Source organism: Ascaphus truei, chromosome 1, assembly GCF_040206685.1.
Source record: "Ascaphus truei isolate aAscTru1 chromosome 1, aAscTru1.hap1, whole genome shotgun sequence".
Lineage (NCBI taxonomy): Eukaryota > Metazoa > Chordata > Amphibia > Anura > Ascaphidae > Ascaphus > Ascaphus truei.
The window spans coordinates 125,733,715-125,805,803 of NC_134483.1; positions in this window are offsets into that span (position 1 = coordinate 125,733,715).

Consider the following 72,089-nt stretch of genomic DNA (forward strand, 5'->3'; position numbering starts at 1 on the left):
TTTTTAAATGTAACATTCATACCACTAGTCTACAATAGTAATAAGCAATGACGATCAGACATTAATGATCAATAATGTTGGTAAAGTCACTCTATTTCGCAACCGGCCATCAACTCCTGGAGCAAGGACATTATTAATGAATATACATAACATACATTCTGTGCTGAAATCAAATATTCATTTTTAACACAAACTGATCATGTATTTAGAAAGATAAGATCCTACAATCTATTACATGCATTCTATATTGAAATACATGAAGGACATTATTTACATACATACATAACATCCAATAGATATTTACATAGATGCCATTTATTACATATGACATACATGACTTTTATTATATCAGCTATATGAAAATTAATTTTGGAATAATCATAGCAGTACAATTTGGTAGATAATCAATGAAGAAATGTTCTTACCTAATAAATGACCATACAGCTGATCATAGTTGGCCACAATGCCCGTCATAAAGGCTATATTTTCAGCCGAATTAAAGCGTTTATTTCGTGGGCCGCTTTTTTTCTTTCTCTGAGCACCTGCAACTTTTGCACATGGCTGCTGCTGACAGGACTCCCCTTCTTCCAATGGAAGAGACTGCAGGAGCACTGCATCATCAGACATCTCATTTGTAATCTTTAGTTCCAATCTCTTGCAGATTTAGCAGACATTATTGCAACAGCTGGCAAGCTCCCACGGCAGAAACAGTGTATTAACCTGCCCACTTTTCAAAGGTGTCTGATTGAACACAATGGCGCATTGTTTATGTCCCTCAGCAACGAGCCAGCACGTCTAATAGCCTCTGCTGCATCTTCATATTGTGTGTTTTATCCTAAAATATTAGGAAACAGCTAATCAACAGGTGGTCACATCTTCAAGAAAATAATTCATAATCCAGTGTTTAGCCAACAAACTATTTTACCAATATTAACTCAAGTACATTTGCGAATGTGGATACTGTATGTGTAACAAATTCTAGAAGTATGAAAATAATTCATTCACTTTTTTTTATTTTGTAAATATTTTCACATATATTGCCATGATGGTTATACTATTTGTTTTATAAGCATGTAAATTGGCATTAACACAATTTTGGTAAATTATTGAATGATATAAGTAAATGAGTTAAAAAAATTGCTAATACAATGTACTTCTTTTATTTTTTAAATCCTTTTCCTGTGGTTGGTTAATTTGATTAACAGAAAAAACTTTTTGAAAAGACAAACATCTGCTCAATAACAACCCTCGTCTGTGTAGACTATAATATGCATTTTATTTTGCCCTTGCATGGATCAATACCACTACTACTTAATTGCAAGCAAAATAATAAACATTGTAAACCAAATAAAGTTAGCTTTATAATGTCACTTAGGGGCCTATTCAGGTAGCTTCAATATGATCACTGCCATATCGATCGGGTTGACATGTTCCTATCTCACGGTATGAAATTTGATTTATCACACTATTCAGAAAGATATATCGCAACCCAGATATCGTTTGATAGGAAAATGCCACGCTGATCGACTTTGCAGTTTCTTTTTCAAAGATCTTATTGTGCGATATCCCTCCAGTCTAATAGACCTGCGCAGAGAGCTCTTGCAGGTGATTGTCTTGCATTTATATTAATTTTATTAACATGTTATTGAAGCAGGGGGTCTCTGAACCTGAACCGCCTAAATTTCAGGTCCAGGAACCCCCTGCTTCCTGAGGAACAAACCTCCGTAGGGGGTGCCAGTATCTCCTGCAAGTTTAAATGTCCCAGTCACGTGACGTAAGTGAATTAAACTTGCAGGAGATTCCAGAAACACATAATTGGGCCTGTCCTTCAGGAAGCAGGGGGTCCTCAGAACTGAAATGAATGTGGTTCAGTTCCAGAGAACCCCTGCTTCAATAATATGTTGATAAAATTAAAATAAAAACAGAGCTTCATTACCTTAGCGGCAAACCACTAAGGTAATGAGGATTTAACCACCCCTACCCAGTTTGTTTGTGGTAGAAGGGGTGAGTGAAGGTTATAGTTGCCCCAGGGAGGATGGTCAGGCATCCTTGGAGGGATTAGCAACTCCCTTACCTAAGGGATTAACCCCCACATTGTGGCCTAACCTACATCCCTGGGGCAACTACCCCTTTCATCAACCCCCTCTCCCACCAACACCACACAGGAATGGGCAAAAGTACTAGTAGTCAAAGATGGATAATAGTGCTTTTGCCCATTCAAGTAATCAATACACTTCAATACAATAAAATACATTACTATAAAAAATACGTTACTGTAAAACAATACTCTAGCCATTGAATCCATTGTTTGTCACTGTGGTAATCTATGCCGTAAATGAGTCACAGATAGCCATACTGGCAAACAATGGCAACCCAGCCCTGCCACCCCCCACCCCCTTTACCCACAATGGGGTAATTTCCTAATGGACAAAAGTTATATTATCCGTATCTGGATAATAGCGCATTTACCCATTAAAAATAAAACATTAGCCAGCAACCCTATAGTAAATAAAAGTTATACTTAGCCCTGTCAGGATAGCCTAATCCTCCTGGTCCTTTTTTCCTTCCACCTCTACCATGGGCATCAAGAGTTAAATAAAAGAAACTAAGTACTGGCCAGTATGCCCTTAATTACCCTACCCCTCCTCTGCCCACCAGGGAAGCCTAACCACCCTCTCCCAGGTGAACTTCATAGCAAGTTGAATCCCTTTCTGCAGTTTGTAGATTTTATTTATTTTAAAATTAATTTTTTCAATTCAGTATGTGTTTGGCAGATGGCACAGTGAATATTTGTGCCCCTGTTCTGTTAAACCTGTAGCCAAGCTGGTTTCCTTGGCTACTAAGTCTGCCCTCCCTGGCAGTAAGTCCAAGTAAAAGCAGGCCTGCCAGGAGTTATCATGGGCTTCCACCACTTACAGTAGCTTCTTGAGTGACAGGGGTGGTGGTGGGACTAGGTCTGTGTTTGTCCAATCACTGTATTCATACCTAATACTTCCCTTGTACTTAAGGAGCTGCACTGTTAAATTTAGTCAGTGCCTCTACCTCCTTGAGATAGACTGGTATACCCTAACAACTGTGCAGGGCTCTGCAAAGTTTGTATGCCCTCCCCCGGGGGATTGAAGGGGGAGACTATACCCTTTACTCCAAAAGGGAGTAAGGGAAGAGCATGGACTGCTTCAGTGTCCTTGGCCTGGAGTGGATGTCCAGGGTACATCCTGAGGGTGAAGCCCCAAAACGTGAGCTGTGTGTACTGTAACATCTGCCAGTGCACTAAATAAAGTGATCCTGTTGAAATATATCCTCTTGTCTGAGACTGCAATCTATCAGGGAGAGTGGAAGTGAGCTCTCCTGCAGGGATTGTCTCCACATTCCTGGAGCCTGCAAGAGATGGAGACACTGACACCGAGAGAGACACCTGTGCGCAGGCACCTCCCGACAAGGAAGACTGACACCGCGGGAACCGACTCCAGGTCCCGCCACCGTGATGACAAGAGCAGCGCATAGCACTTGGAATACGTGCAGACACAGCGTGGACACAGGCACACAAGGGGTTAACGGGATCACTTATTCCACAGATGCTATGGGCTCTGCCCCTGCCTATACTATACAGCATACTGATGATGCTCAATCCCTGCAGCCTTCCCATTGGCTCTTTCTCCTTTATATGCTCAGCCAGCCCCATGGCAAATTGGCTGAGCATCAACTTTCTTGTTTGCTTACCTCCTTGCTTCCTTTTGCCTTGCCTTGTTCCTGCTTTGTATTTTTGACCTCAGCTTGCACCCAGACTCCTGACTTCTCTGACCCTTGGACCACTGCTACGGACTCGACTACTCCTCTCTCTACCCCTGGACTCTGGCACAGCATCAACGACTATCCAAACTCCTCCTCACCTTGATCATGGCAAGTACCTAGACAACTATGATCTCTCCTACCCTGACCCGGCTACACGACTACTACACTGCAATCCGGACGTGCCTGCTCGGTTGTTGGTCGGTGGCTATCAATATCCCCACCTCAGCCTCGCGGTCCCACCTTGTTTGTGGTGAGCACCAGTGACAGGAAGGTACTCGGTTGGGGACAGGTATTCAGTTAGGAGCAGATCGGAGTGATCGGTTCAGAAAGATCTATTCAATCTCTTTCTCCTTTGAAAGTTGCCATTATCAACCATACCCATCAATTACGTGTGTAGTTCCTTGTACCCAGTGGAAGCTACCACTCAATAGCCAGATTGTTTTTCATTGTGGTCATTATAATACTCCTGCGATTTTATTTTGATTTGAGCATTTTTCCCTCGCTGACGCCTGCAATGTGACGTCATCATCATCCGACGGCATGCATTGTAGTGTCGCGAGTCTGAGGTTGAGACTGCCATTACTTGCTTCTACTCAGTACTGGATATTCATATTTGGACTCTGGGGACTTGCCAAATATACCGTTTGAGCGTTTGAGCGTTGCATTAGCTGGACAGCGGTTGTTAACCCACCATGGTCCTAGACGCATGATGTGAGACAAGACACTTGACGACTTCGTTCCTGTGCGGTCCTATTCCAGTCCTATTCCAGTTCTCTGCGAGTGGTAACAGCTACACTGTAGCATTCTGTGCCTGTATACTACTGTTTTGATGAATGCAGAACCTTGAAACCTTTTAATATATAAACACTGTTTTTTACACATTTCACGATGAGTGTTGTGCGCTGTGTTTTGTTGTCTCTACTTACCCAGGGTCCTGGGCTACCCTATGTACAGCAGCAGACGCTCTCTCATCTACTGATTGGTAACAGAGCTCTATCAGTATAATCACCTTTGTGTCACATATATGGGCATTTGGTAGTCATTCACAAACATGTATATTCAAACTTTATAGTTCATTTTATTGCGCACTTGTTTTTATTGTTATTTGGGCTATTCAAAAAGCCTTGATGAGTTGGCCAAATCATAATGGGAAGGCACTTTTTAGAGATTTTGCGGTCCTGCTCAAACACATCGAGTGGGAGGTCCAAAAATCCAAATAGCACAGTTTTGATAAAATTCAGGTTTTGTAGTAGCTCTGATGAGATAGTTGGAGCTCTGGAATTCCAAGTTTATCAAATATTTCATCTTGCCCGACCTTGGGTGGCGAGATGGGATCTGTGAGCAGGACTTAGAAAAAAAAATGCATTTTTCCTGCATCGGATCGAAGCCAGGGAGTCTCCAGAGCTGATACACATTAATAAAAATACATTTACAGGCAGCTTCATTACCGTAGCGGCTAACCACTAAGGCAATGAAGGGTTAACTACCAGTGACCGGTTTATTATGGGTATGGTGAGTGGGTGAAGGTGGTATTTGGCCTGCAGTGGGTGTTCAGGCCTTGCAGGGGGATTGCGGGAGGAGTTAACTCCTTCATTACCTTAGATGTTAATACCGCTAAGGTAATGAAGGGGTTAACCCCTCCTGCTACCTACCCGGTAGGCATAAACACCCACCACAGGCCAAATATCAGCTTTACCCACCCCGCTACCCACAATAAACATTACAACACAATAAAAGCCAATACACCCATTCATTGCCAGTGTGGTTACTATGCCCTCAATGGGAGCAAAGATAACCCCAATGGGAATGAATGGGCACCCCATCTACCCCCAACAACCATAACATTATAGAGCAGTAATGGGCAAAAATACTATTATTCAGATTGCCCATTCAAAATAAAACATTATCCAGCCAGCACAATGTAAATAAAACTTCTACTTACCCCTGCCAGAATGAAGGCCACCCTCATCTTCCTCCCTGTCCTTGCCCTCCATTGACAGGAACGCAACAATAAAAAATACAATCTAATGGCCCCTAATCCCTTAATCACCTTAGTGGTTAGTAACTGCTAAAATAATTAAGGGGTTAAACCCCCTTCCCCGCTTTGCACCCAGCCAGCCTAACCAGCCACCCTGGCACAGTGGTACATTATGTCCATATAATATGTGCATGATTAGCCTTTGTACAGTAGCAGTCAATGGGCAACCTAAAAAAAACAACAGCACCTAAACAACACAACAATTAATGAAAACAATCACCTAAACAACACAACAAAACAAGAAATCAAATGCCTAAACAACACAACAATAAAATAAATCAAACGCCTAAACTACCCACAAATTAAATAATAACAAGCCCTACAAACACATAACAATTAACTCAAAACAAGAAACATAAATACAAAATATAACAATTAATTAAAAACAACAATTTGCCAAAAAATGCATTGCTTTTCACTTTATTTTTCGATACCCTAAAGGGGTACAGATAAATACATTGGCAGTCAATGGGCAAGCATAACATTTAAAATTAAAAAATGCAATAAAAAAACCTGAAATACAAAAATTACATGCATTCAATGTTTTTCTTACCTTTAGATGTCTTCACCCTCCGATTCCCGGTGTATCTGGAAGTTCTCATCCATGACGCAATGATCCTCAGCTTCAGGTAAATCCGGTTCTTCTGTTCTTCTTTTCTTCATTCCTCAATCTTCTTTACTTGTAATACATTGTAATACATAGGGAGATGTTGTCTCGTCATCTTCTTAAATGCAAATGAGACGGGACAGACATTATATAAGGCCCGTGACATCACATTTGAGGGTCAGATGGTACAGCAACAATCCGATTGGATCCTGTACCATGTGACAGGTTTTTTTTTAAGGATGTGACGTCATCTCCAAGGGAGGTATGTCACATCCTTAAACCAAAATGGCTGCTATCACACTGTCCCCTTATCCAATTGGTTGGAGTACCATTTGACATGTTCCAATTTTTTAAAATGGATGTGACATCATCTTTAAGAGTGATGTAACATCTTTAAAAACAAAAAGGCTGACATCACATGGTACAGGAACCAGTGGGATTGGGAGTGCTCCACATGGTATTTTAGCTACTGTAGATATGTCTAAAAGTGCTTTTCCCCATACTGTTGTGGTGAAGGTGGGGTTTTGTTGGGGGTAGAAGGGGTGGGTGATGGGGATAGTAGGGTGCCTATTGATGAGCTTCGATAACCACTGTGACAATCAATGGATTAAATGACTAGTATTTGTTTTGATTGTATTGTAATTTGTATTTTATTTTATTATAATATGCAGTACTGTATATTTGAATGGGCAAAAGCGCTATTAGCAATATTTGGCTAATAGGGCTTTTGCCCATTCTTCTGTGGGGTGGTGGGGCTGGGGGGTTGCTGGTGGTTGATGGGGTGGGTGAAGGATGTAGTTGTGCCAGTGTAGGTGATTAGGCCTCCCAGGTGGGTAGCGGGAGGGGTTAACCCCTTAATTACCTTAGCTGTTACTATCTCTAAGATAATTAAGGTGTTACTGATGTTTTAATGGTTGGACCTCAACCCTTTCTGGAATGTTAGTACCAATTAGGATGTAGATGAGGAGGAGGATGGCCTTCATCCTGACAGGGGTAAATAAAACATTTAATAATGTAATTTGTATTTTATTGTACTGTATATTTGAATGGGCAAAAGTGCTATTAGTCCTATTTGGCTAATAGGGCTGTGGCCCTTTCTGTATGTGTGTTGTTTGGGGTAGTGGGGGTGGGTGAAGGGGGTAGTTGCTCCTGGGTGGGTGGTTAGGCCTTCCGGTGGGGTAGCGGGCAGGTTAACCCCTTCATTACCTAAATGGTTAGCCTCTAAGGTAATGAAGCTCTGCTTTTATTTGTATTTTTTTTTTAAATAGTAGAATTGAAGCAGGGGATCTCCCGAGCTGAACCGCATTACTTTCAGGTCCGGGGACTCCCTGTTTCCTGACAGGTCCCAATATGGGGTGCGGGTATCTCTGCAAGTTTAAATGTCCCGGTCATGTGGGCCGTGACTTGGAACATTTAAACTCACAGAAGATACTGGTACCTGATACGAAGGCCTGTACCTCAGGAAGCAGGGTGTCCCAAATGTGAAAGTAATGTGGTTCAGCTCTGGAGACCCCGGCTTTAATCCAACTGTATGTACTACAAATAAAAAGTTAATTTTTATGAGCTGCGCTGGGAGACACAGAGAGAGGGACCTCTTCTTTCTGCTCTCTGTGCAGCTCTTTCAGACTGGTAGTGGCCCAGTAGGATTAAAGCAGCGGGTCTCCTTCAGAAGCAGACTCCCGCTGTATTACACCTTATGAGAAATTTTCCCTGCGCTGGGCTATAATTCGCTTGGTCGCGAGCACGGCTGCACTTGGGCCACAGTCCATCTACCAGCTCCAAGTGACGTGCAAGGTGAAAATGAATTGTGCTACTGTAGCTCTTGGCTAATTTTTTGGCCTACTTAAGGGAATTCATTTGGCTTCCTATATTGCTAGGGCGAATTTAATAGTGTTTTTAATATTTGTTATTCTCTCTTCTAGGATTGGCGTCATCAAACACAAGACTAGCTTTTGCTACCTCTTTTTGTGCACTAATAGGGCCTGTAACTTCCTGATGTGGTGATGGTGGGGAAAGTGATTCCACATCTGGTAAGGGACTTTGAGTATGTTTCCTTGTTTCGCATTCTCTTTGAACTTTAGGTTTCGTTATGATGTCTGTTTTGTCCAGAAAATTATCCAAGGTAGATAAGCATCAAGGTAGAGATTAATTATTAACTGAAGGTACACTCAATTAAAATGTCATAATAAAGAGCATAAAGGGAGCCATTGTGTATTCAGGCTGGTGAAGATGTATCTATTTATTTCCATTATGGCGATTTTGCTAACAGATTGAGGATGTTTGTATGTCCCTGCGAGTCCCCACTCAAGTTTGTTACACTGTAAGCCTCATGTTCTTTACTTAAGCATCAGTTTGCCGTAGTGCAATTTGCCTCTTTTCTCCATTTTCTTTTCTTTTGATAATAAAGTTATTCATATGTTTATAGCAATGCTGTTTGAAAAAACATAAATGTCTCTAATTGCTTTAATGGCTTGTTGTTGCAAGAGAAAAAGAAAAAGAAAGATAGATTTTGACAAGATGGCTCTTTAATTTAATGTATTTATAATAAACCTGTGTGTTTAACTCCTTTGTTGTGCCTGGTGAAAACTATTCTAAGCCACAGCTCTAGTAGTGTGAGATAAACCAGCTGATGACTAGCAGTGAACCACTGTCTACTGGGATATCTATTTTGTTGATTGTAACCATGAAAGGACTTCAAGCACAAAGTAATAATATGTACTGAGGATTATGACTTACTGAGGCCAGGTGATATTAATTAAAACACAGGTTTTCTGACATACACAAGTAAAAACAAGGTGAAGCACAGCAAATAAAGCAGATGCAGAGAGAAAGTAACACAACAATGGGAGCTTGTGACTTGAGTTAGAAGTATACCTAATCTGATAAAGGATAAAGCCAGTTGGCCATACTGTATTTACAAAGAAAAATTCTGCCATAAGGCCCTTTGGTGCTGGAATACATTACAGCTTATAAATGGACTGTAATAAGTCTTCCCGAACAAGAATGAGTCTCGTGGCAGAAGATTGCTTATTAAATACTGTATGTTTTTTTTATCCCAGAAGAAGGAAAAGTTATTGGTCAGGTGTGAGAAATCAATGAGAAGTAAAGCTCAAAACAAAGTTTACTATCAAGTTATCAGCTGCTTTAGATCACAGTACTGGAGCTGTTGTCCTGAAAAACCAAGGTTGTGTTGGTCCAACTTCTGTCTGTGTCTGGCACTCTGGCAAATGGCACAGTGAATATGTTTGTCTCTGTTCTATTATACCGTAGCCATCTTTGTTCAGATCCTTCATGTAGCACCAAAATCAGTGTGCATACTTGTAGCTGCTCCCTCCCCTGGTTTCCATTAAAAGCAAACCACTTCCACTTCCTGTTTCAGAGTTTAAGGTTCCTTGTGGAGCACACAGAGATACCTGTGAGATATGCTAAAAGCTAGATTAGCTACATGTGTGAGGAATGAGCAGCTCAAAAGTATGATGTTACAGTGAGAATAAAGATACCGTAAGCACCAGCAGTTGAATTGTGTTGTGCAGAAGTTAGATGTGTGCCAGTTAAACCTCCCCTGGAGTGACAGTGATGAAGCCCATCAGCTTGCTTGGCAAACACTGCTAGAGCTGCGGTCTAGGAAAGCAGCAGTTGTAGGTTCTACTGTAGGTTCTTCTTTGATCTGACACGATTCAAGTCATTAGGATGGTGCATAAGGCTTCTCAACTCTATATTGTTGGTATGGAAATCCTCTAAGGAAGTGTGGGATAGAACTAATTGAAATATACTTTGTATAACCATTAGCATGTCTCCCAGTCGGGTACCTCGTGTGCTCTTTTTTCAGCACAAGCATGTCTCCCTAATTAATTTGTATTTAAATGTTATATTTAATGTCTTCTCTCGCTCCCACACTCCCCCATCAGGATCCGCCTTCGCGGCCATTCCCCTTGGGCACCAACACTGGTCTAGGATATGTGGGTGTGACAAAAATGCTGCCTGTGCTCTAGTGCCGCACATGTCGCCAACGTGACAAGTCACAGGCGGTACATCTAGTCGCATGGCAGTTTGCCAGTTGACATGTTGCCGTGCTCCTAAAATGTCCGTTGTGTGCTCCCAATGTCTGCCACAATTGCTCCCGCGCCTAACCTCCACTCCGACAGAAAGTGCGCACTCCCGCGCCGACCGCCCAACAAGCCAGCTCCGATAAGCACATGTTTAAATGTCCCATAAAGGACCGCTACACTGCCTAGACTTCCCGCTCCGACGCATCATCTTTAAAAGTCCTGCGGTGGACATTTAAAGATGACGCATCGGAGCAGGTGGTCTAGGCAGTGTAGCAGTCCCACACGCAACATTTAATAATCCGCTTTTTGAGCTCGCCTGTTGGGCTTGCTGTTGGAGCGATGCCATTGGCCGCGGGAGTACGTTTGGCAGACATCGTGGTGAGATGTCAAGTGGCGAGCTGCCCTGCAGCCAGGTGATCTGCCAGTGACTTGTCCCGGTGGCTACATGGATGGCGGTAGAGTGCCGTCGGCATTTTGGCCATGGTCAAACATCCCATTCTGCGCAAACACCTCCCTGAACTCCTTGCCTCTAAAAAGGTGACCTATATCTGAGGTCATTTTTAATTCACTCAAGATAGCCGGAGTGATATCTTATCTCTTGTGCTCCTATACACCCTGATACGCTCTGATATCCTGATACGCTTTTGCCTTTGCTGATCCTCTGCCTGTACTTGCACCCTGTTTGCAGGACTTAGTCCCTTGGTCTGTGGCCAGTTCCCATATCTTGCATTAGCTCTGCAAGTTGCCCTCCTGGTTAGAGCATCCAGCGAACAACGCATTCTGACTCAGCGCTATGGAGGGATCCAGCTGCACAGTATATCTCTCTAGGTAAAGCTTTGAAACGGGCCTCCCTGGGGAACAACACCCTGATCTTTGTTCAGTCATTCAAAAGAGTCTTCAATGCCTCACGGCATATCTTGTCTGCTTCAGAATTGCTTCTTCATATACACAAAGCGATCCGGGGGGTTGGCCAGTGTGCGGGTAGAATTTTGCAGCCTCAAAGTAGAGACAGGATGAAACAACGAGGCTTTAATGGCTATGTAGGCGGACGCTCACAGAAGTATGCAAGAGAGACTGATTATAGTGAAATGAAATAAGCCTTTTATTGCGCCTGTTTCCGTAACATCAGGAAACCATCCAAACAAGGGGTAAACAAAGCTTCTATTCACTTGGGAGTATTTCTAGTGAAATACTATGCAGTTCACAACTCCCTTAGATAAGCATGTCTCCCAGCCCAAAACATATAGCATGAGATGAACAGATATAAAAAGTCTTGTATATGAAAGATGATAAAGTCAAACCGCGCTCTTGCTTCCTAACAGGATCTTGGAGTAGATCAACTCTTCCCTCTTGCAGCTCATGCGATGTGAAGGCACCCCTCCTCCACAGGTCCCGTCGCAGGATGACTCCAAACGCCGGGCAACAGCAGGAAATGAAACACAAAAGCGCACCAAGGGTCAAGATCTAATAAAAACAAAGTGATAATAACAATAAAAACTTACATATAAGGGTAAGTATGTCCAGTAGAGCAGTGCAGAGGCAACAGTCCTGGTGGTGTCTTGGGCACAGAGAGATGGTGCTGAGGCTAACGAGATAGACCCGCGCGCTGGGGCTGCCTGGCTCGGCACCACGTTGTTCTTCCTTCCTGGTTGTGGCTTCTCGCAGGACCCGTGGATGGTAGCCCGCCTCAAATGCCGGTTTCCCAGAGAAACTTACTCCGGCGTGCCGAAGAGTCTCTAGTTGTTAGTGGGACTGCTGAGGCTTGGTACACCAGTGGGCTGATTTCCAATAACACTGTAGGGCTTTCGCAACGCGTTTCACACGGTGTTGTGCTTCATCAGGCTTTTTTTTGAACAACTACGTGGGGGCCTTTTATACAGTCATACTGAGATCCCAATAGGGTAGTGGATTAGCCAATAGAAATAACATGCATAGTAAATGCAATGTACTAGCTAAGCTGGAAAGGTATGGTGATTGCAAATAACATGCATTATACCTTTATACTAATATAAGCAAATTAGATCTTAATTAGCAATATTGAAATAATTAATAATTAAAATTACTGTTAAAAGCCACCCATGTAGGTGATGAACCCATAATTGATCATGCAATAGTACAATAATATTGCAAGATCACACTTAAATCACAATGGTACATACAATAAATACATAAAAATACATTGAATTGGAGTGAGAAAAGGTAAGAAAAAAGAAGGAAAAGAAGAAAGAAGAGAGAAGAACAAGAAGAAGGAAAAGGAGGAGGGGATGGAAACGGGGAGGGGGAGGGAAAGCCAGGGGGAAGGTAAAAAGAGGGGGGGAAAGGGGAAGGGAAAGGGAAGAGGTAAGAAGGGGAGGAGGGGAAGGAGGGGAGGGAAAAAGGGGGGGAGAAGAAGAGGGAGGGGAGGGGGGAAAGGGGGGAGGTAGGCAGAGAGGGGAAGGGGAAGAGGGGAGGGGTTGAGGAAGGGGGATGGGGGGGGAAAAGGTACAGAGGAAAGGGAAGGGGAAAGGAAGGGGGGGTGGGAGTGGGGGAAAGGGGTTTATTAAAAAAGGGGGAGGGTAGGGAGGTGATGGGAGGGAAAAGGGGGTGGGGGAGAAAGAGACAGGTGACAGAGAAGAAAAATGGGGAAGAAGGGGGGGGCGGGGGTAGAGAAAGGGAAATGGAAACCAATAACCATAGATATGGATAAAAACCTCATTGGTCTTGTAGCAACCCCTAATATCCATTTATCTCAAAAAGGGTGTGAGTTAAATATAATCATTGAGACCTCCTGGGTATTTGGACTGGAGAGTAAAGATCCAAAATTGCTCACGTTTGGCAAGTTGTAGATCTCTATCTCCTGCCCTCACATTGCTCATTATTATCTCAATTCCCATATATTGTACACCCACTGTACTACAGTTGTGCACATCTTTGAAATGGGTCAAAAGATGAGTAAGAGGTTTGTAGGTCACTTCTAGTTTTGGGATATTAGTGATGTTGCGTAAGTGCTCCATAATGCGTAGTTTCAAATTTCGCTTTGTCCTGCCCACGTACTGCAGTCCACAACTGCACTGCAGTATGTACACTACATACGTGGACAGACAATCTATAAAATTTGAAATTTTATAGTTTGTCCCTGTAACGTGAGATTTAAAAGTCTTGCATGTTAGCATTTTTGGGCAAATCTTGCACCTAGCGCATCTGTGATTTCCCACCACTCCCAATTGATCCCTTAGGTCTCTCTTGGGTTGTTTGTCTGTTCCCTTTAATAGACTAGGGGCAAGGATGGTTTTTAAGGGACAAACTATTAAATTTCAAATTTTATCGATTGTCTGTCCACGTATGTCCGCGAGAGATCCCTGTTTTTTGAGTGCGTCTTGCAAGTCTCTTCTCAGGGAATTTATCTGCACGCTTTGCTTTCTCTGAGCTTGCTTCCACATTTTTATTAAATTGTGAAGCACTATGAATTTCTTTGCTCGGGCCACAGTTACTTGTTTTAGTTTCTGGACCTTCTTGTGCTCCCTTTTGCACCGGGTCACCTGGGTTCTAAGCTTGGCCTCTAGCGATGCTTTGGTGATGCTCAGGGTAGCCTTCAGTTTCTCATGCTGCTTTTCAGGGACATACTGGGTCATCAGACGTTCCTGCAGCACTTGAATTTCTTTAAAAGCCTGCAGATTTTCTTCCTGCAGAGTTCGCTGCTTCACCTCGGCCTTCTCGAGGTGCGTACGCAGACCTTGCAGTTAGTTCTCCAGTCAGTGCTCTGCTTCAAACTTCTCACCTTCCAAAAGTCTATTTATTTCTTTAAGCTCGTGTAGCATTTCATTCTTTTCCTTGACTTCGTCTGTCAACTGATAATTTTCTTCTTTCAGTTTTAAGTTTTCTCTTTTTAATCTTGAATTTTCTCCTTTTTCAGTCTCTGTACTATTCAGCGCCTTTTTTCAGTCCTCCTTCCATTTACGCACATCTGCTTTGAGAATGACAGTCTCCTGGTGTGAGACTTCCTTCTCTAGGTTGAGGGTCTGAAGCTCCTTCTGAGAGACTTGGAGAACTGTATCAAGATTGACAATAGTTTCTTTATATATCTCCAGCTCCTCAGTGAGACTGTGTAGTTCCTTTCTGGAAACTTCCAGATTTGTGCGGCAGCTGTTGGTCTCATGATGTGAGGCATCCAGTGCTCTGCGGAGTGTCTGAACCTCTTTCTGAGATACGTCCACCTCTGTCCGGACATTGTTGACCTCCTGTTGTGAGGCATTCAACTCTACGCGAAGAGTGTGAACCTCTTGCTGAAAGACTGTTATCTGCTTTAGTGCCTCCTCATACTTCCGCTTCAGCTTAGTCATCATTTTATCAGATTGGCTTTGCTTTTCATCCATGCTGGAAATAGTAGCATTTGCAGTTTCTAGCTCAGTCTTGAGATCGTCCAATTCTGTTCCAGATTCAGAGTACTTTGCGAGCACCGTCTTCTGTAACTCAGCATTATCTTCTCTCTTAAGTTTCAATTGTTCTCGAAGTAGATCACAGTCACGCCTGGCAATTCTCAGGGCATCTTCAGGGCTGGTCAAGGGATCGTCACTCACTGGTTCCGGCTCCGCTTCCCTGGGATGACTGTTTGAGGTTTCCTCACTGTTGGCACTTGACAGACACTTCTTTTGGGTACACGACTTCTGCCATGGGCCCTCTGGATATTCGGTTATCCGCGGGACGAATTCTCCATTTTCTCTATGCTGCAGGGCATCTCGGTCCCCCTTTTTCTCCACAGGATCTGCGGACGTGTCTGTTCCTTCCACGGTACATGATGAACCGCTTTTCTTTTTTCGCCTTTTTGTTTTGGATGACACCGTCCCTTCAGGGATACTGGGGTCTCCATCTTCATTTGAAGTTTTAGCAGCGTCACTGGATCCACCCGGCTTTTCTTGCAACTGTAATAGCTGATGGAAATATTCGGTGATCCACTGCTCCCGCTCTTTCTCCTGCTGATCATATTCATCATCAAAGTGAGCGGTCTTTTCGGGTTCGTGCCGAGTTCATGCGCCCCCACCATTCTTGGGGTGTTTTGTGGGTGTGACTCGGTTCGGGTTCCCCGTAAGAGATGTCTTCCTCTTTATTGGACTGGAAGGGCCACTCTTCCGTGTGGTAGGGTTCATTACAGGAACGCTGCATCTTGTCCTCCATTTTTAGGCTATCAGGTGTAATTTTCTTCCTGACCTCAGGAGGCGCTATTGCAGCTGTTGCCACTGTATTTGCTAGAAACCCCAATCGTGGTAGTCCTACAGGTGGGCATATTTTGCTTGTAGAGGTCGTAGCTCTCACAGGCTTCTCTGTAGACTTTTTCTTTCTTGGGTAAGTTTTACAATATCAGCAGTACTATGCATGCATTTTCTCTCATCAGGTATACAAGATGTGTAGTTGCTAGGTAAAAACGTCTATTTGCTTTACACCATTTACTTGCTAGGTAATCTCTCTACTTCAGCCAAATAATGTGATTTTCTGCTTGAGTTCAGTCTCAACTTTGGGTATTATGACATTCACTCTTCACACTTTGGGATACCTTTTACACAGTTCAGCAATTCCTTTTTTCTAGTAGGCAATTTTACCCTCAGCACTTGTTTACTGAAAATTCCCCTGCTTCAGCACAGACTTGCATCAATTTTCACATTTTTATGCATATACTCCATTCACAACTGGTAGTCCTATGCGGTGTGGCAGCCTTTACTTGCAGAATCAGTACCGCTCATGGGTCACCATTTGTATTCACTGTTTCAGCTAAACATTTGAAAACAACGCACGCCTATCCCTTTAAGGGTTAATTCACTTCTTGAACCCTGACTATGGCTGGAAGGAAAACCCCCTATTTCAATGACCATATTACACTTTATTGTGATAGGCAAATAAGGTTTTACCTGCTTCAGCAGTTTCTCTCTCTCTCTCCTCTTGGGATTGGGGAAAAGAGTCAATCTGTGGTTTTGTAAGTTTCAGTGCAGTAGTGTGTATCACTTTAACTCTGATCTCTTCTGCATGAGATTTTCTTTTTAATTTGCTCAGACTGTTTGTATGCAAAAAGCATAAAAAAAATTTCACAGAAAAAATCTCCGGTCCTTTCTAACTTTAAAAACCACCTCTCATCCCACTTCTCACACCATATGTAGGCGGACGCTCATAGAGGTATGCAAGGGAGACTGATTATAGTGAAATTAAATAAGCCTTTTATTGCGCCTGTTTCCTTAACATCAGTAAACCATCCAAACAAGGGGTAAACAAAGCTTCTATTCACTTGGGAGTATTTCTAGTGAAATACTATGCAGTTCACAACTCCCTTAGATAAGCATGTCTCCCAGCCCCAAACATATAGCATGAGATGAACAGATATAAAAAGTCTTTTATATGAAAGTCTTATCTGTTTGTAGTGGTTTGGAGGGAAAATCTTCTCTGTCCCTGGTTCAGCTCCCTTTTCCTCAGGGTGTGTCAGCATTCAGGTTTAGAAGTTTCCCCTGTGTCTTGAAAGCAGCTCTGCTGTTTTCTTCTGGCAGGGCTCAAGACTGTTTGTCTCCAAGTTCAGCTCAGGTGTGAGCTAAGGAGTCTCCCTTCCTGTCTCAAAAGACAGGCTTTTCTAAGCCATCTAATCAGGCAGGTGGTGTTTGTTAATTGACTACCAGCAGTTAACCACCACACTGCTGGATTAGAGGTACATTACCTGAACAGGGATAACTCCCCTGTTAAAGGCTACCTTCTGCCAAGGGCTCAGCAAACAGCACAAGGACGAGTTGGTGAGCCAAAAGGATCTTGATTAACTGATGCCCGTTGCATCTGCATGGACCTTCAGATTCGGGACCGACTGTGTGAGAAGTTTGACAATAGGGAGGTCTCCTATTATCCACCAGAATGGCGCCCTCACACTGGTTCCCCCCGATTACTTCTGCTACTCATCCAGGAGACTCTAAACACCTATTGAGGACAGAGGGATACTCCCCATGTGTTTTAATTATTCCCCCATCTTTGCAGCCTATTCAACTTACTCTGCCTGTCCACCTTTCATGGGATTATGCTACCGTGTTTCTAGTCAATCATTCAATGTAGAATAGACCCACTGGCAGTAGAGGCCATCTACAGGAGACCTCTGGGCTTGGGGACCATCTCCTGGGAGATGTTACCCTTATGAATCTCTGTGGCCACCTCCTATCTGGAAACAAAACTGCTAAGGTAATGAAGAGGTTAAACCCTCCCCCATGGGTGGCCTAACCACTTACCACCCACCCCCTTTTAGATTAATATTGAATATCCCTATTAACCAAATGTGGCTATTAGTGATTTTGGAAATTAGCCAAAATTAAATACACATACTGCAGTAATTACCCCCAAAATGAAATAAAATACATATGAAACATAAAACCATTGATTGTCCCTGAGGATAACTAGACCCTCTTAATGGAGAGCATAGATAGCCACTTTGCAAATTGCAAATTAAAATATATTAATTGCCCCCCTTCATTAACTACCCCCATCACCCATCACCCACCCCCTCTACCCCCTCTACCTACAACAAAACACCCTCCCACCACCATGCACAGTAATGGGCAAAAGCTCTTTCAGCCAGATCTGGTAACTCCAGAATCTTTTGCCCATTGAGAAGCATACGAAATATACATTACAAAATACAATAAAATATACATTGCAATAAAATCAAACATGAGCCATTGATTTTCACTGGTGTAAGTACCTTAGCAGGTAGTAACCGCTATTGTAATTAAAGGCCACACGGCTGCGCTCCACCGCTCCAAGTGCCGCATGACAAAATTGAATCACACTACATCTGTACTGTATGATCCCCATTGCAATATGTAGGTTTTGAAATAAAATCAGCAACATGGTGACCACATCTAGGGGGCCAAACATCAAAGGTTGCTGCTAATGTGAGTGGGAAAGTCAATCTCTTACATGTAGTACTAAGTTAAGGAAACAGTTTAAATTGGAATAATTTATGTCTTGCTCATGCAGGGCTGTGACAGGTCTCAACATGCTGTAACACACACAAATATGTGAATGATAAAGCATGTTAAGATGTATGTAATTAAACACATTTAACTAAAATTAAAAAGCTCTACTGCTAGGTATATAAATTATAAATGATTAGAGCAGCAATGCTCTATTTCTTTTTCATACTTTTTCTTTTAAATCTGCACTAGGGACTTACATGGACTCCCCAGTTCCGGAGATATTTACCTTTTATGGGCTGCTGTTTATTATCAATTTCGGGAAATCAATTTGGCTACAATCCAAGCCTCATACCCACAGGCCAATAGGAAGCCACAATGTAATCATAGAATAATATTTTAGCTTCCTATTGGACGACCTTGGCAGCCATCTTTGATTCTAATTTAATTAACCAGCACATAAAAAGGTAAATATCTAGAGATCTGGAGGATCTTGAATGCTACGAATATAAGCTCCAGGGGAATTTGAGGTTCCAATTCTTTTTATTTTCTTTAATTATAGGAAAAACTAGACTCTCCTATGAGGTATTTAATTGCAGATAATATCCAACTAGATTGGAGTGGTAGGTTGTAATACCTTTTAGAGGACCAACATTAGATGCTCCATAGAAAAACTTATAGTTTACAGTGCTTTTTACACCAACAGTAATAGCTTTATTCTTCAAATCTATGGCCTGGAAGATGTCTTATACCATTGTGTAACTTAGTACAAATTAACCAATATGTTTTCAGAAAATTATGATTTTTTTTTCTGTGAATATTTACAATGTTGTTAAGAATATAGCTAATTTAAAGTAGAAAAAGTTCAAAACTCTTGGGGGAAAAGTATATATTTTTGAAACCAAAAAATATAGAATGCAGCCTTAATATAAGGCTATAAAAGATACATAATATGTTCACAGAAACACATAATAAAAATATAGTCTCAATTGCCATGAAAGTTGAAACCAATGTGAGAAAAAACTGGAAATATCAGTTGATATCGTCAATTTACATTGTCAACATGTTGACAGCAATAAATCAGAGCAAATTGGCTTTTTTTCTGCTGTAATACATCTGCAATATTTTTATCACAGTACTATACATGCAAATGAACATTTATGTAAATAAATGTAATTAATTAGCACAAAATTACCAATTCACTAAAGTTTAATTCCTGGCTATATTAGGCTATCACCAATAAGGGTGGCAGGGACATCAATGTGTGTCCCACAGGGATGATGCAGCAGTCTTCCTGAGTTTCTCAATAAATGATGAAAGAGACTATCATGGTGTAATATATCTTAAAGGATTATATTGTGAATAACAGATATTGATGGAATTACACTCACATTTCACATAGGAGATAGGCGCATGGTACGAAATGTTGAGTCTGTGGTGTCTCAGTAGCCAGTATGCTTGTCTCTTCCACGTTCCTATGTCACTTCCGGTGATGTCTCAGCTTATGGCAGAAGCGGTTAAGCACAACTCCTCCGGTTGCCAGGACTTCGTTCTCTGCGCAACGAGAATGGGTTTGGAATGGATTCTACGCGTTTTGCCGGAGCTTCCTCAGGAATCCTATCCTGCCTATGTCTAACATACGATATATAGGCTGATATAGGCTGATGTTCTAATACTAACTAACTAAATTACATATTGATTTATTAATAACGCATATAAAAATGGTGCAGGAACCTAAACAAAAGAGGGGAGCAGAAGAAAATAAGGGAAACAAATTCTGTTAACATCCTGCGCTCCCCTCACTTGGAAGAAATCAAGGATTGCATAGTCCTAGGAACGGTCGATAGAGGGTTTCTGTAGCTGCTTTACAATTATTATCACAATATCTGCCACTATTTGGTGGAGTTCTGACAAGCAAATTACTTGTTTAAGAGATTGATTCGGATTGTCGATCTCAGCCACAAGTGCACACATGAATAACACCAACAATATTTGCTATGAGTAAATATAATTTATTGAGTACTTAGCTTTGGATATATTTCAGCATTCTGTGGCACTCAGATTACCACTCATGATGTCATCAATAACCAGGGGAATCCCATCATCGGTTAAGATGAACTGCCCGGTCAATAGTTACAATTCTATGATCAATTTGTACTGTGCGCAGTCCTGAGTATACTATCAGCTTTGCACAGTTGAGAGTCTGGCACATTTCTGTGCTGTACAGATGTAACAGAGAACAAAGCAAGGCATTCAGCCAACATCCCAGTTAGGGAGGCAAGAGGGGAGGCCAACTCCCAGGGGACTCCCACACATCTCTAGAGAACTTCTCTTAATAAATTAACTTTCCACTTTGTATCCTGTTCACAGCAAAATTAACTATATTTAAGCATGTCTGTAAGAGACAAAAGTTAAACCATCATGCACCTTGGCCATCAGAAACACAATAAACTCAATTTTCATTACATTCCACCTGTTCTTGTTTCTATGGCCTTGGCTCAACCAAAACAGTTACAAAACAAAAACTTTGACTAAATATTTGCAAGCATGAACCATCAGAGACAGAAACAGACTTAATTTCTATTACAATGCACCTGTTGACAGTGAGGAGTCAATTCAGCCTATCCATATACAGGTCCGGTCTGGTTACAGTATGTTAGTGAGCAATTTTCAATGTACTGTAGTATACATAATAAAACTCCTAACACTATCATGATAAGGATTTGCAGGCTTCTATATACCATCTCCACTAACCAAACCAACCAACCCACATTATCTTCTTCCCACAAATTCTGTATTATTAAAGCATAAAGCTCTTTTGCTGGGTATATTGATCAATGCAAGGCATCTAGTGTTATTGATCACAGTAACATTAGTCTACAACGTTGCAGTCTTAGTAGTCCATGTTAAGAACAGGTGACACAACCCCGCTGGCTATTGGAGCAGGACCGCGCAAGATTAACTCTCAGTTCAAAGGTTTTTCTTATTCAATACACATTGAGGACTTTTTCAAGTTTACTTACCTAACATTGTAGCCTGTTGAACCATAGAGACTTAGGGGTCTATGCACTAAGCAGCGGAAAATTGCATTCGGCAGGGTTTGAATTCGCCATGTTTTTGGCGTGTTACACTCGCTGTATGCATGAAGGGCCGAATCCCTGGCTAATGAATGCGCCACCACCATTTGAAATAATGGCGAGTAACCTGTGGCGAGACAGGCTGCCTGGCGAGAAGCTGCCGAGTAGCCGTCCCCTGCCGAGATGTGTCTGCAGCAGAGAGAGATCCTCCGCTCTCTCGGCGCAAACATCGGCAGATTAAAAATTATTTTAAATACAATTTAATTCATAGTGTACATGTGCAGGGGGTCTCCGGAGCTGAACCGCATTGGTTTCAGGTCCGGGGACACCCTGCTTCCCGAGATACAGGCTCCTTTATGAGGTGCGGGTATCGCTCTGCATTTAAATGTCCCGATCACGTGACCGTGGAATGTAAACAAAGCAGAGGGATACCGGCACCCCATAAAGGGGCCTGTATCTCGGGAAGCAGGGGGTCCCCGGACCTAAAACCAAAGCGGCTCAGCTCCGGAGACCCTCTGCACTTCTACACTATGAATAAAACACACATATCACTAAACAATCATTCCTTACCTTTGCGGCTATGTGCTATGGTAACGAAGCAGCATGAGTATATTTTTAATAATAGTGTACAGTGAGCAGGGGGTCCCCTGAGCTGAACCGCATTGCTTTGTGGACCAGGGACCCCCTGCTTCCCGAGTTACAGGTCCCGGTAAGTGTCATCGGGTGGCTGTGTCGTCGCCATCTTTATAGCGTACCAGACGCGACGTGCCCGCTATAAATATGGCGGCGACACTGTCACTGATGCCCCAAACCGGGGTCTGCAACTTTGGAAGCAGGGGGTCCCTGAGCCACAAATCAATGCGGTTCAACTCAGGGGACCCCCTGCTCCCGCACAAAATTATTAAAATACGTTAATGCTGCTTCATTACCATAGCGGATAGCCGCTAAGGCAATGAAGGGGTTAAGGCATAATTGCATGTTTATTGGGCACATTGCAATAAACAACATACACCCCCTGTGTATTTAAAATACATAAAGAACAATCAATACAATAAATACATATAGCACTCACCCATGTCCGGCTGCCACGATGAAGGCCATCCTCATCTTCATCACCGTCCATGCCCCCTCCAATGCTGCAAAACATAAACAAGAATAAAAACAGCCAATGTAATGTCCACAACCCCTTAATCGCCATAGCGGTTATAAACCGCTACAGTCATTAAGGGGTTAACCCACCCTCACCCACCACTCGGGAGGCCTACATACCCTCCCCCACTAACCCCCGACCCCGCAAGGCCTAACCACCCTCATCTACTACCCAGTCAGGAGGCCTACCCACATAGCCTTGGGGCCAATATCCCCTTCCCCCACCCCCAGTTCCCACAATAAAAACAATACACAGCCCCACAATAAACATCATTATATTTATTAAATACATAACCCACCCCCTGTGCCCCCCCCCCATAAATACATGATTTATTACCCTATTTCCTCGATTCTAAGACGCCATCGATTCTAAGACGCACCCTTGATTTAATAAAAAAAAATGTGGGGAAAAAAACCAGTATATTAAATGTGCAGATTTTTTTTTTTTTTAAACTAGCAAACAGTAGCATACATTTATCTGCACTAGAGAGAGGCAGACACAGAATGGGGAGAGAGAGAGACAGTATCGGATGAGCAGAGAGTGAATGGATGGGGGGGAAGGAGAGAATGGGGGGAGGAAGGAGGGAAGGGGGGGAGAGAAAGGAGGGAAGGGGGGAGAAAAGGGGGAAGGAGGGAATGGAGGGGAGGGAGACGGGAGGGGAGGGAGATGGGAGGGGAGGGGGGGAGGGAGACGGGAGGGGAGGGGGGGAGAGAGAGAGTGGGGGGGAGGGAGACCGTGGAGGGGATGGAGACAGGGGAGGGGGGAGGGAGACAGGGGAGGGGGGGAGGGAGACAGTGGAGGGGAGGGGGGGAGGGAGACAGTGGAGGGGAGGGGGGGAGGGAGACAGGGGAGGGTGAGGGAGACAGTGGAGGGGAGGGAGACAGTGGAGGGGAGGGAGACAGTGGAGGGGAGGAGGGGAGGGAGACAGTGGAGGGGAGGGAGACAGTGGAGGGGAGGGAGACAGTGGAGGGGAGGGGGACACACACAGAGACACATACACACACACAGAGTGACAGAGAAACACACACATACACAAACATACACAGATTGACAGAGACACACAGAGAGATACACACAGAGAGAGACACATACACAAACACACACAGATTGACAGAGACACACAGAGAGAGACACATACACAAACACACACAGATTGACAGAGACACACAGAGAGAGACACATACACACACACAGAGTGACAGAGACACACACACACAGAGTGACAGAGACACACACACAGACACAAACACACACAGAGAATCACACAGAGCGACACATACACACACAGAGTGACAGAGAATCACACAGAGAGACACATACACACACATAGTGACAGAGAATCACACAGAGAGACACATACACACACAGAGTGACAGAGAATCACACAGAGAGACACATACACACACACAGAGTGACAGAGAATCACAAAGAGACACACACACACACACACACACACAGTAACAGAGAATCACACAGAGACACACACACACACACACACACACACACACACACACACACACACACACACACACACACACACACACACACACACTGACACACTGACAGAGAATCACACAGAGAGACACATACACACACATACACACACACACACACACACACACACACACACACACACACACACAGTGTGTGACAGAGAATCACACAGAGACACATACACACACAGAGTGACAGAGAATCACACAGAGAGACACATACACACACACAGAGTGACAGAGAATCACACAGAGAGACACATACACACACAGAGTGACAGAGAATCACACAGAGAGACACATACACACACAGAGTGACAGAGAATCACACAGAGAGACACATACACACACACACACACACACACACACACACACACACACACACAGTGACAGAGAATCACACAGAGGGACACACACACACACACACACACACACAGTGACAGAGAATCACACAGAGAGACACATACACACACACACACACACACAGACACACACACACACACACAGACACACACACACACACACACACACACACACACACACACACACACACACACACACACACACACACACACACACACACACACACACACACACACACACACACACACAGAGTGACAGAGAATCACACAGAGAGACACATACACACACACACAGACACACACACAGACACACACACACACAGACACACACACACACACACACACACACACACACACACACACACACACACACACACACACACACACACACACACAGTGACAGAGAATCACACAGAGACACATACACACACAGAGTGACAGAGAATCACACAGAGAGACACATACACACACACAGAGTGACAGAGAATCACACAGAGAGACACATACACACACACAGAGTGACAGAGAATCACACAGAGAGACACATACACACACACAGAGTGACAGAGAATCACACAGAAAGACACATACACACACAGAGTGACAGAGACAAGGGAGGACTCTTGGGGCTGGCAGCCGAAGCTGTGAGTAGCAGAGGGGGGGGCGGAGGGTTCATGGGGCAGGAAGCTGTGAGTAGCAGAGGGGGGGCGGAGGGTTCATGGGGCAGGAAGCTGTGAGTAGCATGGGGGGGCGGAGGGTTCATGGGGCAGGAAGCTGTGAGTAGCAGGGGGGGGGCAGAGGGTTCATGGGGCAGGAAGCTGTGAGTAGCAGATGGGGGGCGGAGGGTTCCTTTGACCTGGAAACTGTGAGTAGCAGAGAGGAGAGGGGGGGGGGGGTGGAGGGCTCATGGGGCTGGAAGCTGTGAGTAGCAGTCAGGGGCGGTCAGCTGGTGGTGCCGCTACAGCCGCACTGATGTGGGTCGCAGAGGGGGGGCCAGCACTTCAAGCAACCAACATGAGACAAGGGGGAGAGCGGGCGGGGGGCCGTGGTTCAAGCAGCCAGCTACCGCGCTTTTTGGTAAAACGCTGAAAGCTGCACGCCCTCCGTCTGCAGCGCCCCCAAGCAGGTTTTTTTTTTTTTTTTTTAGTACATAGATTCTAAAACGCACCCCTATTTCAGAGATGTGAAATTGGGGAAAAAAGTGCGTCTTAGAATCGAGGAAATACAGTATTTGACATACAGGGTTAATACCCCAGGCCCACGTGAGTCCCTGGTGGGCCTGACGGGTCACCTCACAGACCTACAGGTTACAAGCATCATGTTTCACACAGGGTCTGGAGGCCTGTTGGTGGGTCCCGCCAGGCACCATGGTCCACCAAGTGGTCACCGTGGGCCACAATGGGGTCTCCACGGTAGGCACGCGGATGTCTGGGGGGCCCCGGGTCAGACCCACAGGTGTCTGAGGGGCCTCGGGTGGTTCCCACGGGGGTATGGGGACCCACGGGTGGTCCCTTCAGGTCCGTGGTGCCCCCATATGTATATATATATATTTTCATATGCCTCCCCTCCCTTCCATTCCTCTTTCAGCCCCCTACCTCACCTCTCCTTCTCCCCTTCCTTCCCTTTCCCCCCCCCTGCCCTTGTCCTTCTCTCTTCCCCCCCCTTTCCCCTCCCCCCTCTCCCTCTTTCCTCCCCCTTTTCCTTCCCCCCCTTCCCCCCCCCCTTTTTCCCCCCTTTCCCCCCCCTTCCCCTTACTTCCTCTTTATGTGCTATCTAGTCATCATTTTTGCTATTTTTGCACCTTTATCCCTCTGAGTCTTTCTAGTACCAAAATTGTCTCCTCACATATCTAGTAGAAATTCACCTTCTCTGTTATATTTAGGTCATTGCTACCTTTCACTAGCATCTGTTTTATATAATACTTTAATTTATAAGTCATCTGTCAATGTTATTCTATTTAACTCTTGTGTTATATCCACAAATATAATACTTAAATGCATTTCACTTTTTATTTTATTTGTTTAAGTGTATGATATTATGCATTTGGTCATTTTGTATAATTTTATTAGTTTAATGTAAATAGTTTCTTTTATAATATGTTCCAGTATACATGGGGGTTAATTCTATCCTTGTACTGATCACATGTATTCTATTAGCAATTAACTGTTTTCTATGCCATGATTGGTCTAACGTACTATACTACTGGGTCCACTACCTATGCCATTTCTCCTGATGAAGTCTCGTTCGAGAAGAAACGCGTAGAGAGTGCAGTGGCAGTTACTGTCCGTTTTTTACGGTTATTATACCCCACTCATGTGCTTCAGCATATTTTTGCTGTGCTGGTAGCATTTCATTCAGCCGCCCAGCCGTCCAGCCCGCTTCCCATTGAGAATTGACTCCGGTTGAAACTCACTGACGTCACCGAGTTCTCGCGAGATTTGGACCAGAGAACTCACTGTGTGACGCCGGAGCAAGGGAGAGGCAGCGTCCCTCGTGCATTTCGGTCCCTGCAAGGACACAGAGGAGCTACTGCAGCTGGACTTACCAGGGATTGTACAACGAAATCCTGCATACCGGGTTCCTGCGTCTGACGGGCTGAGTTTGTACTCAAAAATGCTTTATATTCAGCTATGTTTGTGAGTGTGTATTTTTAAATCCTTCATTCCATAAACTTTAATGTTATACTTTTTTACGCTATGAGTGTGCCTGTTTTTTTTGTGTTTATATATATATATATATATATATATATATATATATATATATATATATATATATATATAAAGATCAAACAGTCAGCACTCTGATGTAAAACAAAAGGCAGTTGCTAGTCCCATAGGGATCCATATAACATACAAACCAGCCCAAGGACCAGTAAGGAGACAGCAACCAACGAGGTGTAATCCAAAGAAGTCTGTATTGAAATAAACAGGTACACAAAAGCCAACGTTTCGGTCTCTCAGGGAGACCTTCCTCAGGGCCGTGCAAACACCACACTAACAGTGACCCTACTTATATACCCACACCCCTAGTGCAACCAATTAAACATAACCAATCACCAGCAACCTGTCATGATTTACCTGTTATGCAGCTGAGCCCCGTTGAGAAACAACCAATGCCTGGACCAGAAGTAGTCATACGGATCCACAAGCAGGAAAAAGCAATGTGGTAATCAAAGGCAGCCAACTCAGGCATCTGAGTCTGTAGATTCACGAGCAGGGAAACCCCTCCCGTGATCCAGGCTGCCTGCTCTGATGTCTATAGCCTGCGACCGGTGTCGGGAGCTGCAGCGCGTCACCTGACTAGCCTGCGCGTCATAGGGCAAAGTGTGAGCCGGGGAGCCAATGGGAAACATCCATGCGCACTGGAAAGGTACGCAGTACCCTGATGGAGGAACCCTGGCAACCAAGGACGCCAGCACACAGTTCGCGCAGGCGCAGTAGTAAACACTGATAGAAAGGGCAGCGCTGCACCCACAGCACTAATGCAAGGCATACACACGAGCCAAAAGAGGGCTGTGGCTGAAAATAAAAGGCAGTGGTCAAGGTCCCAGGAGTACCAGCTGCACCCCACAATATAAAACATGACAATAAAAAGACAATCAAAACAAGGGAGTGACAGTGTGCAAGGGAAGTGAAGCTATGGAAGAACAATGTCCACACGTCAAAAATATGCATGCAAACATAAAAATAAACATTCAAATATGGTCAAAGATCAAAGCAAGCAAAAATCAATGCGCAGGTAGCCACAAACAATTTACAAAAAACAGCCCAGTTTGAGCTCTTCGTTCAGTCCACCTGGTGCCATAGTCCGCAGTTCAAAAATGAGTCTGGCCTCCTGTTGTAGCAAGATCTTGCCTCTGTCACCACCACGCGTAGGGATAGGGACCTGTAGGATAGGCATGCATCTAAGCGTTGCTAGGGAGTGTCTATGTTCTTTAAAATGTCTCGCGACAGGGAGACATTTAAGGTCCATGTCATCGCCACCGCTCACTAGGGCTTTCCTGATGGTAGTACGGTGCATGGCCATCCGCTCCTTCAGCATCCTCACAGTTTTTCCAATATATAGAAGTCCACAAGGGCATCTGATGTAGTATACCACAAATTTGGATTCACAATTAAGTGCCTGTTGGAGTTTGATGGGAATGCCACTGTGGGGATGATTGTAGCTGGGGCCCAATTGCATGAACTGGCAGTTAGTACAGCCATGACATCGATACGAGCCTGGTTTCTTGACCAACCAGGTCTTGGAGGTGGCATATTTCTCGATTGGATCCGATCCTGTCACCATGTCACCAATACTAGGGCCGCGACGGAAGCAGAACAACGGTGGTTCCTTGGCACATGTGCCTATCCTCTCATCATTTTGTAAGATCCGCCAATTCCCCCGGATGCATCGCTTGATGTCATTGGAGGCGGTGCTGAAAGTGCTGACTATGTTGAGTCTGTTAGTCTCCGTTTGTTTAGGAACTGATGTCAGTAATAAGCTCCTGTCAACCTGTTCCACCTTTTGTAAGGCGTATTGGATGTCTTTTTCACAATAGCCCCTCTCTCGAATGCGGGCAGCCATCTGACCCAAAGCCCTTACGGACTCTGCTGGATCTGTTGTGATCCTCTTCACTCTTAAAAGCTGTGAGTAGGGGAGACCCCTTTTGAGTGGCAAGGGATGGTGACTGGATGCACACAGCAATGAGTTCTTGTCAGTGCTCTTCCTGTACAGTCTTGTAGCCAATGAGCCGCCAGACTTGTATACAATTGTGTCTAAGAAAGTAATTTCTTTAGAGCTGTGACTGAGAGTGAAGCGTATGGTGGAAGGAATGTTATTCAAAGAAGCCACAAACGCCAGCAGATCTTTTTCGCTGCCCCCCCACAAAATGAACACATCATCAATGTAGCGTAGATATTTGACAATGTTGTGTCCATAAGTCACATCATGGAGTATATGGGTCTGCTCGTACTGGTCCATGAACAGATTCGCATAGGATGGCGCCATATTGGACCCCATGGCCGTCCCTGTCAGCTGTAAGTAATGGTGCTTCTCGAACCTGAAGAAATTTTTATGCAGAATAACCTCAATCAGTAGCATGAGAAATTCCACAGGGGGACCCTGTTGTACACCAGATGTTTCAAATTTGGCGCGGACTGCTTCCAGGCCCTCCGTATGGGGGATGTTGGTATAAAGACTAGACACATCTAGTGTGGCAAAAATATAGTCAGATGTATCTATGGATATGTCACCGAGCTGTTTGATGAAGTCTGTGGTGTCCTTGATATATGAACCCATGCTGGCCACCAGGGGCTGTAGGTAGAAATCCACAAATTGTGAGAGCGGGTGGCATAACGATCCACGGGCTGATATGATGGGTCTGCCTGGAGGTGCTGTACAGGACTTGTGAATTTTGGGCAGAGTGTATAGCACTGGCATTACCGGGTGATCTTGTGTCAAGAATTTACTGGTCTCCTCTGTGATCCAAGTGTTATTGAGACCAAGTTGGATGATTCCATCTATTTCTCTTTTGTATGCTGTTGTTGGGTCCCCAGGCAAGCGTCTGTAGTGATGTACTACCAGGAGCTGCTGCTCAATTTCTTCTCTGTAATACTGATAGTTGAGGATCACTATCCCCCCACCTTTATCCACAGCCCTCACAATGATGTTTTTATTGTCTCGTAATGTTTTGAGGTTATTCTGCATAAAAATTTCTTCAGGTTCGAGAAGCACCATTACTTACAGCTGACAGGGACGGCCATGGGGTCCAATATGGCGCCATCCTATGCGAATCTGTTCATGGACCAGTACGAGCAGACCCATATACTCCATGATGTGACTTATGGACACAACATTGTCAAATATCTACGCTACATTGATGATGTGTTCATTTTGTGGGGGGGCAGCGAAAAAGATCTGCTGGCGTTTGTGGCTTCTTTGAATAACATTCCTTCCACCATACGCTTCACTCTCAGTCACAGCTCTAAAGAAATTGCTTTCTTAGACACAATTGTATACAAGTCTGGCGGCTCATTGGCTACAAGACTGTACAGGAAGAGCACTGACAAGAACTCATTGCTGTGTGCATCCAGTCACCATCCCTTGCCACTCAAAAGGGGTCTCCCCTACTCACAGCTTTTAAGAGTGAAGAGGATCACAACAGATCCAGCAGAGTCCGTAAGGGCTTTGGGTCAGATGGCTGCCCGCTTTCGAGAGAGGGGCTATTGTGAAAAAGACATCCAATACGCCTTACAAAAGGTGGAACAGGTTGACAGGAGCTTATTACTGACATCAGTTCCTAAACAAACGGAGACTAACAGACTCAACATAGTCAGCACTTTCAGCACCGCCTCCAATGACATCAAGCGATGCATCCGGGGGAATTGGCGGATCTTACAAAATGATGAGAGGATAGGCACATGTGCCAAGGAACCACCGTTGTTCTGCTTCCGTCGCGGCCCTAGTATTGGTGACATGGTGACAGGATCGGATCCAATCGAGAAATATGCCACCTCCAAGACCTGGTTGGTCAAGAAACCAGGCTCGTATCGATGTCATGGCTGTACTAACTGCCAGTTCATGCAATTGGGCCCCAGCTACAATCATCCCCACAGTGGCATTCCCATCAAACTCCAACAGGCACTTAATTGTGAATCCAAATTTGTGGTATACTACATCAGATGCCCTTGTGGACTTCTATATATTGGAAAAACTGTGAGGATGCTGAAGGAGCGGATGGCCATGCACCGTACTACCATCAGGAAAGCCCTAGTGAGCGGTGGCGATGACATGGACCTTAAATGTCTCCCTGTCGCGAGACATTTTAAAGAACATAGACACTCCCTAGCAACGCTTAGATGCATGCCTATCCTACAGGTCCCTATCCCTACGCGTGGTGGTGACAGAGGCAAGATCTTGCTACAACAGGAGGCCAGACTCATTTTTGAACTGCGGACTATGGCACCAGGTGGACTGAACGAAGAGCTCAAACTGGGCTGTTTTTTGTAAATTGTTTGTGGCTACCTGCGCATTGATTTTTGCTTGCTTTGATCTTTGACCATATTTGAATGTTTATTTTTATGTTTGCATGCATATTTTTGACGTGTGGACATTGTTCTTCCATAGCTTCACTTCCCTTGCACACTGTCACTCCCTTGTTTTGATTGTCTTTTTATTGTCATGTTTTATATTGTGGGGTGCAGCTGGTACTCCTGGGACCTTGACCACTGCCTTTTATTTTCAGCCACAGCCCTCTTTTGGCTCGTGTGTATGCCTTGCATTAGTGCTGTGGGTGCAGCGCTGCCCTTTCTATCAGTGTTTACTACTGCGCCTGCGCGAACTGTGTGCTGGCGTCCTTGGTTGCCAGGGTTCCTCCATCAGGGTACTGCGTACCTTTCCAGTGCGCATGGATGTTTCCCATTGGCTCCCCGGCTCACACTTTGCCCTATGACGCGCAGGCTAGTCAGGTGACGCGCTGCAGCTCCCGACACCGGTCGCAGGCTATAGACATCAGAGCAGGCAGCCTGGATCACGGGAGGGGTTTCCCTGCTCGTGAATCTACAGACTCAGATGCCTGAGTTGGCTGCCTTTGATTACCACATTGCTTTTTCCTGCTTGTGGATCCGTATGACTACTTCTGGTCCAGGCATTGGTTGTTTCTCAACGGGGCTCAGCTGCATAACAGGTAAATCATGACAGGTTGCTGGTGATTGGTTATGTTTAATTGGTTGCACTAGGGGTGTGGGTATATAAGTAGGGTCACTGTTAGTGTGGTGTTTGCACGGCCCTGAGGAAGGTCTCCCTGAGAGACCGAAACGTTGGCTTTTGTGTACCTGTTTATTTCAATACAGACTTCTTTGGATTACACCTCGTTGGTTGCTGTCTCCTTACTGGTCCTTGGGCTGGTTTGTATGTTATATGGATCCCTATGGGACTAGCAACTGCCTTTTGTTTTACATCAGAGTGCTGACTGTTTGATCTTTATATATATATATATATATATATATATATATATATATATATATATAAACACAAAAAAAACAGGCACACTCATAGCGTAAAAAAGTATAACATTAAAGTTTATGGAATGAAGGATTTAAAAATACACACTCACAAACATAGCTGAATATAAAGCATTTTTGAGTACAAACTCAGCCCGTCAGACGCAGGAACCCGGTATGCAGGATTTCGTTGTACAATCCCTGGTAAGTCCAGCTGCAGTAGCTCCTCTGTGTCCTTGCAGGGACCGAAATGCACGAGGGACGCTGCCTCTCCCTTGCTCCGGCGTCACACAGTGAGTTCTCTGGTCCAAATCTCGCGAGAACTCGGTGACGTCAGTGAGTTTCAACCGGAGTCAATTCTCAATGGGAAGCGGGCTGGACGGCTGGGCGGCTGAATGAAATGCTACCAGCACAGCAAAAATATGCTGAAGCACATGAGTGGGGTATAATAACCGTAAAAAACGGACAGTAACTGCCACTGCACTCTCTACGCGTTTCTTCTCGAACGAGACTTCATCAGGAGAAATGGCATAGGTAGTGGACCCAGTAGTATAGTACGTTAGACCAATCATGGCATAGAAAACAGTTAATTGCTAATAGAATACATGTGATCAGTACAAGGATAGAATTAACCCCCATGTATACTGGAACATATTATATATATATATGCACACACACACACACACACACACATGATGAACCAATATACAAATAAATGTTTAAGGGTTAACAAAAATATGCTCGAATAAAAATACCACTTCTCCATATCATCCACAGTCAAATAAAATCCTATTTCCTAAACAAATCAAATGTCATCTTCCAATCTAAAGCATCAAATGCCAATCAAAACATTGCATTTACATTGTATACATGATGCATACTGCTGCGGCACAGTTTATTCGAGCATTTGCCCGTTCTGTGCCGCAGCAGTAGCCTGGCGCGCACCCGAGTGTGACGGGCGCGCGCCGAAGCAGCGGAAGAGCGCCCTCCGATCGGGGCGCTCTCCCTACCGCTGCCGGGTCCGCCGGGTCCCCCGGAACCCCCTGCCGCTGTCCCGCGATCGCGGGACACCAGGGCTCCCTCGGGGAGCCCCTGGACACGCGTGCAGGGGGCGCACGCTCCCGATGACGCGTGACCGCGCGTCTATGACGCGCGGCACGCCGAGGGGCGGCCACTAGCAAGCCGGGAGATTTCCCGGCTTGCGGTACCGACCACACTTCAATAAAGTGTGTCGGTAGTGTACAATCTATGCCCCATGTACACTCTGCAAATCAATGTTAACAATATAATATTCCCAACAAAATACCATTAAATCCAAACAAGTATACTATTAAATCCAAGCAAGTCACCATAAATCAATTAGCATTCATTAATCACATCCCAAAACAATTTAAATACCATCCATAACAATTACACAATTAACTATTGCAATTGTTAAACAGAACAAGTTACCATCAGACAAAATATAAGTGCACAAAAAAATAATTTACAAAAGCAAGCCTCACCATGACCTAAATTACACCATACAAGACCAAAAATTACATCTATCTAATTTGAAAACACATTACACACACATTTATGCATAGCAGCATAGCCCAAATCATTTTAAATACTGCAAAACAAGCTTTTAAAACAAAATCATTTCTTACCCTGTATGTATATATCGATCTAGACATACATACATACAGTGGCAAGAAATGATCTTCAAAAAAAACAAAAAGAACACATGTAAAAAAACAAATAAACATGTACAAATTAAAAAAAAATACATTTCTTTTGTTCACTTACCATTACTTGACCCACTCACTGACTCCCGTTGAACAGCTTACTCTCGAACCAATCCACGCACAGGAACCCATAAAATAATAAACCATAAAATAATAAACCTTAAAATAATAAACCAAAACAATCCAGGGGTCTTCTATTTGTAATCCATCTTCATCTGTAATCTTCTTTCTTATATCTTCTTCCGCTATCTTCCGGGGTCTTCTTCTCTTCTTCAGCCACGCCCTGGTCTTCTTTCTTCTGTAGGAGGTCCTTCCTCCTCGGCGTCTGCCTTCAAAATGAGATGACATAGGCTTTTATAGGCCTATGACGTCAAATTCTCGTCATATGGTTCCCATGGCCCTGATTGGGCCGTGAAAACCATGTGATTTGGGGGGCAAAAACTAATTTTGATGACGTCATTTAAAGGCAATGATGCCAGCCAATCAGAATGGCTGAGCTTCAATTGCCTTTAAGATGACGTCATGAAAAGAAAGATGGCCGGCCTCACATGGTACGGTAGCCAATCAGAGCGTGGGAACTAAATCCCTACTCTGATTGGCTCTTGTAGACCATGTGACAGAGGCTTGGGGGAGAACGGATGTGACGTCATTGAAAGCCTGTCACATGGTACTAGAGCCAATCAGAGTAGGGATGTAGTTCCCACGCTCTGATTAGCTAACGTACCATGTGAGGCCAACCATCTTTCTTTTCATGATGTCATCTTAAAGGCAATTGAAGCTCAGCCATTCAGATTGCCTTGCATCATTGCCTTTAAATGACGTCATCAAAATAAATTTTTTGCCCCAAATCACATGGTTTTCACGGCCCAATCAGGGCCGTGGGAACCATATGACGAAAATGTGACGTCATAGGCCTATTAAAGCCTATGTCGTCTCATTTTGAAGGCAGACGCCGAGGAGGAAGGACCTCCGGAAGAAGAAAGAAGACCAGGGTGTGGCCGAAGAAGAGAAGAAGACCCCGGAAGAGAGTGGAAGAAGATACAAGAAAGAAGAATACAGATGAAGATGGATTACAAATAGAAGACCCCTGGATTGTTATGGTTTATTATTTTAAGGTTTATTATTTTATGGGTTCCTGTGCGTGGATTGGTTCGAGAGTAAGCTATTCAACGGGAGTCGGTGAGTGGGTCAAGTAATGGTAAGTGAACAAAAGAAATGTATTTTTTTTAATTTGTACATGTTTATTTGTTTTTTTACATGTGTTTTTTTTTGTTTTTCTTGAAGATCATTTCTTGCCACTGTATGTATGTATGTCTAGATCGATATATACATACAGGGACAGAAATGATTTTGTTTTAAAAGCTTGTTTTGCAGTATTTAAAATGATTTGGGTTATGCGGCTATGCATAAATGTGTGTATAATGTGTTTTCAAATTAGATAGATGTAATTTTTGGTCTTGTATGGTGTAATTTAGGTCATGGTGAGGCTTGCTTTTGTATATTGTATTTTTTGTGTACTTATATTTTGTCTGATGGCAACTTGTTCTGTTTAACGATTGCAATAGTTAATTGTGTAATTGTTATGGATGGTATTTAAATTGTTTTGGGATGTGATTAATGAATGCTAATTGATTTATGGTGACTTGCTTGGATTTAATAGTATACTTGTTTGGATTTAATGGTATTTTGTTTGGAATATTGTATTGTTAACATTGATTTGCAGAGTGTACATGGTGCATAGATTGTATGCAACATGTATACAATGTAAATGCAATGTTTTGATTGGCATTTGATGCTTTAGATTGGAAGATGACATTTGATTTGTTTAGGAAATAGGATTTTATTTGACTGTGGATGATATGGAGAAGTGGTATTTTTATTAGAGCATGTTTTTGTTAACCCTTAAACATTTATTTGTATATTGGTTCATCATGTGTGTGTATATATATAGTTGCATGATGAAGCCACTGTATAAATGAATGGGTGAAGGGTGGGTATCGGGCCAGGATGGCTTAATCCCTTAATTACCTTTGCGGTTATTATCCGATAAGGTGATTAAGGGGTTAATTGATCGCAGAATGTAATTGCAATGTATTGCCTATGGGATTTTGCTGGCGAGGGGGCTTCTTATTGAAGAGTTCAGTAGAACTTTATTTATGTTATTATGCTAGTTAATGTGTTTAATAATGGCCAGATAATCTATTATCCCTATCTGGATAATAGTTATTTTGCACATTATTGTACTGTATGTGTTGTGGGGCGGGGGATTGATGTATTTAATGTATAGGTCAGGTTTATTTTTTTAACATACTGGGTTGTTTCCTGTTGGTTTGCGAGAGACCTCTGGAGACCACCTGAGGTATCCTCAGGCTTCTCACGGGTACCAGGCTGGCGGGTCCACGGGGGACACCTGCGGGGAAGAACCGGTGGCCCCACATCTGTGGGGGCACCGCGGACCCGTAGGGACCACCCATGGGTCCCCAGACCCCCGGGGTAACCACCCAAGGCCCCTCAGACACCTGTGGGTCTGACCCGGGGCCCCCCAGACATCCGCGGGCCTACCGTAGAGACCCCATTGTGGCCCACGGTGACGCGCGGAGACCACCTGGCGGACAATGGCGCCTGGCGGGACCCACCAACAGGCCTCCAGACCCTGTGTGAAACATGATGCTGGTAACCTGTAGGTCTGTGAGGTGACCCATCAGGCCCACCGGGGACTCACGTGGGCCTGGGGTATTAACCCTGTATGTCAAATAATAAATCATGTATTTATGGGGGGCACAGGAGGTGGGTTATGTATTTAATAAATATAATGATGTTTATTTTGGTGCTGTGTATTGTTTTTATTGTGGGAACTGTGGGTGGGGGGAGGGGGTATTGGCCCCATGGGAAGGTGGGTAGGCCTCCTGGCTGGGTAGTGGGTAAGGGTGGTTAGGCCTCACGGGGTGGGGGGTTAGTGGGGGAGGGTATGTAGGCCTCCCGAGTGGTGGGTGAGGATGGGTTAACCCCTTAATGACTGTAGCGGTTTATAACCGCTATGGTGATTAAGGGGTTAGGGGACATTACATTGGCTGTTTTCATTCTTGTTCATGTTTTGCAGCATCGGATGGGGCATGGACGATGATGAAGATGAGGATGGCCTTCATTGTGTCAGCCGGACATGGGTGAGTACTATATGTATTTATTGTATTGATTGTTCTTAATGTATTTTAAATGGGCAAATTCACTATTATTCCTATGTGGATAATATTAATTTTGCACATTACTATACATTATGTGTAAGGGTGGTGTAATTATGTGTTGTAATTTTTTTGGGGAAGCACTGAATTGGTACTACAGGCCTGCGGGGAACACCCGAGGGCCCCCACCGGCCTATAGTATCATTGATGTGCATATATGTGTATGTTAGGGGGGTATAGGGGTTGTTGTAGTAATATATATATATTTATATATATATATATATATATATATATATATTTATTTATTTATTTATTTAGTGTGGGGCTGTTGTGTGTGTTTTTTTTAATTGTGGGTAGTGGGGGTGGGTGAAGGGGGTTTTAGCCCCAACGGTGGTTGTTTAGGTCTTGCGGGTGGGTAGCGGGACGGCTTAACCCCTTCGTGACCGTAGCGGTATTAACCGCTAAGGTCATGAAGGGATTAAGTGCACCCGCAACCCCCCCGCAAGCCCTAAACAACCACTAAGTGCCAAATACCCCCTTTACCCACTCCCGCTACCCACAATAAACCTGGCATGGCTGGTTAACCCCTTCATTGCCTTAGCGGTTAGCCGCTAAGGTAATGAAGTGGGCTTTAAATGCATTTTTCCTGCCTCGGATGCATGCCAGGGGACTCCGGTGCTGGTATTGATGGTATCAGCTCCGGAGACCCCGGCATCAATCCCAGGCAGGAAAAAGGCCTGATTTTTTCTAAGTGCCGTTCCGCCACTCATCCGCAGCCTCTCACCAGCAACTTGCCTAACTTTTGTGGCGTGCTGAATTGCCGTGAAAAATGCCATTCTAGAGTGGCGCAAAGCTACTCGCCACTACTAGAATTGAGCGTGGTTGAAAAAAATGGCTAGTTGCGGTGAAAAGTGCCTTTTAGCTGCGCCGATGGCGGGAAAAAAACCCCACCAAACACCTTGGCGTTTTTTTTGCTTTTCGCCAAGTTTTCGCCCCTTACTAAATAGGGGTATGCATTTTTGGCGTGAAACGGGCTAGAAGTGCCTTTCCGCCGCTTACTGCATGACCCCCTTACTCTCAGTGAATATTGCCAACACCATAGGACCATCTGTAGAGACTGATTGCATATACCATATTAATTAATTGTAGATCATACATTAGTGTGTTTTAGTTTTCAGGTCCATTTTTATGAGGGTGTGTAGGTGCTCATTGCATTAGCTAGCATGCATGCTAGATGAAATAATCCATTGTATTTAATACTGTTTGCATTTACCTGTTTTCATAAGTGTTTGACTTTTTTTCACTTGCTTATTTTTAAGACAGGAAGAATTAAGTTTTGAGGGAGTCGGCAAGTACCGTAGTCCCACTTTGTGGTGGCTATGGGAATGGGCCTGTAGAAGGGGTATTTAACCCTGAAATGTTGCCCCCCGCTTCTTCCTACATTAATATCCTTTCCTGTTAGCAGTTTCTTTACTCTACCCTCACTTTACTAGTGATTTCACATCCCCCCTTCCCACACCACCCCTCCTCCCCTTCCTGCATCCACTTATTATCTGTAATTTGCATTTGCATATTGTTGTTATATGTTCTTTTTTGGTCATTAATACACAATAGTATTTTAAGCATCAATAACTTTATTGTATTCATTTGGAGTGCAGTGAACATCTGGTGTGTTCTATAGTGTACTTAGGAGAGATTATGGGTCTCTTCACTGTTCCCGTGCACCCACAGCGTACATATATCAGTATCACAAACCACACAGACGGTAGTGTGGTCTATACAACATACTTTCTCCAGCTAAGAACAGGTATCCGTTTCGAAATGGCTCCAATGATCCAGCAATCTGTTTGGTTCTGGATGCTGGCATGTTGTCACAAAAGTGCTGGTCGACCACATAGCTGCTCCTGGAACCACCATCTGAAACAAAAGAAGGAAGCATTAAGCAATAGGTATTAAACTGTACGAGTTTCACCTTGTATATTTATTTCCCCATTTATTGTTAGCTTAATGGGATATAGATTTGTATATAAGGACCCGATCAGACCCGTAGATTTATATAGGGAGTCTAAGTGTGGGGGTGTCCAGTAAATGATAAAGTAACATGGCGCCTACCTGGCCTCACTCTTAAGCAGAGTATGCAGCATCCGGGAAAAATGAATGATGCCCAGTTCTCTTATAAATCCATTTGGCACCTGGTATAGCCCCCCTGAATATCCTCTCTCACTGGATTGGGTAGATCGCTGCTGCCACATGGAGTGGGATGTACCTCAAGTCCTCCTTTCGATCAGGGCATGATCAGGTTCCTCCGGTGGGCTGTCTGTGAATGCTGAATGGAACAAATATAGAAAAACTGTGACGCACCTCCGATTTGAAAAAGGTGGATGACTTGAAATATAAAAAAGTTTATTATATCATGTGCAAATAGACCGACATGTTTCACACATAGTGCACTTTATCAAGGTCCCTTCTGAGCTAGCTTCCGTAGGGACATTTAAACACCCTGCATTTCCGGCAAAAAAGCCGGTACTCACGTCATCACACAACAGCTGATTTGCTGCCGCGTCACCACGTTAGGTATTCGTAAGAATAAAAAAATGTTAAAACAACTTTATTAACAACAAACATTCAACTAGGGAACACCCGATTAAACTTCTCTAGTCCGTGCCATTTTTGTTTCCGTAATCTGGGGCTGCACTGTAGCTGGAAGTATGGAAAATCCTATACCTAATATCTTCACGAAAAGATTATCTAGAATCGAAAACACTGAATTTATGTTTTCTGTTGAAATTGATCTTAATGATAAGGACATGATAGATATGAATTCACCAAACTAGAAGTCCTATTATTTAAAGATACAAGAAAATGGTGGGATATGGTTTTTCTTGATAAATATCTAGCTAACAAAAGGATACCGAGAGGACTAAGGCTGAGCTTATAGTGCCGGTGACGCGACGTCGCAGCAAAACAAATGTATTGCCGCCGTTGCGTGCGCTTATAGTAAGCGCAATGCGACGGAGCAATGAGAGCGACACTGGCGGCGCAAATTTTTTAAGCCGGTCACATTTGATTTTTCAGAGGCTTTCGCCACATGTGACAGCCTCTAAACCAATCAAAGACGCGCCCAAGCGCGGCCTAAGATTGAAAAAAAAGTCCATCATTTCATCTTGATGACATTGATTTTATCCAAGCATGAAAAAGAATACTAGACAATGCATCATTTGAATTGATGCGCTTAATTACAATACAGCATAAAAAGAAAATGAACATGCAAGATAAATAAATCAATGTCATTAACGTAAAGCTAGAACCTTTCTTAACCATCAAGTATTCAGGGATAAAGATGCAGTTCTTCAGAGACGGGTAGAATCTGTAGAAAAAGATGTCATTACTAATAAACAGAATTTTTTTAACAAGATGAGGAAGATTACATAAGGGGACATCAGAGAAATCAAAAACCCTCTGATTATAACCAACAAAGGAAAATGGATGCAGAAAGGGAGCCTTATAGGCAACAGGATACGCATAGGGAGCCCACTGAACCTAGAAAAGGGTGAGAAGTGAAATTATATACAAATGAACACCTAGACAGTACAGGGAATCATTCATATCAGAATAAATCAAAAGTGAAAAAACATTATGATAGAAGAGAGGATAACATTCATCATGTACCAACTGAAGAGCATTATTATAGAACCAACCCCCACGAGAGAGAAAATGGTAATATTAATGTAACCCTGCTTCCCCCCTTTGCCCAGACTCTACGGTGGTGTCTAGGGTGCATGAGGGCAGATTACATGCGGTGTGGTGCATACCTGTGAGGAACAGGAGGGCCTGAGCTTCCCGCGATGTTATTGGGGAGCCAGGACCGGGCTTCTGGGGTGGTAGCCTCCATGATCTCTTAGTGGTGCAGCGCCTCCATCTTCTATACTCCCAGGAATATGGGACATGACCTGTATAGAAGAACCCCTTGGGTCCCAGAGTAATAGCTTCCAATTCACACACAGTCTTTGGTAACAAAGGATAGTCTCTTTTATTGGCAGATCAGCAACTCCCAAACGGTAGTGGCGTCCAGTAGCTGCAACAACAACAGCCAAGCTATACTTCTTACTCCGCTCTCCTCCCACACAGATAATTCCTCCTCTCCTTCCCTCCAAGTCTCTCCTCCAACAGGATGGTCTGGGCTAGGGCTTCAATACCCCATGGCCCACCCCCGAGGTTATCCTCGTGGTGGGTCTTGGATTCTCCCCATAACCCCTGGCAGTTGGGTGAGGGCATTGGTCCACCAAGTCTATAATTCTATCAGCTCTACTAAAAGAAGCTGAATCTCTCCTCCTCCTCTCTCTCTGCTCCTGCACTCTGCGCAGGGGAGATCGCGGTATCCTACAACTCCTCGGACCGATCCGCAGGACTCTTCGACTCACGGCATACTAACTAGCAACTCCAGACTCTCGGCATAACTCCGGCATAAAACTAACTCTACTCACAGGAGTTGGCTGCTAAATATAGAGCGAGCCCTGCCTCTCGTGATGTCAGCAGAACCTCCCCTCTTGCTCACGCTTGCAGCAGAGTCCAGGCCTGCATATACCACTCAGGACAGGGCTATGAAGGGGGAAAACCCATGATGATTACTGGGGCCTGATCTTAACAGGACTTACCACAGTAGAAGGGAGATAGGTATAGCCTGTGCTGTTTACAGGGGGCTACATTAATTTTGTAGGGATGAGAGAGTTTTCCAGTTCCTGGGAAACAAGAAACCGATTCGATCCTCTAAGAGAGAGAGAATCTCCAGCAGGCCTAAATAGGAGAAGAACACAAGAGTAAAGCGAGGGAGAAGGAAGAAGATACTAAAACCAAAATCTAATAAGAGTAATACAAATTTGAATCTGAGTAATATAACACTCACAGAATTTCAAAATAAAGTTATTACGAAAGGGCTAACATTTGTACCTACGATAGGTCCTAATAATGTCAAACTTTTTATCGATGTGAACAATTTTTTAAGAAAAATGAATGTTAAAAGACATTTTTTAAATATGGAATCCGAGAGAAGAATAATAGTTAATGTAGACAATAAACTACCACTCAATAGGATGGAGGACAATTTTATCCACACAAAATTAAAACCTAAATCTACTTTCTACACAAGTCACGAGAAAGGACTGTTCTTGGAAGTATTCTTTCAGATGATCAATAAAGATTTCAATAAACTTGTCCAGGATAGTTCCAAATCCAAGTTCAAACATAATTTAACGAAAAATGAAAGGGAAGCCCTGAAGGGTCAAATGGACAGTGATGACATTGTAATCAAACTGGCTGATAAGGATGAGGGGGGGGAAAGCTATTTTAGAGGAAGCCAATAGAATATTGGGGGATACTAATACTTATCTCATATTGGATCAGAACCCCACTACAGAAATCTATGAAGATTTAAAAACACTGTTATTAAAGTGAAAATCTCTAGGGAAACTGAATGAGAACAAATCTAAATATCTATGTAAAGAAAAATCCAAACTGCCTCTTTTCTACTTCCTCCCTAAAATTCATAAGATCACACACCTACCCGGAAGTCCTATTATATCAGGTATAGACTTATTAATCACAAACCTCTCTAAGGCTGTTTTCTACAGGAATATGTACAAGCTCTTAAATCTTATATTCGTGATATACAGACATCATTCATATATTAGATAAGATTGTTTGGCAAGAAAATGTCATACTAGTCAGAGCAGATGTCACCTCTCTGTACACATATATTGCACTTAAAGATGGATGTGATGCAGTGGAGAGAATTCTAAGTGCTGATAAGAAACTCCTTGAAGACCAAATTGAATTTATTATGGAATCTATAATATTCATATTAGAGAAAAACTATTTCTTGTTCAATGATAAATTCTATCTACAGAAATGTGGCATGGCCATGGGGACCAGGTTCCCACTGAGTTATGCTAACATCTTCAAGGGCGATTGGGAGGATAATTTTACATGGTCCCACCATTACCTCGGTGTGAACCTTGTCCTATTGCGCCGCTTCATAGACAACATGGTTCTCATATGGCATGGAAACTCAGACTCCTTGGATTCCTTTCCAACTGATCCTAACAAAAATAATTTAAACCTAAGATTCACCTCTAATGTTAGTAAACTGGAGGTAAAATTCTTGGTTCTAGTACTGTATGTTGAAGACAATAAACTACAAACTAAAACACACTTCAAATCTGTTAATTCAAATAATTACAGTATATATTGGAGTCAAGTTGCCATGATCCAAATTGGATAAAGAATATTCCTTATGGACAGTTGCATTGGATCAAACGCAACTGTACTGAAGAAAGTATACAGTGTATGCTATATATGCCACAGTCAGAAATGTTGATCAACTCTGAAAGGACTTATGTTTGCTGTGAGCTTACTTTGTGATGCACCAATTTACCACATAATCCTCCAACAAATTTAGGGAAAGAAATTACAGAGAAGTAACTATAAATAAGGCACTAGAAAAAACAAATACTGTACTGTATGATACAAAGGAGCGAATTGATCATCTCACCAAAAAAATGCTAAGAGTGATCTGCAAAATAAGTTTAATATGACTTTTATAACGGAATATAATAGCCGCACAAATTAGGACCATCTTACACCATATAAATATTGGCAAATTTTGAGGAACGATCCCATAGTCAGAGATCATTTACCTGTGAAACCTAGTGTGATTTTTAGCAAAGCACCTAATCTGAAAAGTCGACTGTCTCCCACATCTCTAAAGAATAAACTTACTAATATAACCAGTTGGCTTAGTAAACCTAGGGGATTCTATGGTTGCATTATGTGCAAGGCATGTATCCATAAGGATCCAGAACATTTTAAGTTTAGCTCTTACCCACATGGAGAAATTTTTCCAATTGAGATTTATATTAATTGTAAATCTGCTTTTGTGGTCTACATGTTGGAGTGCCCGTGCGGCCTCCAATATGTAGGATGTACATCTCGACCATTGTGGGTAAGAATACTAGAATATCTTGGAAATATAAGGAAAGGTGTACTCACACATTCTGTTTTAAAACATTTTAGTATACACCATCAGTCGGACCCCAAATATATATCATATAAAGGTATCAAACAAGTCCTAATAAGTTGGAGATGGGGAAATATTTGGCCAAAAAATACACATTTTGGATTTACAAACTGCACACATTAGTCCCTCGTGAACTAAATGTGGACATTAACATTGGGGCTTTCATTGTTTGATGTTGTCATCATGGACTATATAAACTCATCCGGTTTATATGCACTTCCTTTTCTCCACACTATAAGAGATCTCGCCAGTTTTCCATTCTTTCAACTTAAATGTTTTATTGTTTTTCCAAGCAGAGGTATACAGGCAAAAAACATTAGAAGGAGGATGTTTTCAGGGGGTGGGGGGGGGAGGGTATCATAAAAGGGAAAGGGGGGTTAGAGAAGGGGTGTGGTGGAGGAAGGAACAGCACAACGGTGATTCAACATTACTTAATACTTTACACAGATTTAATATTGAATAGTGGGTGTGGTCTATAAATGGCAGTTTCTCTATCTAATCTGGAAACCAACCCTAAGGTGTTTGGATAGATGAGAGGAAAAAAATCATAGCGGCTGGCCTATGGGAGGGTGCCTGGGGGACACCTGTACGGTCCCTAGAAGAGATATATAATTGATTGATCCCATGAGACTACAGGTTCAGGGAACTCAGATCAACATGTGGGCTACCTATGTATACTATCCAGGGCAGACAAACCTTCTGGAAATTGTGGTAAGTGTCATTCAGGAAACTTGTCAGTTTTCCATCATACATATAAACCAAACCTTGTTTCTAATGAACAGAATTGGCAGTAGCTTGTCTTGTTCCAAAGGCTCACTATGATGCATCTTGATGTTGTAATAATGTGGTTTATTAATTCCGCTCTTGAGTGGTCTTGGAGTGTTTGTTCAACAGAAACAACCACAGATATAGGGGAATATCTGAACCCAGGATCTGCTAGATCCATGATCCTACAAGTCTCCAAAGGTCCTGCACTCAGGGACAGGACCACCACATATGTAGGAGGGAGGCTACTTCACACAACCTTTGGGACACATGGGGGAGTATCCTTGGACATATTTAACAATATTTTTGGGGGTGTTGTACCAACGAGTCATAACTTTGTATGCGTTTTCTTGGATTGTTGAGCAAATAGAGCTTTTAGCTACTGACTCGAAGATCTCCTCCCAGTCGTCGTCCTCTAGCTCCTTCCCCAGATCATTTTCCCATTTTTTCCATAAATCCAAGCTTATCCTGAGGGTCTACAGTTGGTAGAGAGAATTGGCCATGCAACTCTGAAATCAACCTCTGGTGGGAGTCTGCTCTCAGACAGAGTATTGTATTTTATTGTATGTCTTTATTTATATAGCGCCATTAATGTACATAGCGCTTCACAGTAGTAATACACATGGTAATCAAATAAATAACAGATAATATAAATAACAGATCATGGGAATAAGTGCTTTAGACATAAAAGTAACATTAAGGAAGAGGAGTGCCTGCCCCGAGGAGCTTACAGTCTAATTGGTAGGTAGGGAGAACATACAGAGACAGTGGGAGGGAGTTCTGGTAAGTGCGTCTGCAGGGGGCCAAGCTTTATGTATCATGTGTTCAGAATATCCACAGTGCTATTCATATGCTTCTTTAAGCAAGTGTGTCTTAAGTTGGGTCTTAAAGGTGGATAGAGAGGGTGCTAGTCGGGTACTGAGGGGAAGGGCATTCCATTGGTGTGAGGCAGTCAGTGAAAAAGGTTTAAGGCGGGAGAGGGCTTTAGATACAAAGGGGGTAGAAAGAAGACATCCTTGAGAAGAACGCAAGAGTCTGGATGGTGCATAATGAGAAATTAGGGCTGAGATGTAAGGAGGGGCAGAAGAGTGTAAAGCTTTAAAAGTGAGGAGAAGAATGGAGTGTGAGATGCAGGATTGGATCGGAAGCCAGGAGAGGGATTTCATGAGGAGAGATGCTGAGACAGATCTAGGAAAGAGTAGCGTGACTCTGGCAGCAGCATTTAGGATAGGTTGTAGGGGAGACAGGTGAGAGGAAGGAAGGCCGGACAGCAGGAGGTTACAGTAATCAAGACGGGAGAGAATGAGGGCCTGAGTCAGAGTTTTAGCAGTCGAGCAACAGAGGAAAGGGCGTATTTTTGTTATATTGCGGAGGAAAAAGCAACAGGTTTTAGAAATGTTTTGAATGTGAGGGGTGAATTTGAGAGAGGAGTCGAGTGTGACCCCAAGGCAGCGTGCTTGGGCTACTGGGTGAATAATCTTAGTTCCAACAGTAATGTGGACGGAGGTAGTAGGGCCAGGTTTGGGAGAAGTATGAGGAGCTCTGTTTTAGCCATGTTGAGTTTAAGGCGACGGAGGGCCATCCAGGATGATATAGCAGAGAGACATTCAGAAACTTTGGTTTGTACAGCAGGTGTAAGGTCGGGTGTTGAAAAGTATATTTGTGTGTCGTCAGCATAGAGGTGATAATTAAACCCAAGAGATGTTATTAGGTCACCTAGAGAGAGTGTGTACAGAGAAAAGAGAAGAGGTCCCAGGACAGAGCCCTGGGGTAAGTGTCATTCAGGAAACTTGTCAGAGATATCAATAGAGGAGGAGGTGTTAGCAGAAGAGACACTGAAAGTACGATGGGAGAGGTAGGATGAGATCCAGGATAGAGCTTTGTTCCGAATACCAAGCGTATGGAGAATGTGAAGGAGAAGAGGGTGGTCCACGGTGTCAAATGCTGCAGAGAGGTCGAGTAATATGAGCAGAGTGTAATGACCTCTGTCTTTGGCAGCATGGAGGTCATCAGTTATTTTAGTGAGGGCTGTTTCCGTGGAGTGAGCAGTGCGGAAGCCAGATTGTAGAGGGTCTAGGAGAGAATAGGTGTTGAGAAAATGGAGCAAGCGAGAGAATACAAGATGTTCAAGGAGTTTAGAGGAAAAAGGCAGGAGGGAGACAGGTCGATAGTTAGAAAGACAGGTAGGGTCATGCTTGCTGTATTTGAGTAAGGGTATAACTGTTGCATGTTTGAAGGAGGATGGAAAGGTTCCAGTGCAGAGGGAGGAGTTAAAAATGTGTGTGAGCGTAGGGATTATAGTAGGAGCAAGAGGTTTTAGGATATGGGAGGGAATGGGGTCAAGAGGGCAAGTGGTAGAGGGAGAAGAGGTGATCAACAGCGACACATCCTCCTCTGAGACAGTGGAAAAAGAGTCAAGGAAGGCAGGCGGTGAGTTAGGAAGAGGTGTAGGATGGGAGGAAGAGACAGAGGGGATGTTCTGACGTATGGATTCCACCTGTTTCAGAGTCTATCAAACAGAGAGATAGGGCTAGTGGACAGAACTTTTGGATGAAAGGCCCTTATCTGGAGGTATCAGAAGATCTCACCCAATGGGATTCCATTGTCCTTAACAAGTTTGTCAAAGGGAGTAACCTTAAAGTCATGGCTAATGTCAAAGAGTCTGCTTATGTTTGCTTGCCGCCATTTCGCAAAGATTTGTTTGGAGCACCCTGGGTAGAAGTCTTTGTTCCCAAAGATAGGGATCATTAGAGAATTTGGATTACTAAGCTTATATTTAAACTTAAACCTATCCCACAGTCTGAGGAAGTGGGTGATCACCGGCAAGATGGGGTGTTTCAGGAAGCCCACTCGGGTAGCAAGTCAGAGAATATTTTCTATGGGGGTTGGGCCTATAAGGTGCGCCTCTAAGGAGACCCATTTCCTAAGTAGTTGGTTGGCATGCCATGCTACCCATTGACTAGCTTGTGCTGTCCTGTAGTATGAGAGAAGGTAGGGGAGTGTCAGGCCCCCTGCTCTGGTGGGTCTGGTCAGCAACCTACGGTTAAGTCTGGGTCTCTTGTTATTCCAAATAAATTTGGAAACTCAGGATTGGAGTTTGGCTTTGTCCGATGTTACAATGGGTATGGGGAGGGTCTGGAAGAGATAAAGCAGCATGGGTAACAGATACATCTTTACTGATTGGACTCTCCCCATCCAGGATATATTAAATTTAGTCCATACCAAGAGGTCGGCTTTTAGTGCCTTCAGTATTTTGGGATAAATAGCCTGATAAAGTGAATCATAGTTTTAGTTAAGAACACTCCCAGGTATAGAAAGAACAAAAATTAGAGGGGATAGAGGACACCCTGCCTCGTACCAAGGTAAACGAAGCAAAAAAGCAGCCGCGGTGCACAGCCAGACAATCACGAGGAAGGCCGGTAAGTAAGCTCTTTAAACAATTTTATTGGCACATGGATACAGGTTTAAAAGGCACTCTTATGCATTTCGTGCCGGATGGCGCTTTATCAAAGAGTTGAGAACTCTCTAAACATACATTCCTCCTTCTTGTAGAGCATCCATATTCCTTACAATCAGATCAGCCAATGCCTGTGTATACACACAGGTGTAGGCTAAACAATATTGATAGAAACTCTGCCTAAGATGACAATTGCTAGATGTAAAACCCTGTGGGTGATTAGTGTTAACCTGGAGCAGGATGCATACCACAGAAAGGAGAACTGATGACTAAACTTAACGAGAATTTAAAAACATTTATATACAATATGTATGTATATATAATAACAAAGTTAAAAAACCTGCACAAACACAACATTGATCTAATTAATATAGATGTTGCACCACTTCTGAAATCTAATGTATAATATTTAATGTTGTGCAACAATGTATTTGTTAAAGGATCTCTCCCATATATTCTAGTTACTATTCATGCTTTTATAAAAATCAAGAGGAAGACTAGAAGATTTCACATAACCAAAGTTTGTATACATCTCTAAAGACAGTTCTTTACTAAATCAGATATGAAGCAACATTATCATTCTGATTATCTCAGAATAAATGTATTTATTGAACTGTCATTGCCCATTAAATAGTTACATTCCCTGTAAGGGCTATTGTATAACTCATTGTATATACAATAGGCTAAATTGCGAATACAAACTATGACAAATAATGTATCAAGATTTATGAATAATGTCATAATATGACTTAAACTGGTCAATATTAACTGAACCTTTATACAGATACTTAGAATTAACTATCCTTATTTACATATTTACATATATATATATATACACCTAACAATTATGCTTAAACATTTCTTTTAATATTAAGATGTCTTCATGGGTCTTCTCTCATGAAATGGATAGTCAAAGGAACATTCTAGGTATTATAGTTGGTCAAAAAGTGGTCTTGGGCTGAAATAGAAATGTGTAGTCAATATATATATAAAACACAAGAATTTCTCCACGTATGCAACAAGGTACACTGGTCCTATTGTACATAATACTTTTTTCCAGAGTCAAAAAATGGAAAAGGACACTGGGGTCAGCAAAGAAACATCGAGCAAAGTGGGGCGAGCAAACGGAAGAAAACATCTTAATGAGTGATAACAACAATGTTATTAATAACTCTGACAGAGACCTTACATCCGAACAATTGAAAGTAAAGGACTTAATTTCGTACCCACCAGTGATTTCCATTTATTTGAGATCGTAATAGACTTGCAAAAGTTGTTTGTTACAGTCCCTTAATTCGCCGTTACCTCCTGGACAGCGTATACCTGTAGGAGTATATTTTGAAACTTGAGATCCATGGAGCCCCTTGTCGCCATGTTGAAGGCCTCTTTTATTATAAAATAGTGGAAACTCAGCACCATATCACTTGGTCTGTCCCCTGGTTGAGGTCTCATTCTTAGGGCTCTGTAACATCTGCCCAGGGTAAGAGATTCCTCAGTGAAGTCTGGAACAGTCGACATTAGCCATTTGCCATGAACCCCTCAATATCCGTTTCAGATTCTGGGATCCTCAGAATCTGAAGGTTGTTACGGCGGTACATATTCTCTGCGTCCTCCTGTCTGTCCTTGACATCCAGAAGCTGGTCCTTCACCTCTTTGAGATCGGTGTCCATAAGGGATTGTCGGGTGATCATAGCGTCAACCTTAGTTTCCAGGGAGCTAGTTCGTTCCCCAAGGGAAGATATCTCCTCCTTGAAATCTTTCATCTGTTTGCATTAGGGTTTCAATTTTTTTAAAAAGGTAAGCAAGTTGCTCTTCATGGAGAGATTTTTGATCTCCACACCCGGTTCAGAGTCTGAGTGATCCAGGGAGGGAGCATCGCCTAATTCGGTGCTGTGCGGGAATGGCCGGCCGTGTTTTTTTAAGTATTCTCGTAGCTCACTCTGTTTCTTTTTCTTTTTGCTGGTTCTAACAGCTTTTTAGGCCATGGTCGGTTGATCTCGTACGAGATATGGTTTATATTTTCAGAATTAGTCAGGACGAATTTGCTGACGTAAGCTTAGAATAAAGGAGGCCCGAGATATCATGGAGCATGAGTCTTAGGACGCCATCTTAGCTTGCTCTGTGCTAGCTCACTTATGCATAGAGCACACTTTTAGGGGGTAAATAGTCCCGTGTAGGGAGTCCCAGAGTTCCAGATGTTATGCTTATTAGCTTGTGTGTCTTCCTATTTTATGCTTATTAGCTTGTGTGTCTTCCTATTAACTTCCCTGTTAGGCGTAGCTTCTAAATTGTAGGATTTCACTTGAAAGATTATGTTAATTTGGTGGTGTGTGGGTGATGGGACTATCCTTCCCCTAGTTGCTCACCTTTGTTGTCAGAGGCTGTCAGATTTTTGCTGTTGTCTCCAGCAACACTTTAGAGGTCTTCGGTAGCCATCTTGGTAATGGGGACACCCTGGGTGGTCTTAGGGCCTGATCCTTAGCAAGCACCTGAGTGATTGGCCGGGGGAGGTGGGCAAGGCCATCTGCTAGAGCCCCAGTCAGGCCAGAGCTTGGGTGAAAGAGAGACAGACCTGTGTTCCCTTGGGGCACCAGGTCAAGATGGCCACCTCCCCGCACTTCATAGGCCTCCCCAACATCCGCAGCAGCCGTCAGCCAGGAGCCCTCTTCAGTGCTGGAATGGGGATTCCGGACAGGCAGCCCTCCCCCACTCCATGGTCCATCTCCCGCATAGCACCCTGCCCCCCCTCCAGTCTCTCGAGCGCTTGGCTATTAGAGTTGGTTTGCGCCGTCAGCCGCGATTCTGGATCAGAATCCCCTGGCTCCCGCTCGCCTAAAGCTCTCACCTGTGATGGCACCGGTGCCTGTCTAAGCACCACTGCAGGTCTGGGGATGCTCTTCCTCGTTGGGCTCTTCCCGCTGGCACCAGGTCAGTTAGAAGTGCCGGGAATGCTCGGATCAGCATGACCGCATGTGGCTGGCGGTCATCTTGGGCATCTCAGGGAGCTGTGGCTGTGAGGATCTCCCCTGGAGTCTTATGCTCAGTGGTCCATCCACCGGAGGGTCCCAAGGTCAAGCAGCTGGATACTGAGGGTTTTAGTCACTTTGCCCCCTACTATAGGAGCTGGAATAAGCACTTTATTAGGCGTCTTTGTGCCTTGGTTTGCCTTAATTCTGGGAGCTGAGCTGACATGCGACTGTTCAGCTCAGAGTCTCGGCCACACCCGCAGTTTTCCATTCAAATTATTATAATTTTACATTTATTAATATAGATTTCATTTTATATGAATGTGTAATATATAGGTGCAATTCACTCGTGTTTTTTCCCTTATTGTCTTCTGCTCCCCCTTTTGTTTAGGTTCCTGCGGCATTTATATATGTGTTATTAATAAATCAACATGCAGTTTTAGTTATTTGTATTATTTTAGTTTCATGTATTGCATATAAATAGGATTTATGAGTAGCATCATAGTGCACAAGAATTTTGTATACATTTAGGTGTATTTGGAAATACCACTATGTTCTTGTAAGGAATCGGGGAACACGTCCCCTGCGGCATGTTCCCTCCTTACCTCCTGCTGCACAGCATCCCATTGCAAGAGATCAGAGAGCACGTCCCCCGCGGTGTGCTTCCTCCTTGCCTCTTGCTGTATAGTCTCCCGCGCACCTTACAGAGTGTGCACACCCACGGAGGGCTTTCAAGGTTCCCACAGAGCTTGGCTCCGCCCCACCACTTGTGCCGTGTGGCCGCCCCGCACAGCGCGCCGTGATGCGCATGCACCGCTCCCCAGCTGCGCATCAACTCTAATATCTCCCTCACCTGTCTCCTGCTTCTCATAGCCTATCCCTGCCTCCGCAGGGGCCGCTCCTCCACTCCACCCCCTTCTCTTATTGGGCTCCTGTTGCTATATATGCTCAGCTCTGTCACTTCCTCTTTGGCTGAGCATAGTTATTGGTAGCCTTGTGTTCCCACATCTCTATTCCTGCCTCGTTCCTGTCTGTGTACTAACTTTGTTGCTGCTTGCCTCCCTGTGTACAGAACCAGCTAGACTTTGGACCATTCTCTAGATTACTGACCCAGGCTTGCCTACAGTATGACCTTCCATTCTTCTCCTTCCCTGACCATGGCAAATGGACTATCTACTTCTCTCAAGGCTCCAACCCTAGACCACGGCACATCGGACTCTGACCACTATCCTGGCACCTACCTACGACCTCGGCAAGTATCAAGGCTAACCCACTCTCTCCAACCCAGACCCGGCAATCTTGACTATTCATCCTCCAGGCATGCTTCCGCTGCTGTGGGTACGCAGTTCTATACTTTCCCACCTCAGTACCGGGGTCCCGCCTTGTTCGTGGTGAGCACAAGCGTTACAGTTCTGAGTGTTGTTTATAGGTGGCAGTACTACCAATGTGCATTACACAAATGAGGAATATTCTGATTATTAGCCTAATTGATTTATTAGAACATCAGCCTATATATAGTGTGTCAAACATAGGCAGGATAGGATTCCTGAGGAAGCTCTGGCGAAACGCATAGAATCCATTCCAAATCAATTCCCATTGTGGAGAGAACCAAGTCCTGGCAATCGGAGGAGTCGCGCTTAACCAGTTCCACCCTTAGCTGAGACGTTACTGGAAATGATGTAGGAACGCGGAGGAGACAAGCGTACCGGCTACTGAGACGCCACATTTCGTACCATGCGCCTATCTCATATTTGAAATGTGAGTAATTCTATCAATATCTGTTATTCACAATACAATCCTTTAAGACAGAGGTGCGCAAACTGTAGGGCGCACCCCCCTGGGGGGCGCAAGATTGACAAGGGGGTGCAGGCGGAAGGGGGCGATTTTGCAAAGAAGCAGAGAGAAAAGCCATCTGTAGCTGCAATTTCTCCTGCAGCCATTAGGTGGTGCTGTTCTGCACAGCTTATGCAGCACAGGCTTTGACTTGCTGAATGCCACGTGATGAGGTGAGTGTGTGAGTGTGTGATTGTGTGAGTGTGTGAGACAAAGAGAGACATGGAGAAGTGGGAGACATATTGGGGGGAGGGGGAGAGAAAGAGAGACATGGAGAGGTGGGAGATATATTGAGGGGAGGGGGAGAGAAAAAGAGACATGGAGAGGTGGGAGACATATTGGGTGACATATTGGGTGGGGGGAGGGGAGAGAAAGAGAGACATGGAGAGGTGGGAGACATATTGAGGGGAGGAGAGAAAGAGAGACATGGAGAGGTGGGAGACATATTGGGGGAGGGGGAGAGAAAGAGAGACATGGAGAGGTGGGAGACATATTGGGGGAGGGGGAGAGAAAGAGAGACATGGAGAGGTGGGAGACATATTGGGGGGAGGGGGACAGAAAGTGAGACATGGAAAGTTGGGAGAGATATTGAGGGGAGTGGAGAGAAAGAGAGACATTTTAGAGATGGGAGACATATTGGGGGGAGGGGAGAGAAAGAGAGACATGGAGAGGTGGGAGATATATTAGGGAGAGGGGGAGAGAAAGAGACATGGAGAGGTGGGAGACATATTGGGGGGAGGGGGAGAGAGACATGGGGGAAGATGAGAGAGAAAGACACTGGGTGGAGGTGAGAGAGAGAGACACTGGGGGAAGGTGAGAGAGAGACACTGGGGGAAGGTGAGAGAGAGACACTGGGGGAAGGTGAGAGAGAAATACACCGGGGGAAGGTTAGAGAAAGACACTGTGGGAAGGTGAGAGAGAGAAAGACATTGGGGGAAGGTGAGAGAGATACACTGGGGGGAAGCTGTGGGAGAGACACTGGGGGGAGGTGAGAAAGAAAGACACTGGGGGGAGGTCAGAGAGAAAGACACTGTTGGGAAGGTGAGAGAGAAAGACACTGGGGGAAGGTGAGAGAGACACTGGGGGGTAGGTGAGAGAGACACTGGGGGAAGGTGAGAGAGAAAGACATTGGGGCAAGGTGAGAGAGAGACACTGGGGGAAGGGGGAGAGAGACACACTGGGGGAAGGGTGAGAGAAAGACACTGGGGGAAGGTGAGAGTGTTAGGGTTGCCTAGACCTCCTGTCTATCCATAGTTCTTCTTGTCCACCGGGTGTGCTGCTGCCTTCTGTTTGCTCTGGGTTCCTCTGTCTGTCTGTCTTCTTGTTGCTCCTCTCTCTGTCTTATAGTTCTGCTTCTTGTCTGTTCCCTTGCCTTTGTTTCGAGTCAGACTCCTATGCACATGATTCTGTCTCTGATCCTGATCTGTTCCTGTACCTGTCCTGTATTTGATTCTGTTCGCACAAAAGGCCCTTGCTGGTAATCTGGCTTGTCCCTGTTTGTTTCCTGGTCTCAGTCCCTGCTCCCCGTTCTCAGTCCCTGCTCCCCGGTCTCAGTCCCTGCTCCCCGTTCTCAGCCCCTGCTCCCAGACCTGTTCCTGCCCCCCTGTCCTGTTCCAGTCTTATCGTTGCCGACCTCTGCTTGTTACCTGACTACACTGTCTGCCGCCTGCCTTGGACCATCTGATTGTGACCCCTACTACGCTCCTGCTGTTCCAGCCACCGAGATCCTACCCGCCATAGGAGTCTCCCGTGAGAGAGACACTGGGGGGAAGGTGAGAGAGAGAGACACTGGGGGGAATGTGAGAGAGACACAGGTGGAAGGTGAGAGAAACATTGCGGAAAGGTGAGAGAGAGACACTGGGGAAAGGTGTGAGAGAGAAACTGGGGGCAGGTGAGAGAAAATGACACTGGGGGGAAGGTGAGAGAGAGACACTGGGGGAAGGTGAGAGAGAGAGAGACACTGGGGGAAGGTGAGAGAGAGACACTGGGGGAAGGTGAAAGAGAGACACTGGGGGAAGGTGAGAGAGAGAGACACTGGGGGGAGGTGAGAGAGAGACACTGGCTGGAGGAGAGACACAATGACTGGAGGGAGAGACACAATGGTTGAACGGAGGGATGGAGGTCAGGCAGAGATGGCAGAATTGAGAGGCTTGGAAGAAGGATGAGTTTGGGGCGGCTGAGGGTTATTATTTGGGTCAGGGGGGTCACTTGGGAATATTGATCAGTAGGGGAGATTCATCAGTACCCCCCTTATTTGGTTATGGAGGTCCCTGATCCCTGGGCAACATTTAAAACGGGAATAAATAAATAATACATAAAACTGGTAGGTAGGAGTGGATGACATTTGGGAAAGCAAATGGGAGAAGGAAAAAAGGGAGGGGGAAAAAAGAGGGGCGGGAGAGGGAAAGGAGGTAGCAAAGAGGTGGATGAATGCCCCTTCAAATTGATTGCCTTTGTGCACCCGAAAAAAACATATTACTAGATGCCAGCATACAATAAAATAAACAGTGATCCAATACTAATATACTGCCTGCGTGCACACCTGAAGCCCAAGCGATTTGTGAATTTGGCTGCAGGAGATTGCAGATGAGTGGCAGACGCGTCACAAAGTTGGCTCGCCCTCATTGGTTGAACCAGCACACGTGCGCTGACATCATGTGATTTTAATTACATCAGGAAGGGGGGGCCCGAGAAATTTCATGGATGAAAAGGGGGTTTCGGCATAAAAAGTTTGCTTACCACTGCTTTAAGATATACAGGCATACCCCGCTTTAAGTACACTCACTTTAAGTACACTCGCGAGTAAGTACATATCACCCAATAGGCAAACGGCAGCTCACGCATGCGCCTGTCAGCACGTCCTGAACAGCAATACCGGCTCCCTACCTGTACCAAAGCTGTGCGCAAGCAGGAAGACTATAGAGCCTGTTACAAATGCGTTATTTACATCAGTTATGCACGTATATAACGATTGCAGTACAGTACATGCATCGATAAGTGGGAAAAGGTAGTGCTTCACTTTAAGTACATTTTCTCTTTGCATACATGCTCCGGTCCCATTGCGTACGTTAATGCGGGGTATACCTGTACTACACTATGATAGTCTCTTTCATCATTTCTTGAGAGACCCGGGAAGACTGCTGCATCATCCCTGTGGGACACACATTGAGGTCCCTGTAACCCTTTGCTCCATTCAGAGAGACAGAATGAGTCTAGGTTAAGCCATATTCCTAAGGATAATTTGTGAGTGAGATTGATCTACATTCACCCTTTATATATCTCATCATCATATTGGTTGCACAATTGTTTCTATTTTTTTCCATATTCATCCATGCTGTGAACATACTATGCTCCATTCACTTGGAAGAAATCAAGGATTTCATAGATCTAGAAATGGTCTATAGAAGTTTTCTGTAGCTGCTTTACAATTATTATGACAAATATCTGTCACTACTTGGTGGTGTTTAATATTTATATATTCACTATTTTTGTTCACTTGATTGTGTTATAATAATTGTTTATCTTAGATTCACATTTGATTAACGTGCACTATTTTTGTTTTTTACACTGATATGCACTTTTTATTGCATATTTTTTGCACTGATTTACACTTTTTATTCATATATTGTGGGCATTTGCAATGGATATTCTCCACTCATCCAGTTGTCTGAGAGCGCGCGATTACACTTCTCTAGTCTATCACCAAAAAGGCTTGATAGGCATTATTTTTTTTTACAAGGTTTAGATACGGTATATTATTGTACAGGTTCATACAATTGCAAAGCAAATATACTGTGTATGGTATGATGAAAAGCTATTCCTACCAGGTATGTGTCATTGAGCCTTTTTTTCACAGCCTCTTAAACAGCATTCATAAGACCTTTGAACAAATGTCTTGCAATTTTACAAGCGTGTAATACCATTTATAAAATAGTTTGATAGACGTTTCTAGGTCTTTAACTGAAAAATATTAAAAGATGGTAATTTGCCACAATTTATCCATCTTCAGTGTTGATATCTGTGTTTAGTACTGTCTCCCAAAGCTTGGAAAAATTAGATTGTAACATCTTATTAATATCTTCTTAAGTGTCACATATGAAGTGTCTGTGGAGTTAGAATTGGAGGTGAAGAATGCATGAAGAACTGGACTCTACACGTCAACAACTCTGCAAATGGGAGAACTTGACTTTCTAAATGCTCTGCCAATTTGTACACTTTTCTAATCTGATGCTTAATCTTCAGTGGTACACTGCCCTGCCAGGCCTGATTTATACACCAACCCTTTCAACAACTACTATTATCCTCCAATACCTGGGAACTCACTCCTCCTACCTCTCTCCCTGCATCTCATCATGCCCCCACCCCCCTATTTGCTATTTTATCACTCCTTTGTAATTTTTTCTCTTTTTACCAACTTCCCCACTCCCCTCCTGCCCACATTTCTTCATCGCTACTCCCCTCCACCTACGGAATACATGTGCCCATACACTGCACCACTATTTACACACCTCTTTACCAACAAATTTTACACCCCTAAATAAAAAGCACCCCCATAAATCCTCTATTCACCTTCTTTCTCTCTTTGAGCCGTCTACAGCTCTTGATGCTGGGGATATCTCTCCTAATCCTGAACCCAGCCATATACACATCTGCTCTCACCCATGCCTCCATGCCACCTCTTTCTCTGCTAATGGTTTTAACCCATCTAATTTAATACCAAACAACCTTAAAACTCACATTGCAAAAGAAGCATCACAATAGCCTGGACTCATGGCAAATGTCCCACACCCACAGTCACTTCTACCAACCATTGTGGTCAAGCACTGCAATCTCCTGCACTTATTCCCTCACTGGCTGTCTCAGTGGGCCTTATACAGAGAGGGTTGATAAAAAAAATCACCAGGGAATTTAAAATGACTGTTTTTTGGGCGTTGCTATCACGATATTCAGAAAGGCTCGATTACCAGTGGTAGCAAAATGCCCAAAATGGGCGAGTTGCTGCCAGCGAGAGCCTCGAGCCTCTGAAAAGGCCCAAACCAGCGATTCATTTCTGCTGCAGAGAGAGTGGCTATTAGAGAGCCGCCTCTCCCAGCTGAAATGTCGCCCGAAAATTATTTATTTAAATATACATTTCTTTAATAGTGTAGAGGTGCAGGGGGTCACCGAAGCTGAACCACATTGGTTTTATGTCTGGGGAACCCCTGCTTCCCAAGATACAGGCCTCTTTATGGGGTGCCGGTATCTCCTATGCAAGGAAATGTCCCGGTCACGTGACGCGGGACATTTCAATGCAGAGGGATACCGGCTACCCATAATGGGGCCTGTATCTCGGGAAGCAGGGGGTCCCCGGACATAAAACCAACGTGGTTCAGCTCCGGAGACCCCCTGCACCTCTACACTATTAAAGAAATGTATATTAATAAATATTTAAAAAAACATCAATACACGCCACCCCCCCTCCGCCCAAACCCATACAGTACAGTAATGGGCAAAATAACTATTATCCAGATATGTATAATAGATTATTTGCCCATTATTAAACACTGCATTAACATACATAAATAAAGTAAATAAATAAAGTTATACTTACCAAAACAGCAGGTCCCTCTATCCTCCATTGCCAGAAAGCATATCTACAAAATAAATACATTCTAATGGCCCCTAACCCCTTAATCACCTTAGTGGTTACTAACCGCTATAGTCATTAAGGGGTTAACCCACCCTGACCCGATACCAACCCGGGAGGCCTAAGCACCCACCCTGACTGACTATACCCACCCTATACCCATTGAGTAGTATAGTGGTACATCATACCCATATAATAATAATATGGTCATGATAAGCCTCTATAGCACTCAATGGGCACCCTAATGACAATACAGTAATACACAAGACACACAATAATAAAATGTAACTAAACTCCAAAAATCACACGTCACTAAATACAAACAGTAGCCAGCTAATCCAATCAATACAATCAATAGCAACATCAACAATGAATTAATTAAACCATTAACCAATCTAAACAATTAATTCTGAAACCAACTCAAAATGAATAGTAACACTAACCAATGTAAACAATGTATTACTCCAACATTAATGAATTTAAACAGTTAAATAGAAAGAAAGAAATTCTAACAATCTCTGAAGTAACCATAAAACACATTAGCTAACATAATATAACATTAAATACAAACGAACACCAATCGCAAACCTATAATTACATTAAGCATGAAACGTGAGCTTCCTGTTTCCCCGGGAGTCGGAGGGCCACCACTTCTAATGGTAAGTAATATATTCAATGTTTGTAAATGTCTCTTTTTACAGGTTTAATCTTTGGATGTGTTTTTTGATTTTTTTGGGGGAGGCACATTGACTGATATTATATTAAATGGTACCTCTTTAGGGTGCAGATTAATACATTATTATGACAATATTTGGGGGGCATTTCTCGCTTGGTATTGGTGTTGCTTTTTGGCATTTCATGTATTATGTGGATGTCATTGTTTGTTTTTTCATGCTTAATGTAATTAAAGGTTTGCGATTGGTGTTCGTTTGTATTTAATGTTATATTATGTTAGCTAATGTGTTTTTTTTTTTTCAACTTTATATTTTATTAATTTTTCAAAAGATACAGACGTTTTTGCACATTATAGAACACTCCACAAGCTCTGTAGCTGGTCCATATCTGTCTGAACTGACACGACGCAAACACCAATCCCACATCCAACATGCACAGGGGGGGGAAAGACACATTGGGGAAGAGAGGTATGGGGGGGGGGTCACCAATGAGCTTCAATCCAATGCCATCCTTGGCACGTCTCTACACTTCTCCATCCTTCTTTTGATTCTGGTGCGGGAGACCTCTGCAGCTTCTCATGCCTTTGCAAGCTTTTTATATATAGAAGTTTTGCCTTAACTTCCCAATCCAATCGTTCCTTATCTAGGCCCTTTGCTATACCTCCGCCTCCTCCCTGAGTGCCGTCTGCCTCAGGAGAACTCACTTATTCCTATCATAGCCAAATGGAGGCATTGCTCGCCCCTGGGATGTCTGTTTGTGCCAACCATGGCAACCAGACCATTTGGAAATTTGAGCCAGTGTCGTTGACCAAACTCTTCAGCTTCTCCATCTGGCAGGCAAACCAAATTCTGTTCTGAATCTTTTCAATTGTTGGAATCGTGTTCTGTTTCCACAATGCTGCGGTCTCAAACCTCATTGCCGTTGCAAAGTGAATGATCATTTTGTTAACTGCCCGTGACAGACCTTCCAATGGCTTGTTTAGCAAAAACAGCCAGGAATCCCGGGGAATTTCGAGGTCCAAGATCCTCTGTAACCAATCCCGAATCTGTTCCCATATTGGGACCAAACGAGGGCAGGACCACAGCATGTGCAACAAGTCTCCTGGCTCTCCACATTGTCTAGGACACAAGGGGGAGTAACCTGGTACACATTTAGATAATCTGACTGGGGTGAGATAATACCTCATTAATACCTTATATGAGTTCTCCTTTACGTCGTGCAGATCGAACTCTTTGCTGCCGCCTCAAATATCTTTGTCCATTCCTCGTCCTCTAACGTCCTCCCTAATTCTGCCTCCCACTGCGTCATGTAACCTAGTCTCAATCCGTGGCTGTTACCAGGATCGATCACCTACCCATACAGTCTAGATGTGAGTCCCCCTGTGTCATGCCCTCGTGCACAGAGCGTCTCAAAATTTGTCACCTTAGGACGATTTATGTGTTTGGTATAAAATGCCCTGATCTGGAGGTATCTAAAAAATTCAATGTTGGGAATGTCCTTATCTGACTGAATTTGGCTAAATGTTTTGATTGTGTCCCTGCCCTCCAGATCCTTCAATCTCCTGTACCCTCCATCCCTCCAACATGTAAACCCCCTTCTTCCATCCCCGGGGGCAAAATCTGAGTTTCCCCACAATGGGGCCATCAGCGAGTGCCTCGTAGTCAGAGCACATCTAAATTTAGTGGTCTCCCAGATTGCAATTGAGTTGTTCATTGAGGCTAGCGGTTTCTTTATCTCTTTGAGCCGAGATTTTGGGTACCAAATTAAGTTACTAATTTCTAGTGGGGCGCATAGTTCGCTCTCTATGCCCACCCATTGGCGTACTTTCGGATCTAGATGCCATTGGATAATTTGACTTAATTGGGCCGCTCTATAATATGAGAACAAGCAAGGTACCGCCAGTCCGCCTGTGTTTTTGGACCTCTTCATTATTCTAGCCTTTATTCGTGCTTTTTTGTTTTTCCAAATAAAATTAAGAACCTTTGTCTGCATGTCCCTAATATCTGCCTTATCTATGGGCATGGGAAGCATCTGAAAGAGGTACAATAATCTGGGAAGAAGGTTCATTTTAACACTATAAATTCTTCCAATCCATGAGATGCCATATGATGCCCATTCTTTTAACTCTCTCTTCAGGGACTTCAAGAGTTTAGGATAATTTGCCTTATATACTGTAACAGGTTTACTTCCTTGGTCAAATTGACCCCTAGGTACTTAATTGCTTTGGGTTGCCAATTAAAATTAAAATTAATCTCTATTAGTTTTTCTGTATCTTTTGGGAGATTTAGACTCATGGCTTCAGATTTCGCCTGATTTGTCTTAAATCCTGATATCCTGTTAAATTTTTCCAACAGGTCAAAAAGGTTGGGTAGAGAGACTAGGGGCCTGGACAGCGTCAGGATGACATCATCCGCATAAATGCTGTCTTGTGTTCCTGGGAATGAATTTGTATCCCTGTAATGTCCATGTTACCTCTAATCCGGACTGCTAGTGGCTCCATGCATAAGGCGAACAACAAGGGCGATAACGGGCAGCCCTGTCTTGTGCCACTCTTGATTTTGAGATATCCTGACGGGAATCCCTGGTGAACTACCCGTGCCATAGGATTCGTAAATAATGCTTTAATTGCCCTCAAGACTCTATCCCCAAATCCAAACGCCGCAAGCGTGGCATCAAGGTACGGCCATTCTATTCTATCGAAGGCTTTCTCTGCATCTAAGCTTAATATAATTCCTGGGATCTTGTTGGTATTTATGTAATCTATAATATCAATAACCCTCCTGGTATTATCGGCCGCTTGTCTACCCTTAATGAAACCAACTTGATCCGGGTGAATCAGCCTGGGTAGAATAGTACTCAATCTATTGGCCAGCAATTTTGAGTAGATTTTTACATCCAAATTAATCAGTGAGATCGGCCTATAACTTGGGCAATTTGTGGGGTCTTTCCCCTGCTTATGAATCACCGAGATGGACGCCTGCAGCATCTGGTCCGAGAACGACCCCCCATCCAAGACATTATTGTACATCTTTAACAAATAAGGGGTCAGAATCCCAATATATTTTTTGTAATATAAATTTGAAAATCCGTCTGGGCCCGGAGCTTTTGCGGGTTTCAGATTAGTAACTACCTCTAGCAGTTCTTCCGCTGTGACTCCTTCTCCAGGAACTCCCGCTCCAACCTCGTCAACCTGGGCAAATCCGAGTCTGCTAGGAAAGTCTCTAGTGCCTTACTCGTATTAGCGTTAAGCTTCACCTTCTTCCCATCATACAACCCTTCATAATATATTCTAAACTCCTCAACTATGTGTTTGGGATTTGAGGTTAACTTTCCTTCCCTAGTCTTAATTGTGTGAATTGTATAGTTGGATTGTCTGTTGCGGATTTTATTTGCTAGCATGGTATCTGGCTTGTTTGCCTTTTCCAAAAATTTCCTCTTTGTCCAACTCAATGTCTTTTCAGCCTGGGAGGTAAGGAGTAGATTAAGTTCTATTCTTACATGCTTCAACTCCTTCAGTGTCTCCTCTCTATCCATCCTGTTATGTAGTATAGAGAGTTCATGAAGCTTTTCTCTCAGCTGATTAATTTTGGCTTCTCTCTTTTTTTTCCTCCCCGCCGCTATGTTTATCAAAATTCCTCTCAGAGTGGCCTTATGAGCCTCCCACAATGTTATGTGAGATTCCACACTGCCCTTGTTCGTCTTAACGAATTGTGAGATCTCTTCTCGTATGGTGTGTGCGATCTCTGGGATCTTAATTAATGATTCATTGAGTTTCCAATTTGCCCCTGGGCTAGCCAGTCTAATTTGGGAGCACCACAGCTCTATTGGTGCATGATCTGACCATGAAATATCATGGATTCCTGAATAGGAGATCTGCGGGACCAGTCTATTCGACACAAAGAAGTAATCGATCCTGCTGTAGCTGTCATGTGGGTGTGCGAGTAAAAAGTAAATCCCCTTTCTCCTGAGTGCTGTTCCCTCCAGATATCTACAAGTTGTCTGTCCCTAGTACCCTGACGTAGAGCCTCAATACCTCCCCCTTTTATTCTTCTTAGTTTGTTCCTGTCTAATGTCGGGTCTAAATGTTTACTAAAATCTCCCGCCACTACTATGCTCCCCTCCGCCACTCTATCCAGCTGTGCAAAGAATGTCCTAAAAAATTGAGGATCATCTTCACATGGGGCGTATACCGATGCTAGTGTCAGACTACTCCCATTCACCATCCCTGTTAGGATAAGATATCTACTGTCTATGTCTCTTTTGATTTTCCCTACTTTAAACGGCAAATTATTGTGGAGCAGTATCGCCACCCCCTTCTTTTTCTCTGCCGCTGAGGCCAGATAGAACTGACGGAAGTGCCCGTCTAAGAAACACGGGTTATTTCTAGTGCTGAAGTGCGTCTCTTGTAGAAATATCACATCAGCTTTTCTATTTCTATACTCTTAAAGGCAATGCGTCGTTTCTGAGGACTGTTAAAACCTCTAACATTATGTGACACACATGTTACTGCCATGTCGGTGCTTTAGTGGATCTGCTTACCCTCTGCAAACATACTTTCGGGTCCCACTCAGAGATCCGCCACCTCCACTTCTCTTCTTGCCTTGCGACCTCTTCCAACGGTGACCAGCAACTTGGGGGACAGGGGGAGGGGAAACACACAAGGACAGGCAAGGAAAACAAAACAACACCTAACAACTCCAACACAATAAACAACAACTGGAATAAGCTGTATTTGATCCTTCCGGACCTAAGCACATCTGCCCAGGGGCACCAAGCCTCCCTCCTTCTTCCTCCTCCTTGGGGGCTAATGCTCCTACCCTCCTGACGCCTCCCTTCCCCTGGGTCTTCACCTATAGCAGTCTCAGTCCCCATAGGCTGTCAGCGCAAGTCCACTGCCCGGATGGAGGAGCTTCTGCCCACCCCCCGGCGCATTCTTGCATATTATCCCAGTGTCTGGTACTGTATAACGTACTTTTTTTCTTAATTAAGTTCTCTACCCACATGTTTTTCTATGTCTCCCTTTAGAGACACTGCCAACTAGCTAGATCTCTTTTCAAACTTCCCCGTTTCCCCTGGTGACTGCGGATTGCTTTTTCCTCTCTTAGCTGGACCAGAATCTATTCTACCTGTCCTTGCTACCTTTTCCTGTCTTCTGTCTCTCCACCTTCTTTTATTCCCCTCTCCCTTCTCATATCTCTTCCTGACTCTCCACCCCTCTCCTTGTCTCTCCTACTCTCCCAACTTGTCCTATACAAGCCTCTAACCCCTTCTCCCCAGACCCTCCATCCACCTTTGCCTCTATTCTCTATCCTCTCCCCCTGCCCTTCTCTCTCACTCCTCCCCTGTCCACACTCCTCTCTCTCCCTCCACATCCTCCTGCTGTTTCTACTGTGCCTGCTCCCCCTTCCTCCCCTGTCCTTCGCCCCCCTTCTTCCCCTGTCCTGCACCCCCTTCCTTCCCTGTCCTGCGCCCCCCTTCCTCCCCTGTCCTGCGCCCCCCTTCCTCCCCTGTCCTGTGCCCCCCTTCCTCCCCTGTCCTGCGCCCCCCTTCCTCTCCTGTCCTGCGCCCCCCTTCCTCTCCTGTCCTGCGCCCCCCTTCCACCCATGTCCTGCACCCCCCTTCCACCCCTGTCCTGCGCCCCCCTTCTTCCCCTGTCCCTCGCCTCCCTTCCTCCTCTCCTCCTCTGTCCTTCGCCCCCCCTCGTGCCGCCTGCCTGCGGAGCTCCCGGCAGCGGAGTTCGCGTACCTCCGCCGAGAGCCCCGGCCAGGACTTACTGATGCTCCCCTTCCTTCCAGGTGACGTCATCTCCGGGTGACGTCCTCTCCCGCTGACGTCATCTCCGGCCGCCACGTCACCGCCCTATGACGTCACTCGGCTCCTTCCCTCTGATTGGTCCCAGCTCTCTGCCTCGCCCCGCCTCTTCTTTTGTAGCTCCGTCACTCCTCCCACCCACCTCTGCTCCAAATGCCTCTGCAGAGCTTTCGCGCCCTTTCTCCCTCCTCCATCTTGACGCGCACTTTTCTCCCGCTTCTTTTTCTCCCGCAGTTTCCCTCTCCTGATCTCTTGCATGGCCGCCATCTTTCCCCTTCACCTCCATCACCAGGGTAAGTCCAGCTGGGGCAATTTATAACACTTTCTAGTTAAACGCACAACTTCTTAACCTTGCAATTTAAACACTTATGTCCTTGCAAACTTTGTGAACTTGATTAACTTTATTTGACCATCAACTTTGTCAGTCTTATATAACTTCGGCAGTGCACCTTTAAGAGCCACATTTGTTTATTAAAATGTTGCTTTTGGACTTCATGATGACGGACAGGTTCTTCTTCTTCTTTCAGTCTTTGCCTTTCTCCTTTCTTCTTGCAGCAGCATTGGACACTCTTTTCCAGACTGTCTCCATGGATGGATGTTGCTCCTCAGCCTGGTAAGCCACCTTTTCCTTTATTCCAAATTTCAGCAGGAATTCCATCCCTTCACTGATGTTCCTTAGTGTGTGGGCTTTTCCCTCCTTCACTACCAACAGTCCAAAAGGGAAGACCCACCGATATCTAATCCCTTTGTCCCTCAGTATCTTCGTTATTGGCTGGAGGGATCTCTGTTTATTTAATGTAGTGGGGGAAATGTCCTGATAAATGGACATCTGGATGCCCTCAAACTTGATGGTGGGGGATGTCCGTGTGATTTTACAGAGTGCCTCTTTCGTTCTGTAATGATATAACCTCAGGATAATATCCCTCGGGGGATTATTAGGCAGGGGCTTGGATCGCAGAGCCAGATGCCAGCGATCCATCAGGAGTTCTGCCTCTGTCTTATCTGGGAGCAGGGACCCCATACATCTCCCCAGCATCTCCTCCACGTCCAGTATGTCCTCAGGGATTCCTCGGATTCTCAAATTGTTTCTCCTGTCCCAATTCTCCCCATCCTCCTGCTTATCCTCTAATTCAGTCAGCCGTTTTTTTATCTGAGAGATTTCTTTCTCTATGTGCTTGTGGCACTCCACTGCTGTATCCATACGTTTTTCCAGATCATTAGTGCGCTCCCCAATATGTTGTATGTCCTTTCTGAGCCCATCTATCTCTTTACGGAAGAAGTCTTTAAGATCTGAAAAGTACGTTGTTAGATCTTTCCGTATTACTGGCTGCATCTCTGCGTCATCTATCTCCCCTTGTCCGTGTGCCGAGTCTGCATCTGAGGTGCTGCCTGGGGACATTGCTGGATCCTCTCTCCCCCTTGCCTGCTCCGAGCTCCAAAAGTAAGATCTCAGGTCAATAGATCGCTTCTTTTTAGTTTGTGCTCGGGTTGTTGTCATCTCTGAGGGTTCCCATCTCCACAGCTGCGCTTTTTTCTCCAATTTTGTGGGTTTTTCAGCTAATTATTTGTACTTTTACGCCGGGTATGAGCAGAGCTGTAGATTCAAGCCTCCATTCCTTAGCTTGTGGCTCCGCCTCCTCCGTTAGCTAATGTGTTTTATGGTTACTTCAGAGATTGTTAGAATTTCTTTCTATTTAACTGTTTAAAATCATTAATGTTGGAGTAATTCATTGTTTACATTGGTTAGTGTTACTATTCATTTTGAGTTGGTTTCGGAATTAATTGTTTAGATTGGTTAATGGTTTGATTAATTCATTGTTGATGTTGCTATTGATTGTATTGATTGTATTAGCTGGCTACTGTTTGTATTTAGTGACGTGTGATTTTTTGAAGTTTAGTTACATTTTATTATTGTGTGTCTTGTGTATTACTGTATTGTGATTAGGGTGCCCATTGAGTGCTATAGAGGCTTATCATGCCCATATTATTATTATATGGGTATGATGTACCACTATACTACTCAATGGGTATAGGGTGGGTATAGTCAGTCAGGGGTGGGTGTTTAGGCCTCACGGGTGGGTGAAGGGGGTATTAGCCCTAAGGATGGGTGTTTAGACCTTGCGGGTGGGTAGCGGTTGGGTTAACCCCTTTATTACCTTAGCGGTATTAACCGCTAAGGTAATGAAGGGGTTAACTCCCCCCGCAACCCCCCCTCAATGCCTAAACAGCCACTAAGGGCCAAATTCCCCCTTCACCCATCCCCGCTAGCCACTGTATTGTATTGTGTGTTTCTTACAGTAAGCTTGGCACGGGTGTTTAACCCTTACATTGCCTTAGCGGTTAGCCGCTAAGGTAATTAAGTTGCTGTACATGCATGTTTCCTGCCTCGGATGCATGCCTGGGGGGTCCAGAGCTGCTATTAATGGCTATCGGCTCCGGAGAACCCCGGCATCAATCCGAGGCAGGAAAGGGGCCTGATTTTTTCTAAGTCCCGACACATCGCTGCTCATCGAGGCATCTCCTCCACCAATTGACCAAAAAATTTGTGGTGAATTGGATTTGGGGAGAAGACCGCCTTTTAGGGCTGCGATTGGCTGCGATATGCCGTGACAGCCAACTCGCGGGTCTCTGAATCGCGCGAGTTTATTAACCATCCGAAAATGGTCGATAAGGGACTGATCGCTGCTCAGTCGGCGAATTTCGGATAGCGATAAAATTTTGCGTCGATACAGGCCGTTATCAAGCACTTATCGAGGCTATCTGAATACGAGTAGCCATTTTGATCGATAAAGGCACGATAAGGGCCTTATCGAGGCTTTCTGAATAAGGCCCAGTATGTCTCCCATCAAACCACTTAAATTGTAAGAACTCTGGGGCAGGGATTTCCTTTCATTTCCTATTGTCTGACTTTGCTGCGCTTATTGTATTATTATAATTCCCTGTACTGTATTGCCTTTGTGAAGCGCTGAGTACACTTTTGGCACTATTTAAATAAATATATACATACTAATACATTTTGCCAGGTAGAGCTTAAACATAGGAAAATAGTTTTAAACTGCGTGGTTTATCTCAGGAGCATAATTTTCTTTTTATGAGAGAGATTATAGAGTAGTATTTTAATTGAGTGCAATGCCAGTATCCTGAAACAGGCCAGCTAAACTTCTCTTTAAATTACTAAAGAGCAGAAGTTTTTTTTTTTAATACAAATAATATGTTCTGTGATGTACAGCACACCTGTGAGCACCTGACCTGCATACAGGACAAGGGTTAATACATCGCTAACTAAAGTAGCTGACCCACTTTCCACCTTCTGCAAAGGTCCCTCAAATGAACAAAATCTCCCCTCAATCTGTCCCAATTTACTATCTGTCACGAACAGCACACAAGTGAGCACATGACTTTTATATGCAACCAGGGTTAATAGATACAGATGCCCTTGCCCAGGGGTGTGCAAACTTTCCATTCTGCACCACCCTGCCTCCTCTCCCCCTTGCTTGGGCCCCCCAAGCCCCTTACCTGACGTCACGATGTCTCACAATGTAGCATTGTCATGGCAACGAGAGAAGATGTTATTCTTTCTAGATTCTATCAGTCCTATAAACTAGGCCTGGTCAAAAGTTTAACGGTCCTTAAAAAAACAGTTATTTATATTTTTAATTTAAACTGTAACCATATTAACCTTTTGAAGTACCAGATTGATTAAAATACTTAATATATTATGATATTATCATGACATGATACAAATTCTTTAAAAAAAAATAAATGCCCTCCTATTTCTGTTCTTCCCAGGCAATTTTGGGAGTCGTTCAATCGGTCCTTAGCTTGGAAATAATTGAAAAGAAACATTCTTATTTTTCCTTTTAGGGTTATATCTATTAATAAGGAATCATTTAGTCTCTATCTGCAAAGAGATTTGACATATTCTATTGCAACGTTTATTTGAAGAAGAACATGCTCAGACAATGTTATAGGACTCATCCAAGGGCAAGAGCCTCATGAGTCCGTTAAATATTTTATTGTGACGTTTCCCCCATTTAACGTATCAAAAGTCATAACGCAAAGATGATTAGCATTTTTTTGCCCTTGAGTTAATAGAAAAATATTGGTTTGTTAACTTTTAAAGGACGTTTGGCTTACTCATAAGCAAATTATATGCTAATGATCCGTTAACCTAACATCACATATCCACAACCCTCCGTTCATGTTAGCACATTGTGAAAACATTACGACAATTAGGTCACATCAGACAATGATTATCATACTGTTACCTCAGGGAATATCCTAAAAGGAAAAAGGTCTGTTTTTGAGTGCTACTCAATGAATTGTACTGAGTGTAGGACATAATCCTTTCATTCCATGTGTCAGGCTTAGTAAGTAATCATACTGACTGTAAAACAATGTCACTGAGTTTGAATCAGGGGAACTTATTTTTGTGACTTGCATTGTTCTCTGCCTCTACACCCATTAGATTGTTACAGTAAGATGGCTTGGAAATGTCTTCAGAGTGTTTGAATGCAGTTCACTCTGAAGACATTTCGAAGCCATCTTAACAATCTAATGGGTGTAGAGGCAGAGAACAATGCAAGTCACAGTAATAATTTCATTTTCACTATAAAAAATTCACTTGAACATAAACAACATATTTTAGTGGTTTAAAACATTCACGTTGCATTATAGATCTTATGTCTTGGAAGGAGTTAAGGTAAATGTATTTAAAGTAATGTATCTCAGCAGTATCTCAATACTGTCTGAGATAATTTTGATTAAACTTATTGTCAAGAAAGAACAAAACTTAACCTAGGAATCATGGCACCAGACAGGGCAAAGCAATTAAATAAAGACATTTTATTCCAGCTGGAGCCAGCAGGCACAGCACAAAAAAACAGAGCGTACAGGGGGAGTCCTAACCTGCTAGATGCTGAACACCACATAAAACCTTACCCAAGGTCTGCTTCCACTCTACAATGGGGAAAGGCCCATCCAGACCTCTCTGGTGCAAGTCACAGCAGAGCACTTTTAAATCTGCCACTGAAAGCCTTGCTCCACTTTGCAGGCAAAACTGCAGTCCTGTAAGACAAAGAAAGTTCAAACTTCCCGCTTCCTAAGGCTTTCTGATCCTCCTTCGGGCATCTCTGGCACATTCTTGGAGCACACCACTTAGATTGCCTGCTAGACAGGATTCAAGTGAGCTGTGGAGCACTGATCGGGATCTCTTTTTCTATCTTCCCCTCTGCCATAGGAAAGCATGGTAGAGGCTCTGGCTACCGATCAGAGCACAAATTAAACTCCTGGACCAATGAGGACCTCCCTCGTCCAATCAGGCCCTGGAGGTGGGTTCCCAGACTTAAAGGGCGTTGTGAAGGGAAGTTGAAACACGTCAATGAGCATAGCACTTACCAGAGGGACACACCATGGCTTTACCTGGCTGACAGGATATCTCCTGCTGGGCTGGTGTCACTATTGCTTGGGAGGTGGCAATTGGCTCCAATCTTAGAGCGAATGGCCCGCCGGCCCGATCTATACCCCTGGCCACTATCTAATTTTGTCCCTGCACCTCTCTTCCCCTTCCAGATCCAGCAGCAGCCATCTTCTCTGAATAAGCGGGCAGCGCAAAGGGTTTCTCAGCCCTGAATGTCGAGAAACTTTGGCTCTGCTTTATGTTACACTAAGCAAATTTTTATATTTTCCATAAATTTTGACACACATTAATAAAGCTTTTACTTTACATAGAATGCAAGAGGCTACCGGGCATATAACAGCAGGGTAGCCCAGGGCTCTGGTGGGCAGATGAGCACCAGGGAATAATGGAAGGGGCCAGGGACCAGGCTTAACCTTTATTTTAGTGGCCCCTTAGCCCCTCTGCCGTCACTTATTCATTCAACAAAATAAGTACAGACAGCTCACACTAAGAGAGTCTATATAGTAATAACGCGTGCAAACGGGAACAGAGAGGACCCTGTTTCCTCTCAAATAATCAATAGAACACAAATGTTCCCAGCACACCAAAGAAAAAATAAACTAATAAAGGGTCAGCCAAAAATCAAATTTAATTATACATGTATTATGCACATAAGGTCAGACAGAAACCAAGGGAAAACGTATATGTAGGGACAAAGACAGGGACGGGGATGGGAAGAGAGGGAGGGAGAGGCAGAGAAAAACAAGGGGAATAAAAAGTGCAGGCAAGGGGGGCAACGTAACGTTTCGGGGGACAGACCCCTTCTTCTGGCCCATTCCCAGGTAGACCGAAGTCACCTGGTACTTCCCTCAACCCTGTAACTGAGTCCCTGGAGTACACAGTGACACACTGACACTAGATCTCAAAGGTAAATGAAACAGTGGAATACCAGAGATATAATAGAATACTGCAGATCTCATACAGAAGTGCCTGTAAACACAGTGACGGCAAAGGAGTATAACTGGCAAAATATGGTACTAAAAGGTTAATGACCCACTGAAGTAGACCTATAGGAACTTAGAGATGCTCAAAGACAGGTACAGAGATAAATAAATTAAATGAA